The following is a 72,089-nucleotide window of genomic DNA, read 5'->3' on the forward strand; positions in this document are numbered from 1 at the left end:
TAAAAAATATCAGTAAAAAAAAACCGCGATTCTCAGGGACACTATATTTGAAAGTATATTTTCTTGACTGTATTACGATTTTAAAATTGTTACGATTGAATTGCAGATTAAGAATTCCAAGAGAACAGTAATCCGCAGAAAGCAATCGAAACGACTATTGAAATTCCCATATTTGAGGTGCTTCAAAACATGGTTAAAGTTGCCTGACAAAGCAAGTCCAACAATTGAGTGGGTAGAGTCGCTGATGAGCGAACTCTGATTAATATATAAAAATACAGTGGCACTTGAAGATTTAAGTTAGACTTTTAGCTAGTGAAAAGTTGTGAAACAAAATCGCCACCTATCGTACGAAATCAGCATTGTCAAAAATTCATAATTTTCCATCAAATCTAAGAAAAAAATTCTATTATTGAATTGGGTTGTAAGCTTCCTAAAAAAAAAAAAAATTCAGCACTTTATTATAAAAAGTCTCAATGTGAAGTTGGATACCCTAAATCTAAGTTTAAAATTCTCAATATTAAAGATATTTTGAACAGACAAAAAAAAATACTCAAAAGAAAAATATTTTTTTCTTTGAAGGTTGATTTTCTTACGTTAAGAAAAAAAAAACTTTATATTCATTCATTCAACATCATAAAAAAAATTTTGTTGTACAATATTTATGGTCGTAAAGCAAAAATTGAAATTCTTTAGTACATATGCATGTTCTCAGAAAAAAGTATTAACCAATTGGGTCTTGTATTGTCAGATAGGAAAAAAAAGGAAAAACTCCTAAATCCAAGGAAAAATTTTTTAAGAAGAAACAATTTTTTTTCTAATTATAGAAAAACAAAAAAATATTGTTTGTATATTCTAGTTCATTAAAATTAAAAAATGGCACACTTTTTCTTTTTTGATTCCAGATGAAGAAAAAATCAATTATAAAAAAATTAATTTCTATCATGTAAATTATTTGGAAGATCCAGTAGAATAATTTTATTCTGGAGCATAAAGAATGAAAGATTATAGATAGTACACTACTACTAGATTGATGCAAGGAAAATTACAAAAAACACTTTATATAATTTTATAAATTTTTTATATGTTTTTTAATTTATACTGTAAGTTTTATTTTATCAAAAAAATGAAAATCAATTCTATAGTTAAATATCAGTGTATTGGAAATTTAGTTGTCTTAAAAATGTAAAATTTAATTCAAATATTTGCCGCTATATTTTGAGAATTTTGTCATTTCAGGGTTTACAGATCAAAGCAGTCATTTGATTGATTCGTTAAATTTAAAATAAAAAAAAATAATAATAAAACATTTTTATTTTTCGGAAGCAGTATAGAAACATTTTCGAGTAAATAATTTTCTCGTTGTTATTTTATGAGGTACAAATTTCGAGTTTGGTGGTCGAAATATGTCGATTAATAAAGCAGATAGACAATTGTTAATTAACATTTTGGAGTAAATATTTTTTTTTTTTGTTATTTTTCAGTTATAAATTTCGGGCTTGGCGGTACAAATTAGTACGAATTATTTTGTGTTTGTATTGCCTTGTATTTCCTTGCTCTACTATTTAATTTTGAGATAAGAATCAACACAATTACGGTACTAAATAGTGCTAATTAAGACGCTGCTAATGAGTATCCTTGAAAATTTTTCTAGGACTTATGCAGGCTAGGTTCACGCACTCCCGTCTTTTCTCTTTTTTTTTTTCCAAACTTCAAGAGGCAGAGAGACGCGCTGCAAGCGTATCATGTAGACTCGTAGTATAAAACCGTGAATACTTCAAATTCCTACCGTTAGTGATGTATATTTTCCAACTGATCGAGTTATTCCTTGAATTTAGAAAATTTCAACCAGTGCAGAGTTTTATTTTTTTTTGTTCTAGTATTTTCTAAGTGTGACCCAATCCCTGTTTTTTTGTTTTGAAAAAACTATGTCCTACACGAATAGCCCGATATCCGTTTTTCAAAAAGTCAATATTTATATCAATAACTTTCTTTTCTACGTTTATTAAGCGGGAACCTAGTGTGTTATTTATGAACTTCAATAAAATCAAACATCGCACTATACATATTTCGGAGTTTTACAATCGACCGTAAAAATTTTCATACCAATAAATTTTTTCCTGGAATCTAGGAAAATTCTTTTAATAACCAATTTTTTCGCCAACTTTTTTTGGATCGTTTCATTACAAATTATATTTTCATTTTCTTCGTTTTAAAAAAATTGTATTCCATTCATTTATTATCATCATTCTCTCAAAAATAATAAACATTCATAATTTTTTTTTTTTTTTCAATTCTAATTGAGTAGCGATTATTGTGTAATCTCTGAATTTCAATAAGATTTGATATAAAAACATACATTTTTTTCATTCTTTTACTTCAAAATGGAAATTTTTCTTCTCAAAAATTTTTCCCTTGAATTTAGGAAAATTGTAATATTACTAAATTTTATCTTTTAAAGTTCTAGTATTTTTTCGCTACAAATCATTGGTTATCATTGAAGCTTTGAGAAAAATCTGTCTGTTTTCTATACTTCAATCATTTAGTAATAAAAAAATTTAATATTCATACCAATAATTTTTCGTTCATATGCATTTCGTAATCAGTCAGGATCTAATCTCTGAAATTAAGTATTACGTCGTAAATTCTTTTTATTCCCGCTACAACTTTTCTTAATATCATTTTTAAATTTGAGCCATATCTTTTGAGGGAAATCCATCAACAGACAAAATTAAGCGGAAAAAAAAAGTGATTTTATCGAAAAACTTTTCAAGTAAAAAGTGTTAGTTTAGATGTAAGAAACATTTTAGTACAAAGAAAAAATGTAGTATCCATTTGAAAAAACTTCGTTCATACCTGAAACTCCGCCATTTTGAACTTTTTGGTTTTTTTTTTTTTTCCAAGTCCCCCGCCAAACCCTACAACTTTTACTTGAATCATTTTTCAATTCGAGCCATATTTTTCAAGAAAAATCCATTATCCAATTAAAATAGGACAGTCTGTATATTCATGGAATACTGAGTTTTTTTCAGTTGCTCTTTTATCTTCAGGATTTTTGTCGGGATGATATTTTTTAATATTTTCCTGATATATCAACTTGAAATGACTTAAGGTTTTAATATTATTGAATATTGAGTCAATTTCAGCCTCGTAATCTGACATGTTACAGCCTGAAAAATATAAATAAAATTAATACAAATTATAATGGAAATAAATTTGATTTTGATTAAGTAGCTATCTCCTCAATATTTGAATAAAAAAAAAAAAAAAAAACAAAACGAACTATTTGATGTTTAAAAAATTTAATGTCAAATATTGATCGATTTTTTCAACATCTTTTTTATGAGCGAATTAACCACAAACACATGATGGTGCATCATCGCCGCCACTACCACCACCGTGTATTTGTTCTATTATGATTGCTGTTGTTTATATATGATCAATATTGTTCTTGTTATTTTGATTTCCACTTGGTACATCATTTATTGAATTATTATTTACTCCTGTTGTTGTTGTTTCATTGAATGATTCAATATTTAATCATCTGTTCCATTTTTTTGTTCTTAACAAATTCATTCAAGATCTTGAATTTATTTCGATCATGACAAGCACGATCATAACAAGCACAAGCACTTGAATAACCACTATCTTGTGTATATTATTTAATTTTCAGACAGATTCATTTCAAATACTCATTATTTGATTTAAAATATTATCACAACTACCAGTACAAGTCTCATGAAAATTACCAGACATTGGTATAGCACCTGGTCCTATTTTAAATTTTACTGATTTAGGATTACCAGTACATTTATCAGATGTTTTTGATAATATTTCAGTGTCATTAATTGTCTATTCAAATCCTATACAATCCAAAATACGATCTTTACTATCTTCACGTTCACGTAGTACCAAATTTTATCCACATATTATTTATTGTTGTTCGGTATTGTGATTATGATGTTGCTGTCGTATTATATCAAGCACTTGAATAACTACTATCTTGGGTTTTATTTGTTTATTTCACAAATTCATTTTCGATACTCATTATTTGATTAAAAATATTATTACAACCACCAGTACAAGTCTCATGAAAATTACCAGACATTGGTATAGGATCTAGTCGTATTGAAATTTTACTGATTTAGGATTACCAGTACATTCATCACATGTTTCTCATAATATTTCAATGTCATTAATTGTCTCTTGAAATCCTATACAATCTAAATTACTATCTTTGCTATCTTTACGTTCACGTGGTACCACATTTTATCCACATATGATTTATTGTTGTTTGGTATTCTGATTATGATGTTGCTGTCGTATTATGTCAAGCACTTAAATAACCACTATCTTGTGTATTAATTGTTTTTTTAACAGATTTATTTTAGATACTCATTATTTGTTTAAAAATATTATTATAACCACCAGTACAAGTCTCATCAAAATTATCAGACATTGGTATAGCAACTGGTCGTATTTTAATTATTACTGATTTAGGATTACCAGTACATTTGTCACATTTTTCTGATAATATTTTAATGCCATTAATTGTTTCTTGAAATCCTATACAATCTAAAATACCATCTTTACTATCTTTAAGTTCACGTGGTACCACATTTCATCCACATATTATTTATTGTTGTTTGGTATCGTGATTATGATGTTGCTGTCGTATTATGTCAAGCACTTGAATAACTATTATCTTGTGTATTATTTGTTTATTTAACAGATTAATTTTAAATACTCATTATTTGATCAAAAATAACATAATAAATTATATATTGTATATAATTAAAGTTTTAACCTTAATATTCACCTTTGTCTCTTGAATCTTTTATGAAACTATTTAAAATTTTGAAACAAATTTTAAACAAATTTTTTCGTATCGTTGTCAAGGGAATAAATAAATAAAACAAAATAAAAAATAATTTAAAATTACTTACCTTCATACCGTTACTTTCGTTGCATCCATCTTTTGTTTTTTTTTTTTACTGCCCATTCTAAAGAAGTTTCACTTCAAAAAAAAATTAGAAGTATAATTATTCTTGAGTTATTATTAGATACATAATTATGATTCAATTGTTATCAGTTGGTTGTTTTTTTTTTTTTTTTAATATTGATTTTTATTTTACCAAGAAATTGATTAGGCTTTTTTTAATGGTATTTTTCATTACTTGTTATTGATTATTAATTTTGATTTAATTTAATTTTATAATTTTTGAACTCAGAATAATTTTTATTTTAATCATATTAAATTTATGTTTTTTTAATTTCGGCGTGCGCACACCATTTCATAAAACAGAATTTACCACTTTTGTTGCATAATTTACTATGTCGTATATACAATCGTGTCGTGCTTAAGTCGGTTAGGCATCGGATTTAGAATAGCTAGAGTTAGATAGCGTTTGTGTCAAGGGTTCGAGTCTCTTCTGAGGCAAAATTTTCTGATACAAAAAAAAAAAATCAAAATAACAATTTTCGAATAGTAATAAAAAAACTGTTCGGACATAAAGCCTAAATTATATGGTGACTTAAGCCTTAACGTTTAGTCAATACATTGTCCACCAGATAGCACTTTAGTGACTGAAGTCAGCCATATTGACAATCGATATTATGATCGATTGTTGTTGTTGCTAAGTGCTCCTACGTCTACTACTTCAGATCTGACGCTGATTCGTATCGACTATTTTTGTCATGTCTAGACTGGACGTCTAAAATTTGTCTATTGTCAAACAACTGATTATCAAATCAATCAATAATTATTGTCAATTCAGTTACAATTAAGATTAGTTAATAAACATTACTGTATATCACACATTCATTTATTATTATTATTAAACACAATATTACATGATTAAAAGTGACTACTTTATTCATAACCTCAACCTGTCATATGGCCACAATTATATTTAAGTATTAAAATCAACGCTCCAGCAATTAGTCAGGGTGCAAACCCCACATTTTGGTCCTTCGAGCCGGATAGTTGATAAATATAATTTGAATAGTGCCTGTGTTGTGTGTGTGAAAAGGCAATAAAGATTACCCAATGGGTAAGACAGTGAGACAGCTCATAATTGAGCAAGCTGAATTGATCAACAATGTCGAAGTTTCATTAAATCGACTTGACAAGACAGAAGGTGCCAAGACAAACAAGCACATTATCAGAGGATACTTAGAAAACATGAGAAATTATTTTGCATTGGCTCAAAATAACCATCAAGCATTGTTGTTGGCAAAAGAAGATGGTACTGCCGAAGACCAGGCGTACATCGAGACTAAAAAGTACTTCACTAGTGAGTGTTTTTATCGTAATCTTGAGCCTGCATTTTTACGTAATCAAGCCGAAATGACAGCTCGAATTGAAGCGATTGAGAAGCTCACTGACAAGCCAATTATCATGCCAACATCAGAAAGTAGAAGTTACCTGCAATTTCCAAAAGTACAAATCACACCATTCAATGGCAACATTGAAGAGTGGTCACATTTTAAAGACTTGTTCGAGACACTTGTACTGAGTAAACCTGGCATACCAGATGTCGAGAAATTTACCATCCTCAACAACAGTCTTGTTGGGACAGCAGCGACACACATCAGTTACCTCAAGGTAACAGAAGCCAATTTTGCTGAGGCTTGGAAGGCGCTCGTATCCTTTTATGAAAATAAACGACTATTTATTGATGCACATATCTCAACCTTACTATCCATAAAAAGAGTACCATCTGGTACATCTGATGAATTACAAAAATTACTGTCGACCTGCTCTCAAGTATTGGCTGCTTTAAAGGCTTTAAAGAGACCTACTGATACTTGGGATGACTTGTTAATTGGAATTGTCAAGTCTAAATTGGACAGTGGATCCATTGGTAAATGGGAAGAGTCTGTCGCTGGGACTTGTGATCCACCAACTTGGGATGACCTCAAGACATTCTTGACAACAAGAATACGATATGCCAAAAGTATCGAATTGTCAAAGTCATCATATGATAGTGAACTAGATTTACCATCAACGTCAAGACATCAACAAGGCAAAGATCGCCTATCAAAAGGCACCATTGCCAAAAGTGCTGCACATTCTCATCATGCTGCTGGTACGTCAAATTGTCATTATTGTAATGAGCCTGGCCACTTCATTGCATTTTGTCCATCATTTGAGAAAAAGACTTTCTCACAACGTCAAGAATATGTCAGAAAGAAATTTCTATGTCAAAATTGCCTTGGCAAACATAAATCAGCTGATTGTAAATCCGACAAAAGATGTAAAATGTGCGATAGAGCTCATCACACACTTTTACATACACCAAAGTCAAGTCAATTAAATGCATCGAGTAGTACTAAAGGCGGTTCAGACAATCCATCAGGTACCACAAGTCAAGGCAGTACTCAAGGTGCAGGTGCATTGTCAGCACATATGACACGTCAAATAGAAAGTGTACATGATACAGTGTTATTGGCTACACTAGACATTTTCATCATAAGTCAATTTGGTGAAAGACAAGGCATAAGAGCATTGCTAGACCAAGGCTCTGAAATATCAATATGCACTGAAAGAATCATCCAATGCATGCATATTTCAAGATCACGATCTGAATTGCCCATTCTTGGAGTTGGATCGACTATCCAAGTTTCCAAAGGGTCAGCTAGACTAAGCATTCAATCAAGTGACAAGACTGTCACGATGGAGGTTGATGTATCAATTTTACCTAAAATCACAAGTTACACACCTGTGATTGGTGAACATCAAGATTGGCCTGAGATTAAAAAGTTGAAACTGGCAGACCCAGGATTCAATGAAGCTGGTACAATTGAATTATTGCTTGGTGCAAATATTTATGGTAAAATATTAAAGTCAGGTGTTATTCAAGGTCCAGTAGGTGTTCCAACAGCTCAAAACACTGTCTTTGGTTGGATCTTATCTGGTGTTGTTACGACAAGACTACAACAATCACCAAAAAATACATTGTCAATACGTCAGTCAAATAGTCTTCATTGTCGTCATGACACTGAATTAAATAAAATTCTACAAAAATTTTGGCAACAAGAAAATGAATTTTTTAGTCTAAACCAATGCCATGAGTCTGAAGATTCATCATGTCAAGATCATTTTGACAAGACACACACTCGTGATGCCACTGGCAGATACATAGTTCGTTTACCATTCTTGGATAAGTTCAAACCAATTGGTAATACATATACTCCTGCATTAAAAATGTTGGAGAGACAAGAAAATAAAATGAGTCAAGACAAAAGTTATCAGACATCTTATCAAGAGTTCTTATTGACATATGAACAAATGGGACACATGCAACTACGACCATTCACTGAAGACGTGAGGTATAGTTGTTTTCTACCACATCATGGAGTAGTCAAAGAATCAAGCACGTCAACAAAACTTCGTGTTGTATTCAATGCCTCATTCAAGCCGTCTGGGGGTACATCATTAAATGATCTCTTACACGAGGGACCCAAATTGTTAAACAACTTGGTCGATGTGATAATGAGATGGAGACAATATCAGTTTGTATTTGCTGCAGATGTACAAATGATGTTTCGTCAGATAAAATTACACGAAGATGACTGGAAATATCAACAAATATTGTGGAGAAAGTCAAAGACTGACGAGGTCAAAACATATTTGTTGACAACAGTAACTTATGGTACAAGACCTGCGCCATTCTTGGCTCTTGCAACCATGAAACAATTGGAGAAAGACGAGGGTAGTAATTTCCCTGAGGCAGCCAATGTTATTAGTGAAGGTTCATACATGGATGATGTGTTCTCAGGAGCACATTCACGAGTACAATGTATGACAAAAATTGAGCAAACTATGTCATTGTTCAAGGCGGGAGGGTTTACGTTGAAGAAATGGTTGACAAATGACATATATACAGCTGAAGTCATACCAAAAGAAGATCGACAAGACGTCGCATCATCATTGTCATTTGAAGGTGATGAAATTTATCGTGCATTGGGATTGTCATGGAACAAAGATAAAGATTCATTTACCTATGGTTGGACTCAGAAAAATACATTAGACAAAATGACAAAACGAACAGCAGCATCATTAGTCGCACAGCTGTTTGATCCACTTGGATGGGTAACACCAATCACTGTCAGTGGAAAAATTTTAATGCAAAATTTATGGGCATCTAAAATTGGCTGGGATGACGAACTTGATCCTGCACAATTAAAGCTATGGCAAGACTATCAAGACCAATTAGGTCACCTGTCAAAAATTGAAATACCACGTTGGCTTGGTACATCAATAAACAACAAAAGTAGTTTTGAAATTCACGGTTTTGCTGACGCGTCAAACGTAGCACTGGGTGCAGTGGTTTACATCAAGGTCATTGATGAACAAAACAATGTAAGAACTAACATTGTCACAGCAAAATCAAAAGCAGTACCACTTAGCCATAATGACAAAAAGAAGACTAAATTAACCACACCGAGGTTAGAATTATCTGCAGCTGTTTGCCTAGTTCGTCTAGTCGAACATGTCCAAGCAGCACTCAAAGTTGGTGAAGTGCCAATTAACTTATGGACAGATTCAGCCATCTCCTTTTACTGGATAAAAGGACAACCAACTAGATGGAAAGAATTTGTCAAGAATCGAGTCAAGGTTATTCAAGACGTGGTGAAAGAAAATTTCCCACAAGCTCACCTGGTCATTTTTTAATTGGTAGACCATTAAATACTTTACCAGAACCAAGTTTACTTGACTTAAAAACTGGTCGACTTGATAAATGGCAGCTTGTACAACAATTGACACAGAGTTTATGGAAACGATGGTCAACAGAATATTTACATCAATTTTATGTACGAGCTAAATGGTCTGAAGCTACTACACCTGTCAAGATTGGAGATATTGTTTTGTTGACTGATGAACGTCAACCATGTACCAAGTGGCCATTGGCCAAGATCATTGACACTCATCCTGGAGATAATGGGTTACCAAGGGTGGTTACACTTAAAACTGCTACATCTACATTCAAACGCCCAGTTGTCAAACTGTGTGTTCTTCCAGTCGAGGCTCGAGGTGAATAAATGTTGACGTTTTCTCTACGTCAACAGGGGGAGAATGTTCGGACATAAAGCCTAAATTATATGGTGACTTAAGCCTTAACGTTTAGTCAATACATTGTCCACCAGATAGCACTTTAGTGACTGAAGTCAGCCATATTGACAATCGATATTATGATCGATTGTTGTTGTTGCTAAGTGCTCCTACGTCTACTACTTCAGATCTGACGCTGATTCGTATCGACTATTTTTGTCATGTCTAGACTGGACGTCTAAAATTTGTCTATTGTCAAACAACTGATTATCAAATCAATCAATAATTATTGTCAATTCAGTTACAATTAAGATTAGTTAATAAACATTACTGTATATCACACATTCATTTATTATTATTATTAAACACAATATTACATGATTAAAAGTGACTACTTTATTCATAACCTCAACCTGTCATATGGCCACAATTATATTTAAGTATTAAAATCAACGCTCCAGCAATTAGTCAGGGTGCAAACCCCACAAAAACAATCAAACAAATGATTATTAATATAATTTTTTTTTTTTTTTAAATTTATATATATACTTAAATTTTTGTTTTTCTTTCGTTCAATTATTTTCGTGGATTATAACGAATACGTCTCAAACCGAGACCCTTACTTCTAAAATCTAGAACGTTTGTTATAATCCAAGACCTATTTGGTCATAAACCAAGAAGTTTACTTCTAAAAATTCGAACATTTTGCTATGAATCAAGAAATTTTTGTAGTTATTTGAGAAATTTTTTTTATTAGTTTAAGACGTATTTGTTATAATCTAAGACATATTTGGTTATAAACCAAGAACCTTACTTCTGAAAATTCGAACATTTTGTTTCGAATGAAAAATTTTTGTTATAATTTAAGAAGTTTTTTTTTTAGTTTAAGAATTATTTGTTATAATTCACGGCAATATTATTATAATTCAAGAAATTTTTCGTTGTCTAATTAAAAATTTTTTGAGTCAATATAAGACAATTTGTCCATAATCCAAGAACTTATTTTGCAAGAACAGAAGATCTGCATTTTAAAAGTTTTTTTTTCAGTTCAGTGGTTGTGCAGTTTAAGCGGTATCTCCACGTTATAGAAATGGTTGCAAGATCTATCATCACTAGATAATTACTAGAATTTTGGTGAAAATCAGCCTTAAAATGCCTTGCAAGACTATCACAGCCAATGGAACATGTTCCATTTTTTCGTGCAAGAACTTGCATGAGATTTCTATAGCGTGGAGACACTGCTTCAATCAAGTGCCATATGCGGCGCTCGAAGTGAAAAACGATAGAGAAGCCTCGCAGATGGCACGAGAAAACTACACGAATGCGCCATGAGCCATCATGTACTCTACATGTGAGTGTGTTACGAATGAATCGAAAAACGTAAGGCTCAACAGTGTCAATATTCATTAAATACGCAACTAGTACAAAATATGATTTGTAAGAGCCAATCACATAATATATTAGACTGACAGTTGAAATGACTGGAAAAAATATTCTCTTTCAAATTTAAAAAATTCATTTTGCATACCACGACAGAAATTTCAAGCCTAATATCACTTTTATCATGCAAAAATTTTATTCAATACACTTTCAAATTTAACATTGTTTATTTGTCTTATTAGCATACTGCTTCGACTAAAATGAAAATTGTTATAAACGATGAATTTTTTTTCAGAAAAAATGACGACGAATTGTACGTCAAGTAATAAGTGCATAAAACAAAAATTTAACAATTGCGAGTTCCTAAAAATATTGGAATAACTGGTTTAAAACATGTGACAACTCCATATTGTTTAAATAGGAAAATTCAAATGCTTACCGGTACTTTTTAATATTGAATTAAAAAAAAATGATATTAGGCTTGAAATTTTGTCCCTACGTGCAAAATTAATTTCTGAATTTGAGGCACATTTTTTTCAAAGTCATAATTGTCAGTCTCATATATATATTCTCTAGAGAAGCCATAACTTGAGACTTGAGACTAGAGACATGAAATATGATACATGAGGAATCTCACGTCAAAATAATATAATCAAATTCCTCCGATCAACTCTTTATTACTGACCCGGTCTCATTCCCCCGTCCTCTCAGACCTTTCCCATTGCCACCTGTGAATCTTCTACTCTACTCATCGCACTACTGCCGTTGACAGTTGTGTATATTGTTTCGATAGCCGTCCTAAAATCCGTGATTAGGCTTTTTTGTCTAGGAAACAACATGGCCAAGCAATGGCCGATGCTTGGTGAACTTCCGCCAATAATCGGTGAACATTAATGAGCCATTAATGCGCCAAGCCTGAAGCTTTACTGTAATATCGGCTTCCATGAATGGCTCAATGATTTTCCCAAAAATTAGGCTGATCATTGATCAAGTATAAGCCAATGAATGGCCATTGATGGCTCGTTAGTCCCTGTTCCGTCGGAAAGAGAGGTAAGTGAGAAGAGAGAGAGAGAGAAAAAAAGTAAAATTCATTTTAGAGAAAATAAAATGAAATGTAAATTAAAATAAAAAATAAAATATACAACAACATTGAGCTAGCGTGTCTAATCCTCTGACAGCACGAGTCAATGCTGACTAATACCTCAGACTGACTACGTTTGCCATTAGAAAAATTTTGCAGTTCGAGGACAATAAGGATTAGGCCGCTGACCTCGAAAACCACCCAGTCTTTCGAGGAATAAAATAAAATAAATGTAAAAACATTTTGGAAATTTTGTCGGGTCCAAGCCACGATTGGTTATACAAGCGTCGTTTGGCCTTCTAGAATTTTCCAGAATTTTCATATACTAAGGCCCAGAAGCTGGTTAGCGTCCTGGATCTTTTTTCAGTTTGGTTGCATTCGCAATCTCGTAGCCTACGGAACTCTCTCTTGTCACTTGCTCTTACAAAAAAATCAACTTAAATAAATTCACAAGTTAATAAAATAAATGAAATAATAATGAAAAATTTAAATAATAATTTAAATGACAATTATCAAAATTAAACGATAACAAACAAAAATTATTATTGTGTTGATTATTTAAATTAATTACTAGATATAAATCCCTCAACGGGCAATATATCCAATAGTCCCCTAACGGTGAATCAAGAATGGCCCAATGTTATCTACCATTCATTAATTCCATTAATAAATGAAAAAAAAATATTTTATATTTAACCAATCAACTTTTATTAAAGAAACTATTAATAATTGTTCCGAAAAATTATGATTAAACAATACTTAACCTGGATTCTATCAGGTCTTCTGTGTGACATCCTGAAACATTACCAGTCGGCCACGGCCACGGCAGCCAACCGTACGCATATCAAGATGGTCACCATCTACCATAATTTTGAGCTCCTCAAATTCTTTATCTTTCTCCAAAAATATTGATATCTTTTTGGGTAAAAACATATCAAACTCATGTTGAATTGTCACAATGCTTTTCACTCCATATTTTGTATTTGCTCTTTGAATTTGAGTGATCTTGTATTTAGCTCCAGGAGTTAAATCAGACATTTTTATCAATGGTAAATTGCTGGAGCTACAAGCAACTTTGTTGATTGCTGATAGAAAATCCATTTTGTTTTCTGTAAGAAAAAAAATTTTTTTTTATATAAAATAAATTGTTCTATAAAATAAAAATAAAAAAAATTAAATTAAAAAAAATATATACCTTGATTCCTTTTATGATGAGTACTGTTCAAATACTTGAATTAATCTGATGCTGTTGATGTCGATCGCACTCTTTTTATAGTAAAAAAAAATGTTCTAGAAGAGTCTTCGAAATTTCATTGAATGTTCTAGAATGTTCCATAGAGTAATGTCATCGAATGTATAATGTTTTCGAATGTTCAGCATTCCAGGGTCGAATACGATCAGAGACTATCGTTAATCTTTAACATACTGATATACATTCATTTTTAGAGGATTCTAAAAAGATGACAATTAACCGATTAAAAAATATTCTCAAAAATCATGAAAATTTAAAAGTGAATTGTGTTTTAGCTTGTAAATTTAGAATTGTAAAAAAGGGTGAACCTATCGATGAGACAAAATATTTTAATACAAAAAATCAAGTGATATTACCAACTACTGACTTGAAAAATTGGTTCAATGACAACTTAACAAAAAAATTTCTCACAAAAATTGAAGATTTTCAAGAAAAAGATTCTGGGTGGACATTAAAAGCAATTATTAATTTGATGATTAATATTAATCGTTATGAGCAATTGAGAAGTAGTTTATCAACATTTATCGAATTGCCAAAGAGTATCCAAATAAAAAAAAGCAGTTTTAAATATTAAAAATAATGATGAGTACTGTTTTTTGTATGCAATCACAGCGGCTGTGTATCCAGCTCAATCGCACAGCTATCGTATCACATCATACCCTGATTTTAAGACAGTTCTTAAATATGATGGGATAAATTTTCCAATAATGTTATGTGACATTCCAAAATTTGAGGTTATGAATGATTTATCAATCAATGTCTACGGTATTCATGATAAATACGAAATAGCACCAGTGTATTTGAGTAAACACAAGTCATTAAAACCCACAATTCATTTACTCATTATGAATAGTGGATTGTCAACTGATGAACCAATATTTCATTTTGCTTGGATACGAAATTTATCACGACTTGTCAGTTCACAAATTTCAAAAAATTATCATAAAAAGTGGTTGTGTGATCGTTGTTTTTGTCATTTCAAAATTCAAAATTCATGTGAAAAACATTTAACTGACTGTGAAAATAATAATAAAGTGAGAATGATTTTACCAGAAGAAGGTGAAAATATATTGAAATTTAAAAATCACCGATTCAAAGAACCAGCACCATTTGTCATCTATGCAAATCTTGAATGTATTTTAGAACCTGGAGAGAATGATTCAGACAATCATGTGCCGCACAGTGCTGCATATTATTTTCATTGTACATATGACAAGTCTCTGTCAGAATTCAAGTCACGTCGTGGTCCTGATTGTATAGAGTGGTTTGTCAGAGAACTTCGAGAAAGAACGAAACAAGTAAATGACATTTTGAATAATCCAATACCAATGGAGCCTCTTACTCAAGAACATCATGGATTTTCAAACAGCTCAAATATGTCATATTTGTGAAAATGAATTTTCTCCTGCACAGATCAGGCATCATGATCACTGCCATTACACAGGCCATTATCGTGGAGCAGCTCATCCTGAATGTAATGTCAACTATACAGATTCACACACGATACCAGTAATATTTCATAATCTTTCAGGTTATGACTCACACTTTTTTTTGGAAACTCTAGCAAACAAGTTTGAGAGCCCAATTAGAATTTTACCGATCAACAAAGAAAAATATATATCTTTTACAAAAGAAATCAAGTATCCATGTTCAAATAAAAGAGGTAGCCGACTAGTCAATTTAAGATTTATCGACTCCTACAGATTTATGGCAACTAGTCTTGACAAACTGGCTTCAAACTTAGCTGATTGCGATAAAAAAATTACTAAAAAATATTGTGAAGATCTAGAAAAATTTCAATTATTAAAAAGAAAAGGAGTATTCCCATATGAATACATCAATAGCTGGAATAGATTAGAAGATATGAAACTTCCATTTATTAATCAATTTTATTCAAGATTAAATAACAGCAATATTTCAAATGATGATTATGAACTTGCCCAAACAGTTTGGAAAAAATTTGAAATTAAAACACTTGGTGACTATTCAGATTTATATTTACGTACAGATGTTTTGTTGTTAGCTGATATTTTTGAAAATTTTCGTAAAAACTGTTTATCATCATACAACTTAGATCCTCTACATTACTATACAACACCAGGATTCTCATGGGATTGTATGCTGAAATGTACTGGTGTAAAATTGGAATTACTAACAGATGCTGAACAACTCTAATTCATCGAGAAAAGAATACGAGGTGAAGTAGCTGTATGTCCGAATCGTTATACAAAAGCCAACAATCCATACATGGGTATGGAGTATGATACAAGCAAAGATGAGTCATACCTCATGTACTTTGATGTTAATAATTTATATGGAATGGCAATGTCACAACATCTTCCATACGGTGGCTTTGAGTGGGATAATAATCAGTGGTCTTTAGAAGACATTTTATCAACACCTGACGACTCTTCTACAGGCTATATTTATGAAGTCGATCTTGAATATCCTGAAGAATTACATGAACTCCATCAAGATCTTCCATTGTGTCCAGAGCACAAAATACCACCTAATTCTAAACAATGCAAACTAATGACAACTTTTTATCCAAAAGAAAAATATATCATTTATTATAAAAATCTCAAACAATATTTAAAACTCGGTATGAAATTATTAAAAATTCATCGAGATCTCAAATTTAGACAGTCATCTTGGTTAAAAAAATACATAGATTTAAATACGAAAAAAAGACAAGGGGCAACAACTCAATTTGAAAAAGATTATTATAAACTTTTAAATAATGCTGTATATGGAAAATGTATTGAAAATGTAAGAAACCAAAAAGATGTTAAAATGGTCACCAGATGGGAAAACAGATATGGTGCTAAATACTACATTCAACAACCGAATTTCCATAGCCTCACAGTATTTGGAGAAGACATTGTTATTATTGAAATGAATCGGACAAAAATTCATTTCAATAAACCAGTTTATGTAGGATTTTCAATACTTGATATATCAAAAACATGTCTATATGATTTTTATTATAATTATATAAAATCTAGATTTGGTAACAATGCAAAATTAATGTACCATGACACAGATAGTTTGTTATATGAATTTAATTTTAATATTTATGAAGAAATGAAATAAAATTTAGATAAATTCGATACTTCTGATTATTCTCAAGATAATATTTTTAAAATGCCTCGTATAATAAAAAAGTACTAGGATTAATGAAAAATGAAAGTTGTGGAAAAATTATAACTGAATTTATTGGTTTAAGAGCTAAACTCTATACATTCCGTGTACTCGGAGAAAAAAAAGATGCTAAAAAAGCCAAAGGTGTTAAAAGTTCAACTTTAAAAGAAATTACCTTTGATGATTATAGAAATTGTCTTTTTGAACATAATTTATTAACAAAAACTCAATATCTAATTAGAAGTCAAAAACATAAAGTAAATACAATTGCACAAAAGAAAATAGCTTTAAGTTGGTTAGATGATAAGAGACAATTGTTACCAAATACTACGGATACTGTACCATGGGGTTATAAAATAAAAAGATAATTAAAATATTTTTGACAGAGTTTATTTTATTAAAAAAAAAAAACATTTATTTTTTTTTTTACAGATCTGATTTATTTATCCAACTATTATGTGTATCGTCAAAACCTAACCATTTTACATATAACTTATCGCCACGTTTTTTCACAATTTTTTCAACTAAATAAATATCAGGATATTTAACTTTAGTTAATTCTTCTTCGTAGAATCCTCCTTCAATCGGATTATTTTTTTAATCTATGAGTTTATATGTCACTGGATCTGTATATTTCACTTCCTCGATTGTAAATATTTCTGTTGTGAAGTTTGGTGTATAACCTTTTTCAAAAACAGTTTTATATTTACTAATTCGAACTTTATCACCAATCTTGAATTTATTTTTGATATCACGATTTTGTTGAAATTTTTTATAAATATTTCTCAATAGTTGTTTTTGATTTTCTTTCGTAACATCTATTGGTTTCATCTTTATTGTTCTGTGTTTTGAATTATTATAATTTTCAAGCGGATGTGGTAAAATTTCTAACCACTTGTAGGATCCATGATAAGTAAATTTTTCCCACATTTTATTCTTCAGTGTTCTATTGAAGCGTTCAACAATTGATGCTTTGAGATTGCTGTATGTTGAGTACATATGTATCTTATGTTTTTGCAAAAGAGCTTGAAATTCCTTGTTGTAAAATTCTTTTCCTTGATCAACATGTAAATTTTGTGGTATACGTCCTTCATCAAGCACAGATTTCATCGCTGCTGTAACATCTTTCCCAGTTTTTGATTTTATTGGTATAGCCCATGCAAATTTCGAAAATATATCAATAATTGTAAGCAAATATTTATAGTTTCGGTTAACAGACGTATAAGCTTGCATATCAACAAGATCTGCTTGCCAAGTTTCATTCAATCCTTTAATGTCAACATGACGACGAGTATAATTTTTTCGAGCAGGTCTGTGTAGTTCATGAGCAACTACTGCTTTTTTATGATCTATTAGAACGATTTTCAAGTATCCTGAGATGATTATCCAAGATTGTCAGTTTTTTTATTATTTCAATTTCCAAATTTCCAATTTCAGTGCTCAATGTGTTGAGTGATTTTCCAAAATTTAGTTTGAAATTTTCAAAAGCTCCATTCGATGAAGTTAATCTGGACTCCAATATCTGAATGAATTCTATATTTTGAAGTGAAAGACTTTGCGCTGTATCAAATTCAAGACGATAATTCTTAATGAACTCTTGAAATTGAGACTGAAGTGAATTGGTTATTATATTATTATTATCAACATCATCACGTAGAGATTTATTTAATTGATATAAAATTCGTGTTTCTTCTTTTATAATTGTCTTGGTAATTTTAACAGATGTTGCATCATTTGATTCCAGTGGATCAGCAACATTACACAATCGTTTATTATTTATATCATAATGTCCATCTGATTTTCGTTTGAAACCATCACCTGGAGGACCTCGAACACTTTGTAATGAACTTTTATTTTTTGATTGTCGTCCAAAAATATCTTGACAGCTTATGAGAAACTGAGCTCAAGCCTCATATGCATATAAATTAATAGATAATTTCAGCTTCTCTTAATTCTTCAATTATAGAAATGATTTCATTTGTATGACTGAGATTACCAGCGGCTTGAGAAGCTAATATTAATCGGAGACGATCAACAAGTTCGTTGGGATCATCCCAATAAACGTAGTCCAATTTGTTACTTTTGTTTGTAATCTTATAACGAGGTAACGATGTACCAGTTTTTTTTGAGGATTTTATGAATGGTAAAATATATTTTTCATACTTGGCATTTGTTTCTTTCCTCAGTCCACCATTAGGTTTGAAATATCTATACTGAGCATTTGTTAATTTAATAATTTTGATAAAATTTTTTTTATCATCATTATTTATTGATGAGTTATCAACTTTATAATTGAAAAGGAGTTCCAATAAACCTGGCGTCTCTTGATAAGTTTCATCTTCAATAAAGATTTTGTTATTTTCAAATTTAATATTTGAGTTTCCAAACATAAGATTATTTTCAAGTTTCCGTACTAAAAATCCTGTTGATCGAGTTTTACTGACATCTACTTTTTTCATATATTTTTCATTTTTTTTCGAAAAAAAAGTATCTAGTGTAGAAGATGTATGATCAAGTGACTTTCTTACAGGATCCTCATCAAACTTATCGAAAGATTCATAGAAAACATCAATATCATCATCATCATCTTCCTCTTTTGCACGTTCTTTTTTCACAACATCATTTTCAAGCTCATTCTTCACTTCGTTTTTTATATCACTTGTGGTTTGATTCACCAATTTTTCTAAAGGTGTTACAATAGGCTTAAATATATCACTTGCATATTTTTCTGAAGCGTCTTGATTCATTTTTAACATTTTATGTTTACGTCTTATTGCATCGCTAGCTTTTGTAATCTGATACAGATTATTTTTTTCTTTATCGAACATTTTACTCGTCATGTTGATGCTCTCATACTTACTGCATAACTCATTCTTTTTCAAAAGTTCTTTTCAATTTATAGTAACAAAACAATCATATCCTTTTCGATATCGGCCATTGTTAATTTTACTGTCCTTATCGATAACAACGAATCCATGCTTATCGCTATCCCAACAATTCAAACATAAATTTCGGAATTGAGTATACGTCATGTCAGTAATCACATGATCATTATAAATATGTTTTAAATTCATTTCATCTTGTCGAAAAATGTTTGCATTATCTCGTACTAAATGTTTTGGTACACGTGCATAAGTTTGAGAAAGATAAAAACAATCAACATTTTGATGACGTCCCATACAAAAAAAAGCTCTGATATTGTTTTGTTTTTCACACATAACATCATCAAAAATCATTATTGAATTTGGATAAGCAGCTTGAGGTTCAATCACACTTTCATTTTCATTGAATGGATAATAACCGATACATTTCGTGGATCCAAGTAATTTCTCTAAGAACTGATATTTTGGTTGATTTAAAGATTTCGAATAAACATATACATTTTCGGATCGTAGCCCATTTGGATGGGTAATTATAGCTAGGAGAGCATTTCGTTTACCACAATTTGACGGGCCACAAAAGATTCCTCGCACATTATTAGGTAAAAGTTTACCATGTCGTTTTCGATTTTTTTGACTTGAACTTTGTTGAACAACACCGTCGAAATTAACTACTGGTAATTTTACATTCTGCTCAGCAAACTCCATATTCACGACTGACTATTTTCCTATAAATACCGAGTTTTTATAGATTTGGCGTTAGTCTTGAAAACATTATGATTGTGCACAGACGTTCTAAAAAAAGTGGAAAAGGTCTCATCAATACTTTAATCAACAAACTACCTATTGAACTTCATATTCCGGGCTATCAATACTGTAGACCAGGTACTAAATTATCAAAAAGGTTAGCTCGAGGTGATCCTGGTATAAATCCATTAGACGCTGCTTGTAAACAGCACGAGCTTGGAAACGTGTACTTGCAAAAGATTCTTCCGTTGGTGAAAAAACAGCTGCTTGGGGTATAGCTAATACAATGAAAGCTAAATCAAAATTGGGTATGGGTCTGAAAAAAAAGACGAGAAAAATAGAAAAAAAACATCATTTAAAAAAATTATAAACCTACCAAAAGAATTTATTAAACCAAGAAAAAATCCTATCAAGTGTGCACTTGAGGGTGCACGTGATGCTATAAAAAAAGCAGGAGGGCGAGAAAGAATTCAAATGCCAAGTATTCTACCATTACCATCAAAAATAGGTGGTTTTTTACCATTTATAATGCCACTTTTTGCTGGTTTAAGTGCGGTTGGAGCATTGAGTGGGGGTGCTGCTCGTATAACGAAAGCAATAAATGATGCAAGTGCTGCCAAACGACAATTTGAAGAAAATAAACGTCACAACACAAAAATGGAAACAATTGCATTGGGTAAAGGCTTATATCTCCAGCCACATAAGATAGGAATGGGTTTATTCTTAAAACCAGCAAAAAACATATAAAGCTACCACATCGAGCACTAACAAATATTGATCTTATAAAATACGCTAAAGCTATGAATATTCCATATTTCAGAGTAGTTTTCATGAGAAATGATTTACCAACTACTAAACCATGGAAATATGAATCAGCCATTATAAATCTCGATGACGAAGTTGGCTCTGGTACGCATCGGGTAGCATATAAAAAAAGAAATAATAAAGTCATTTATTTCGATAGCTTTGGCGATTTACAACCACCTGCAGATCTTGTAAAATATCTTGATGTTGGTAGCATTGAATATAATTATCAGCAATTTCAAAATTATGATACAGTAATTTGCGGACATTTATGTCTGAAATTTTTGACTGAGCAGTTATAAATACGATAACAACTATTAATCATCCATCAGTCATGGATGACTCGTTTACGTTGACGTTGTCTGGAACATCATCAGTGCTAGAAGCACAGTATTAATAATACTCTACCGATTGAATTATCACCTGAGAAAAATTATGTTGTCGGACTTGTTGAGTTACTTACTTCTAATTCGATACCTAATATTGATTTACATAACAATAAATTTTATATTGGTTATGAAAGTGAAATTATTCTATATATACCGACAGGAAGTTATGAAATCGAAGACATTGAAAAATACCTTCTGCAAATGGTCTCCATAAGTCTTAAACTAAACAATAGTGAACTGTGTTGTGAACCTCAATGTGATCGTCCGATAAATTTTATTCCTGAAGATTCTATTGAAAGATTATTAGGATTTTCACCTCAAATCTTAGAACCTAATGTAACTCATAAATCTGAATTACCAGTGACAATATTAAAAGTGAATGCTTTATGTGTTGAATGTAATATAACAACATGTGCATATTTGAATAATCAACAAGTTCATACTATACATGAATTTTTCCCTGGTGTTCCACCAGGATATAAGATCATAGAAGTACCTTCACGTGTCATTTATCTACCAGTCGCCGTCCGAGCAATACATCATCTTCAGCTAAAAATTGTTGATCAAGACGGAGTAAATTTCCGAGGAGAAGTCATAACAATAAGACTTCATGTGAAGAGTATAAAATAATGGGTATTGTCTTTCAAAAGAGCAATTATATAAAGCAGTTGGAAACAGTTATATAAATAAACCAACATGCCAAAAATCCATCAGTCATCATCGGACACTTCGAGTATTAACACGTCCAAACGTTCAATTTCTCACGAGTCTCAATCTCAAACCACGTCAAATAAAGTAAAAGTAAAATTGTGTTGTTTTTTTTGTTCTATACCATGGAAGAAATCCTAAATATTCAAAATTCGATTGTTTTTGATGAGTCAATAGCTCATTATGAACTCCATGCTCATCAACCCTATGGAGCGCCATCTTTCAATAATAATGATGAAATAAGAATCGGAATTCAACATCAAGATCTTTGCATATTACCATCTAAAAGTACTCTACATATTCAAGGAAAATTGACAAAAAATGATGTTGCAAATACTACAAGTCTAGTAAAAATGGCTATTGCTCATTTATTTGAAGAAATCCGCTATGAAATAAATGCTGTTGAAGTAGATCGTAGTAAAAATGTAGGACTCACAACTCTCATGAAAGGTTATGTATCACTCACACCTAATCAGAAAGCACTATTGGAAATTTCAGGCTGGACAGATTCTGCTATAAATAATGTAAATGGATACTTTGATATATCAATACCATTGAGCTTACTACTCGGATTTGCTGAAGATTATCGTAAAGTGATTACTAATGCAAAACATGAACTCATTCTTACAAGATCAAATACTGATACCAATGCATACCTAAAAACAATAGCAGCAGAAACGGCAAAAATTGCTATTCAAAAAATAGAATGGGTTGTACCATATATTCGAGTCTCAGATAAAGAAAAAATTCAACTATTAAACTACATATCAAAAGATCCAGCTATTTCACTGAGTTATCGAGCCTGGGAGCTGTATGATTACCCTCTACTTCCTGCAACTTCAAAACATATATGGAATGTAAAAACATCAACACAACTCGAGAAACCAAGATATGTGATTGTAGGTTTTCAAACTGCACGTAAAAATCGAGCTGATAAAAATGCAAGTCATTTTGATCATTGCAATTTGCGAGATGTGAAATTATTTTTGAATTCACAATCCTACCCATATGGAAATTTGAATCTTGATGTAAGCAAGAATCAATTTACTCTGCTCTATGATATGTTTACAAATTTTCAATTATCATACTTTGGGAAAGAGCCAGAACCATTATTAACAAAAACGGAATTTTTAAATCAAGCACCACTTGCTGTTATAGACTGTTCTAAACGAAATGAATTTCTTAAAAGTGGACCTGTGGATATACGTTTGGAAATCGAATCAGTCGAACAGTTTCCTGATGATACATCAGCTCACTGTTTAATTTTACATGATCGAATTGTAGAGTACAAACCTATCAGTGGTTCAGTACGAAAATTGGTATAAATAGGAGAGAAAAACGTAAAAATCTCTCATTAATCAATCGTCTTTTGATGAAACAACACAAAAAATGTTTAAAAGCAAAGATGAATCTGCTAAGGAGAATTCAGATAAAACTTGTTTGTTGAATGAAGAAAAAGAAAAAAAATTCAATGAACCAAAGTCATATAATTAGGGAGAGAAGAAGCCAAATCAATATGAAAATATCAAATATGAAAAGGATACTCAAGGATAATTAAGAATCAAGTTTCAATCAAAAAAGATATATTTATTTTTTCTTGTTACAAAAAAAAATTATTCTTTCATTTCATCTTCTATATTCATCTCTTCTTTTCCTTGAATACGATGTTCCAATTTTTCAGTTTTGTTCCATAGCTTGAATAAATCGCTTATAAGTTGTTCAAAGTCAGTATATGGTGATTTATCGAAATATTTTTTAACGAGTTGATGAAGATCTGTGACCCATGGTCGTTGTGTAGACAAAAAAATCAGAGGTGCTTGATTATTGTGACATGAAAGTACTTCTTCATGTGTTTCAACATTGAAATCTTTTTTCAGAAGTTCTATACTTTCCCAAAAGCAGCGTAAATCTTCATGAAAACTTTTTAATTTACTGAATTTATCAATGTATGATGCATTTGATGATAAAAATTGTGAAAAAATTGTAGATTCACCCCAGCAGTGTACTTCCAATAACCTAAAAAAAAAAAATAATTTTTAGAACCGGATGAAAAATATTAATTCGAGGATATTATGGATTCATAAAATATACTTACATCGATATGTACCAGTGTTTCAAATTTAAAACGTTTTTTACAGCACAGTTCATATGTTCGATCTTTTCATATCCACATTTATGATTTTCATAAAAAGGTATTCGTATTTTCTTCAAAGCTGGACAACCGTAATCATGAAGATCAATTACTGGTTTTGAATAATCAATAATATTTTCTAACCACTTTTTCTTTTCTAATCCTTTGACACAAATAAACTCAGCTGGTTTCAAAATTTCAGTCATTTTCTTGTATGTTTTTTCAAAAGGCATATCACCATCATGCCATGTTAGGCCATGCCAATTTCGTGTCAACCAATTGTTTATCAATTGATATTTCTGTGGTACATCCTTCCATGATCCAGGTGGTTTGAATAGTATATGATCGATTCGTTCATCATGCAGACTTATACTTGCAAATTTCTTTCAGAACAAACTGATCAGGTAATTGAAATCCTTGAAGGTCAACGATCATTGCCATTTTTATGCAATAGATCACTGTGTTTTTTTTAATGTTGCATGCACAACAAATGTCGTAAGACTAATTTTTTAGACGAAAAAATTTGCATTCTTATAGGACTTATCCTTTCATATAAGGAATCGAGACTATCACATTTTAATAAATGACGTCACATTTTAAATAAACCAATACTTTGAACAAACAAATATTCGATGATGTCACAATAATCTGATACTTTAAATAAACAAATATTTCTTATCATTTCCGGCTATTCTAAGAAATATGACGTTCTAAATAAATAACCATGACGTCATTCGAAGAACTTTCTCGAATGTTCGATGATGTCATTTGGAAGCTTCTAGAAACTTCGAGATTTTTACTCCTGCCCCCGATCTGACCCCCGATCCCGACCCCTGTCCCCTGGTCCCCTCACCATGGCCTAGAACCGGCTCTATATAACTACTAACCATGCTTACCGACGAGTTACTGATGAAAAACGTAAGATTTACTTTTTTGTAAGTAAATTTGGAACTTGTGATTTTAAATTTTGAAAAAGGCAAAAATTACGGTTTTCCAAGGCCTACATGATCGTCTGTCCACGGTTACCAATGAGTTACGAGTAGAACCTGTAAAATTTACCTTTTTCAAAGGTAACTTTGGAATTCCAGAGAGAATAACGTGTCAGTTGGTATTTTGATTTATCTAAATGAATTACGTGTATCTTTGGTCAATGGATGAATAAATAAGGAAAAGCGGGAGCTAGAAAAAGATGAATCTAAGGAATTAATGTTGCCAGAAAAATTATGTTTTAACAACATTAACTCCTTAGCTTCAGTTTTTCCTCAGCTACTGCATTTCCTCAGTATTTGACTATATATATATATATATAATATAAATTACTAAGGAAAAAATGAAGCCAAGGAATCAATGTTGCTTAAAACATAATTTTTGGCAACAAGTTATAAATTTTTCACAAATCTCCATGAATTTCTTAGCTATAATTGCCTAAGTAAATTAAAATAATTGTATCAGATGGCTCGGGAATCATTATAAAAATTATTAATTTATTTGATTTTATCCTCTACTAATTCTAGCTAAATAAGCTGAAATAAATTACAAAATTCTGAATAACCGGTTAGATTTTAATTTTTTAACATTTCGAATTTTTAGGGAATTTTAATTTCCTATTGTTTTCGCTTTTTATCTGGCCCCCCCCCCCCCCCCGAAAATTTTCTAAGTCCCTTAATCTAAATACAATAAAAATGGGGAACATCATTAAATATGAAGGAAAATATAGAAAAATCACTGAAAATAAAGAAAAAAAACGATAAATATGGGAAAATATCAGTAAATATGAAGGAAAAATTACTGAATATAAAGAAAAAACCAATAAATATGGAAAAATATCAGTAAATATAAAGAAAAAAGCGCTAAATATAAAAAAAATTCTTATAATTATGGGAAAATATCAGGGAAATACCAGTAAATATGAAGGAAAAATCACTGAATATGAAGAAAAACACGATACATATAAGAAAATATCAGTAAATGTAAAGAACAATGTAGAAAAAAATAGAAAAATATCAAAGAAAAATCAGTAAATATAAAGAAAAAAAAGGGAATAAATATGGGGAAATATCAGCAAATATAGAGGAAAAATTACTGAATATAAAGAAAAAATTGCTGAATATGAAGAAAAAACCGATAAATATGGAAAAATGTTAGTAAATATAAAGAAAAAATCGCTGAATATAAAGAAAACTCTCATAATTATGGGAAAATATCAGGGAAATATCAGTATATATCGAGCAAAACTTACTGAATATAAAGAAAAATACGATAAATATGGAAAATATCAGTAAATATGAAGGAAAAATCACTGAATATGAAGAAAAATACGATACATATGGGAAAATATCAGTAAATGTAAAGAAAAATGTAGAAAAAAATAGAAAAATATCGAAGAAAAATCAGTGAATATAAAGAAAAAAACGATAAATATGGGAAAATATCAGTGAATACAAAGGAAAATATAGAAAAGTGACTGAATATAAAGAACAAAACGATAAATAAGGGAGCATATCAATTATGCCCCCCCCCCCCGAAAATTTTCTAAGTCTCTTAATTAATTTAAACAAGATGAATATGGAAAATGAAGAAAAATATAGAAAAATAAAGAATATATAAACGAATAAACGAAAATATAGAAAAATCACTGAATATAAAGAAAAATACGATAATTATAGGAAAATATTAGGAAAATATCAGTAAACAAAAAAGAAAAGTATAGCAAAATATCATGGAAAAATCATATTTTTCAACAAGATTTTTCAACAAAAAGATTTTTAAAAAAATTATTAACATGATAAATTATTAAATATTCAATTTAAACAAAATATATACGATCACTGGAGGATTAGTGAGAAAAATTAATGAACAATACCCATCAATAAATAATAAAGAAATAATGATACCAGTAGAAGCTAATATAAAATTCGATGACGTTGAGGAAAATAAAAATATACCAAACATTAATTTCGAGTTTAAAAAAATACAAGAAATTGTACATCTACCAATTAATTCATTTGCAGGCAAAATAATTTTAGCGAAAAAAAAAAAAAAAAAAGAAAATTATTCAATAGTAATAATGACATTATTTAGATATCATCGCAATCATAATAGCAATAAATAAAGTGGAATTTATATATGCAATGTTAGGACGGTTATTAAAATAAAGAACAATAACATTAGCAGACGACAGTGATTATGAAGTAAAATAAAATTTAAATGAAAAAAAGTTTGATTAAACTAAATAAAGATAATAAATTTACCAAAGAAAATATATTTTAGATTGAACTAACTATTTGGAATGAAAAGGCAGAAAATTTCTAGGGAAAAAAGGGTGATGTGATAGCATTAAAGGAATTAAAAATAAATGAATATAAAAAAATTAAAAATATAATGACGACTTCAGCAACAACTAAAACGTTAAATCCTGATTCAACGGAGAGAAAAAAGTAAATAGAATAAATACAATCGAACTCGACAATTTTGTAATAAATATTCAACATTGACAGGCTAAAATCATAGTTTAACAAAATGAATAAAAACAGAGAGTTTAAAAGGTTAGAAGAAAGCGATTCTGGACATGGAGATGATCCATTAGAAGGAACAAGCAAAATCAATGAAATTTAAATAAATTTTAGCTGTAACAATAATCATTGTAACAATAGAGAATGAAATAACTTTGTAGTCACGAATTTTATAATATATTAAAGAAGAAATTAAAATTCCCCCCGCAGGGAAGGCACAGTCGCTTCAGCAACTGTATGATCATTTTTTTAATTTTTTTTATATATACATTCATGTCTCGATTTATAAACCTTAATACTCAACAAATCTATTTTCTTGTATTTATCAAAGGTCATTATTAATAGAGACGAAACTTTTCAACCTTTTATAGTAACGCGTGATGGCTTAAGGGGATAACGCACGAGGTTTCAAACCAGTAGTGAACCATAGAGAGCCAGTCAAAAGAAGGTAGTGATCGATCGAGAGCCAGACAAGTTGTGTCGTTTCACGACGACGTTGAGTGCTCAGCTACTGCGTGCTTTAACCCCACTAAGTAAGCATTCTCCTACCTATCGCTCCCGGACATGCGCAGCACGCTTTCCTAGCCCGCAGTTCGAATAGGTTTACGATCGGGCTTCGTACGCAGCCTTCGGTGAGTTCGTCTCTTCGACGGAGGAGTGGAAGTCATCGCCAAGAGGTTTACGTATCAAGACACGTTATAAACATCGTACAGGTGCCCTATCCGACGTCATGTATAACTGACTTGACCCTCCACAGAGCTTCTAACACAGTGATCCTTTTAATTATTAATAACCAACTTATATTAGTTATTAACAACACAAGCGGTAATGAATAAATAATCAGAACTCATTACTCCATAACAAGCTCTTTCTAATGATTATTTATTTCGAGAACCCACGAAATAATAAATTTCGTTACAAGATTTACATAAAATACATTTCGGTCGACTTCGTGGAACGTATGCATATGTAATATCATACACTGTGAAAATTTTTGGTTAAAAATAAATGGAATTGTTCTTAATTTTAGAAGAAAACTTCTTGGCAAAAAATGGTTTGAAATAAAAAAAAAATTATTTAATTTAAATAAAAAATGGTTTGTTTAAAGATACAAAAAATTCTTGTTTTAAATAATAAATTGTTTATAATATTCAGATAGAGTCTTGTTAAAAACGATAAATGGTTCGCGTCAAGAAGAAAAACTTCTAAACGTAATCCCCACTACTCCTTGATAGAAGCACTTTTATAATCATTATATTCCTTAAGTTTCTCGTTACAAACGGCAGGGGGATTTTTTTAAGAAGAAAACTTCTCAAGTTATGCCACATGATGTTTGACGTAAACAGTGGCTGTTTGTAAAAAGACAATTGTCATTTGTTTAAAACGATATACTATTTGTTTCAAATGACAGATAACTCAATATAAACAATAAAAGTAATGAATTGAGGAAAATTAAATTTTGTTATAAACAAAAAGGGTTTTGAAGGAATCAATATTTGGCTTGATACAAACGGTTTTTTTTTTTAACCAAACTAATATTATGTTGAAAATGTGAAAAAAAAAAAAAAAATTTAAATTCAATAAAGTTAATAACAATATCAACAATTCAGTATAATAAAAGTTAAATTTAAATTCAACCAACAGAATAATCTGGTGGTATTGGCAGCTGTTCCAAAAATCGGTCTAAATCTGTAAGAATCTGACAGAATCTGCCAGAGTCTGTAGGAACTGTAAGACAAAAGAAAAAATCTACGCGCATGCGCCGTAGGACTTTAATTAGGAAATTAATTTTAAATTTTTATTTAATTAATTGAAAAAAAAAGTTGACCTCGGACAAACATTACAAATATATATTTCGAATGTACAAATGATTTCCTATAAAATACAATCATAAATTAATTTTTACAGTTGTTCCTTATAATTTGTCGGCTAAGTGCAACATAGAATTTTAATTGATTAATTACAATTAATGAGGGGGGTTACAAATAATTATAAGTACATTACATTGAAGTACAAATCGATTACAATCGATTACAATCATTAATTTTATGTCGGCCCGTCAATTGTCGGCTAACTGATTACAATCATTTATATTGGCATTTTTTCTTGAAGGGTCTGTCTATGTTGTTTATTTAAAAAATGCTGTCTTATTTTTATTTTTGGGTAATATACCAACTGTCCCATTTTAATCTATCAATGGATTTTTCTTGAAAAATATGGCTTGAACTGAAAAATGTTTCAAGTAAAAAATGTAGGGTTTGGAGAGGGACATAAAAAAATATAAAATATAAATTCACAAAATTCAAAATGGCGGAGTTATAAATATGAACATAGTCTTTTTAAATAGATACTATAAATTTTTTTTTGTACCAAAACGTTTATTACATTAAAACTAACACTTTTTAGTTAAAAAATTTTTCGATAAAATCACTTTTTTTCGGGCCGATTTTATCTGTTGATAGATTTTTTTAGAAAAATATGGCTTTAATTTAAAAGTGATATACAGAAAAGTTGTAGCGTTTAGAAAGACTAACATGAACAAAAAAAAAATTTTTGAAAAAAATTCAAAATGGCAGAGTTAGAAGCATAAACAAAGTTTTAAAAAAAAAATCGATTTTTTCGGAAAATTTTATTTAGAAAAATTGTTAGTCTTGATGAGAACAATTTTTTAATAAAAGAAAATTACACCTAACCTCGAAGAAAAAAATGTTCATATCGGAAACTCCGCCTTTTTGAAGTTATAATTTTTTTTTTTTGTTTTTCGTTTATGTCTTTTTGAGCGCAACAACTTTTCTGAATATCATATTTCAATTGAAGCCATATTTTTCCAGGAAAATTCATAAACAGATTAAATTAGGCCGAAAAAGAAAGTGATTTAATCTAAAAACTTTTCAAATAAAAAGTGTTAGTTTTTATGTTAAAAACGTTTTGATGCAAAATAAATATAAAATCAAAATTAACAAAATAATTCTATTTATTTTTTTAAATAATTTAATTTTTCAACATTATTAATCTTAGTAAACAAAATAAACCATAATTAAGATAGAAAATTAACAAATGCAAATGTCCAAAGAGAAAATTTTTGAAAACCATCTAATGAATGGAGGAAAATTATTTTAACGTGATATTTTTATTGGAAAATGTAATGATTTCATCTTCCATTTTTGACTGAGAATATTTTATTACTTAAATTAATTTTTCTTCAAATTTTACAAAAATAAAATTTTTTCAATGTTTTTTTCGTTATTGTTATATCAATTTTGTATATTTTTTTTCAATTATTATTTTTCAATTAAGTGTTTTTATTAAAAATTTATGTAGTATTTTTTTTGTCGTTATTCCATAATTGGGTATAAACAAAGAAAAATGATTCCTATTAATTTTTTTTTCTTTTCAAACAAGACGTGAATTGTTTTCAATTTTATATTTCAAAAATTGGTGCATGGATTTTTCATTCTATAAATTACATTTATATTTTCGTTAAAAATAACAATGAATTTTTTAAAAATAATTTATATTGTAATTATATTTAAATTAAAATTTGAACGTAATTTCAAATTAAAAAATTCAAATCAATAAATCATTTTCTTAAATAAAATATTAAAATGATTCAAATGAATATAAATAATTGGATTTAAATACAAACAAAATTTTTGAATTTCTATTATATTTAAAAGTTATTATCCACAACCTATTGGTAGATAAATAATGGCAATGAATCATTGGACGATCTTGATAATTAATTCTAATTTCATTTCTATAGCTAATATTTAGTGTTTTTTCTATTTTCTTTTTTCTCTTCTTCAGAATATGAGAGGTATGGTCATGTTATGATTATGAAAGAGTATAGGATAAATTTCGATACTAGATTAACTAAAAAAACTTATTTGATAGAGAAAGTAGTTGTTGTTTCAACAAGAAAAAATAAAAAGACTTGAAATAAAAAATTTGTATGACAATCTTAAACAGTCGGTGAAGCGGGGTGACATTAAAACTTCATCCCCATTACTAGAACAATGGCTTAGAGCTGATCAGCGATATGATGGAATAGATCCTCATGGACATCGATGGGGCACTGAAGAAAAACTCAATGCACTTAATTTGTACTGTCGTGGGCCTAGGTTGTATCGTAAATTGTTGAAATTAATTCCAAATTGTATGCCTAGTGTTCGTCCCATTCGTAGGCTCTCTTCAGCAATGAGTTTTAAACATGGTCTTGACAACACTTTATTGAAAGCTGTAAAAAATATAGCTGTAAGAAACATTCAAGAGATCCACAGTTTCATGAACAATTGAAAAAAATGCAAAATTTTGAACAAGAAGATATTCAAGGAGCGATAGATACAGCTACAGTCGTTAAATTTTTTGATCGTTTGTTTGACTATACAAATGGTCCATCAACAAAAGAATTAAAAAATCCAAAAAAACAATCTAAAATACTAGTCAGCAAAACCTCACCACATATTAAAATATGGAAAGAATTCTTGACCAAACTGGACTCATTGAAATTTGTACACCAAGATATGTCTCCATGTAATGTTCATTCATTGGAAGGGTTCAAATCAACTTCAAAAGAGTTGATTGGGCTTTGGTCTGATTTAAGAGACAATGAAAATTTTGCACATCTCAATTTGCGTTATGTGGATCAAGACGATTTTGAGAATTTGTTTGGTAGGATTCAGAGTATTTTTGGTGACAATGACCATCCTTGTGTTTTAGATTTTTCATATGGGTTTAGCTCATTATTTATAACAGATTTTTCTTCAGAGCCAATTGAGGAAACGAATTGTGAAAAAGATGACATTCCACTACTAGTAAACCAAATGACTTGTTATCAGCGTGGAATAATAAAAACAACAATAAAAAAAAAAACAAACGTACCTATGATAATGGTATTGAAAATAATTTTTCCGATGAAGAAAATTATAATACTGATGATTTTTTAGGAGAAAAATTCCAGTTACTAGGATACGAAAGTGATGAAGATGATATTGTTGATAATATAACAAAATCACCACATTTGTCTGTGCAAATTATTGCAACAGCAATATTAAAACAATTGGACTTTTTGAAATGTGAAGATTGCAAATCTTGTTTTACAACAACAATAAGTCTCGATAGTTTATTTTTCAAGGCTTATGTTGATCTTAAACATATGATTGATCGAGCAATCAACATATTTAATAAAAATATTGATCAAATATTTAACACTCCTTTAATATCTTCTAAAATGTTCCATCAATTACAATTATATCTCAACAAAAAAAAAAAAAAACAAGTTTTTTTTACAAAAAAAAGTGTCAAGTATTCGAAATTGTCACTAATTGTGTGTATATTAATTAAGATGTGATACCAGAAAGACAAGAAAGAAATATATTTTTGACGTTGTAGTTAAGTCTGAACTATTAAAAAAAAAATTTTAAACTTGACCCCACCTGATGTAAAATATATGTCTATGAAATACTGAAATTTTATTTGGGAAAAACCAGGTGGGGTCAAGTTTAAAATTTTTTTTTTTTCAATAGTTCAGACTTAATTACAACGTCAAAAATATATTTCTTTCTTGTCTTTCTGGTATCACATCTTAATTAATATACACACAATTAGTGACAATTTCGAATACTTGACACTTTTTTTGTAAAAAAAACTTGTTTTTTTTTTTTGTTGAGATATCACATCTTTTTGTAGAGTAAACAATTTATATTATATTTATGCTGTCAAATTAGTTTAGAAGTTATGTCATGCTTACAAACAAATAATAACATACTGCAGTGCAGCCAAAATATAAACACTAAAAAAAGAGAAGAGAAGTAATTGTAAAGTTTTACCAACTGAACGGAAGAAATCTGGTCGATTTGATAAAAACGCAAAGACCGTAAATATCAATTATGCTTTAAATATATATTACCGCAATGAAAAAATCTAATTTTTTTTTAAAAAAAAAGCTTGACATTGATTTATGGGATCATTACCAAACCTCAACATCCTCATTGAACTCTATCATATTTTAATTAAATTTCTAAAAGATTTGAGACGGAAGGGGACAAAATATTTGATGTATAATAAGGCACGGTAGTAGTAGTTAATCTCATCTCACACATATTCTCATCAACACATATATATTTCTTTCTCATACTTGACTCGATGCACTACCGTGCCTCTTGATTTGAATATGAAGTGGCTCACGTGTTCATCGTATGAACATGTTGATAATTATCGTAAGCAACTATTTCAACAACTAGCAGTCATACTAATAAAAAGATTTTGTGCATTAAAAAATAACAAGCAAGTTGAAGAATATAACAAAATGAAGAATGCAAAAAAAATAGGCCAGCAAAAAACAGTAACTAAAGACAATATTATTCATGATAGACCAACCACCAAACCAAAAGTAATTGAATCATCAACAGCAAAGTTTCAGAGTTATCAAAAACCAAAAATAAATTCACCAATCAATCCAGTTACAACTCAACCGATAAACTATCCAACATCGTGATATCAACTATGACGAATTCATAGCATCTTATGATAACATGAATGTAGATAATCCAGCAATTAGCATTGGAAAAGGTTAAAAAGTTGATGTACCAAGTGTAACACCACGTCAAATTGTATTGAAGCACTTAAATCATAAAGTAAGTCAAATACCACGTAAAATCGTGATTAATCGATTACAGAACCAAAATATTGCTTCATCATGTCGTCAAGCACCTTGCCAAATTGTCATTAAACCACTCAACAGCCAAAACGTTATCAAGCCTGGTAAAATACCACGTCAAGTTGTTATAAAATCATTGAGTCGCTCAAAAATAGTTGTACCAAGTCTAACTGAAATCATACCTCTGAATCACCACATAGTCTCACCAAGTTGAACGACAAGTCCAATGGTAGTAAGGCAACAAAATCATTCAAAAATTGTTTTTTCTCAACAACTAAAAGTTTTAAAAGTCATTACGAATCAGGTATTCTTTATATATATAACTGTTAATATGTATTGAAACTAATTTTCTTAGATATTTATTGTAAAAATTTTGTATAAACTTATTTTTTATATAGATTTCATCATTATCATCATCATCATCATCATCATCATCATCATCCTCACATGTTACTGGGCGTCAAAGCATTTATACTACTAATTGCATACTACTGAAAAAAAAGTCAATGATTTAAAAATAATATTTTATGTGTAAAATTAAATAATTGATTATGTAAGCTTATGAATTACGTTAATGTTGTGAGAATATGTAAACATATCTGTGTTTTTTTGACCAGTATCATTTCTAAATTTTCTACTTATTTCTAGGTAAGAAATTTTTATATACAGACAAGATAAATATATTTTTGTTACATACAAAAATAACTGTTAATAAACAAAAAAAATAGTAAATAAAATCGAATTCAATGTTGTATTTTTTTCTCTTTTATTATAGTTTTTGGGTAGAAAATTATATTGAAAGTTGAATACAGCAATAATAATTGAAACAAATGGGACTTTGAAAAAAAATCAAGTTTTAATATAAACAACTTGATTAAACTTAATAAAAATATTATTTCATAATTATTGAACTAATTTTATATTTTTCATTATTTTTTTCTAACCAATATTATTTTTTCAAATACTAAAAAAACTAACAAACAAAATTTTAAATCCAAAACCATGTACAGACTGTCCCATTTTAATTAGATAATGGATTTTTCTTGAAAAATATAGCTCAAATTAAACAATGATTCAAGTAAAAATTGTAGGGTTTGGCGGGGGACCCACAGAAAAAAACAAAAAAAATTCAAAAAATTCAAAATGGCGGAGTTTTAGGTATGAACTGTATTTTTTTTTTGCACCAAAAGGTTTCTTACTCCAAAACTGACAATTTTTATTTGAAAAATTTTTCGATAAAATCACTTTTTTTTCGGCCCGATTTTATCCGATTTTAGCCGGGGGGGGGGGGGGAGAATTTTTCAAATATTTTCATCGAAATTGTGAGGTCGGAATACCCACAAAATAATTTTTCTGTTAAAATCGGTTGAGTTTTTTTAAAATGCCCATTTAAAACAAAACTAGCCTGGATCAATATTTGTATTGTTATTTGTTTCTCTCTCTCTTTCTCTATATCACACTTTCCTTCCTTCGTTACCACTCCAAATAACCCCCACCCCCCACGAATCACCAATTAACTCGCTGAAAAAGTAAGCACATGTAATATGAATCGAGATTAGCATCAGTACTACTGAATGGCTCTATTTCGTGGCCCTTATGTAGTAAAATGACACAGATTACCCTCCCTGACTACTACTACGACTACTACTGAGATACAAGACGGTATGATTTGCCTCAAATACGATACCAATGCCGATATTTTCAACATTTCTGTATTGGTCTAATTGAATTTAGATTCAGTTTCACTCTACTTTTTTCGTTTTGCAATACCGCCAATTTATTGAAAATGCTGGAAACATTGGAAATGACAAAATTCGTTATACAATTTATCAGACTTTATGGCCTTTTGTCTATCCGTTTCCACCCTGGCGGAACTGGCAAGATTGCTTTTGTCGCCTGTGCGAAAGCAAAACCAGAGCAAAGCCAGAGATAATAAATACAGAATATTTAGGATTTCAAACGTAAATTAGGGCTTTATATGGATATATTGTTTGAAATAAATTATTATTTAACTCATTTTGAGCAATAATATTGATGTAAAGAGATAAAATAAGTAGCACAAGTAATGCAAAAGTTGACAAATTTTGACGTTTTGAGGTTGTTTTAAGGCGACATGATACCCGATTCTGCCTTATCTCGGAGCGCCGCGCGCTCCATTTATAGGTCCCCAGTGGCGTTACTGGAGCCCTATACTTCGATCGGAAAGACCATTATTGTCTATCGGTTAAGACATAACTTAAAATCTAATGATAGAGATTTCTATTTATTTTAATTGTAAATAAACATTATTGTTTACACTGAATTGACAGAATTATTCTCTGTTATTATTAACAATAACAATATAATAATAAAGCATATAAAATTTGTTTATTTGCGATAAGTGTGTAATAATTAATTTACTTATTATTTGAATTTTTTATATAAAAATTTACTAAATATTAAAGTTTTAGGTATTTACGTCACTACTAACGTTTTACTAATCAAATTCTCAAAATTTCTGCCATCTTGAATTTTTTGGATTTTTAAATTTTTGAATTCAAGATAAAATATGTCGGTAAAATAGTTATTGTTCTTTTTGACTTTTTAAATTTTTGAATTCAAGATGAAATATGTTGGTAAAATAGTTATGGTTCTTATTTTCTCCGCAAAGAGAGCTACCGTCATGCTTGCAAATTTCCACTTTTTTCTCGATTAAATTTTCTTAAAGCTTGATTCTTCAAGACGTGCGGTCGTGTGTTGAGTGTTTTTCAAAAAAAATAATAAGTTCAAGAATGAATAGAAGGGTAAGTCAATTATTTTTTATTATATTAATTAATTAATTTTCTATCATTTATTGTTTTTTTTTCTCTATTTACTGGTGTAGTTTTATTGTATTTTTTTTTTTGCCAAACATGTGCGTGAGAAAATTGCATCATGCACAAGTGTCTATAACCAATTTTTATTAATCTTTTTTGTTTTTTCTTATTAGTTTCAATTCATGGTTTCTTTATTATGTGAGGAAAAAATATAATGAAAAATCTTGAATAAATATATTAAAAAAAGAATAAATAAAATAGAATTAAATAGAAAAAAATATAAAATTGATAAAAATAAAAAAGATCATGAGAAAAAATTGCATCACTCGCACGTGTTCCGACAAGTCTTCGTTTTTTTTTTTTTTTCGTTCCAATTTTGAAGGTTATCATTTTATTTTTTTTCATTTTTATTATTTATATTATTTTATAATTTTTTATCTATTTAATTTCAGAGAGATCCGCTTCTGAAGAGAACAATGAATAGAAATATATATAGATGTTAAGAGCGCTGCCACCTTCAATAAAAAATAAGATGATTGATAGAGCTGCAGCCTTGGTACTCCTTTCTCCTGCTGCAGCAACTCCTGAAGGCTCGGAGGAGAGCAAGCAGTCGTGGAGCCAGCATATCCTGGTAATTTTTTTTTTTTTCAGAAATTTTTGTTAGCTTTTTTCTTTTTTATTAATTCATTTATGAATTTTTTGTTTTTGTTTTCCAGAGGGAACCGCAACTGCAGCCATGTCGACTCCTGAAGATTCCGGATGAGAGCAAGCAGTCGTGGAGCCAACATATCCAGGTAATCTTTTTTTTTTGTGTCAGAATTTCTCTTTTTTATTTTAGAATTTTTTCATTTTTATAATTTTTTTCTAGATCAAGATGTAATGGATGATACGAACATAAAAAAGAACAGGAGTCATTGCATTGTAATTATTTTTTTAATTTAAGGAAAATCGGCCCTCAAATGACACGAATTCACTTTTTTAGGGTTCTATTATCAAGAAAAATATATTATTATAATAACGGTGTTCTAAATCTCCCTGTAATATTAAAAAAAGCGTAGGTACCTTTGGGGGTGAGAAAAAAAATAAAACTACCCTAAAATCCGCGATATTTTCTTAATTATTAGCTGAATTTGAAAAAGTTTCAAGTAAAAGTTGTAGAAAAAAAAAATAAGGGGGGTAAGTCAAATGTTTTTTTTTTTAGGGAATTTTAATTTCCTATTGTTTTCGCTTTTCATCTGGAACCCCCCCAACCATGGTAGACCCCCCCCCCTCCCTCGCCCCGAAAATTTTCTAAGTCCCTTCATCTAAATACGATAAATATGGGGAACATCATTAAATATGAAGAAAAATATAGAAAAATCACTGAATATAAAGAAGAAAAACGATAAATATGGGAAAATATCAGTAAATATGAAGGAAAAATTACTGAATATAAAGAAAAAACCGATAAATATGGAAAAATATCAGTAAATATAAAGAAAAAAGCGCTAAATATAAAGAAAACTTGTAAAGAACAATGTAGAAAAAAATAGAAAAATATCAAAGAAAAATCAGTGAATATAAAGAAAAAAAAGGAAATAAGTATGGGAAAATATCAGCAAATATAGAAGAAAAATTACTAAATATAAAGAAAAAATTGCTGAATATGAAGAAAAAACCGATAAATATGGAAAAATATCAGTATAATATAAATATAAAAAAAAGGGGTAAATATAAAGAAAACTCTCATAATTATGGGAAAATATCAGGGAAATATCAGTAAATATCAAAGAAAACTTACTGAATATAAAGAAAAATACGATAAATATGGAAAATATCAGTAAATATGAAAGAAAAATCACTGAATATGAAGAAAAATACGATACATATGGGAAAATATCGAAGAAAAATCAGTGAATATAAAGAAAAAACGATAAATATGGGAAAATATCAGTGAATATAAAGGAAAATATAGATAAGTGACTGAATATAAAGAAAAAAACGATAAATAAGGCAACATATCAATTATGCCCCCCCCCCCCCTGAAAATTTTCTAAGTCCCTTAATCAATCTAAACACGATGAATATGGAAAATGAAGAAAAATATAGGAAAATAAAGAGTATATAAACGAACAAACAAAAATATAGAAAAATCCCTGAATATAAAGAAAAATACGATAATTATAGGAAAATATTAGGAAAATATCAGTTAAAAAAAAAGAAAAGTATAGCAAAATATCATGGAAAAATCATATTTTTCAACAAGATTTTTCAACAAAAAAATTTATTAACACGATAAATTATTAAATATTCAATTTAAACAAAATATATACGATCACTGGAGGATTATTGAGAAAAATTGATGAACAATACTCGGTCAATAAATAATAAAGAAATAATGATACCAGTAGAAGCTAATATAAAATTCGATGACGATGAGGAAAATGAAAATATACCAAACATTAATTTCGAGTTTAAAAAAATACAAGAAATTGTACATATACCAATTAATTCATTTGCAGGCAAAATAATTTTAGCAAAAAAAAAAAAAAGAAAAAAACTATTCAATAGTAATAATGACATTATTTAGATATCATCGCAATCATAATAGCAATAAATAAAGTGGAATTTATATATGCAATGTCAGGACGGTTATTAAAATAAAGAACAATAACATTAGCAGACGACAGTGATAATGAAGTAAAATGAAATTTAAATGAAAAAAAGTTTGATTAAACTAAATAAAGATAATAAATTTACCAAAGAAAATATATTTTAGATTGAACTAACTATATGGAATGAAAAGGCAGAAAATTTCTAGTGAAAAAAGGGTGATGTGCTAGTATTAAAGGAATTGAAAATAAATGAATATAAAAAAATTAAAAATATAATGACGACTTCAGCAACAACTAAAACGTTGAATCCTGATCAACCGAGAGAAAAAAGTAAATAGAATAAATACAATCGAACTCGACAATTTTGTAATAAATATTTAACATTGACAGGCTAAAATCATAGTACAACAAAATGAATAAAAACAGAGAGTTTAAAAGGTTAGGAGAAAGCGATTCTGGACATGGAGATGACCCATTAGAAGGAACAAGCAAAATGAATGAAAATTAAATAAATTTTAGCTGTAACAATAATCATTGTAACAATAGAGAATGAAATAAATTTGTAGTGCAGGGAAGGCACAGTTGCTTCAGCAACTGTAATATTTAAATAGACAACGCACACTGAATACACTTTTTTTTTTTTTTATTGTAAGGGGTAAAAAGTTTTGGGGTTGCCGCGAGACAGAATTTACCATGCCTTAAGAGAACCACTGCGACCGTAAAACAGACAGCACCGATGCGCGCGCGCGTATATTCTCGCTGTTTCTTCTTTTATTGGCTATCTCATTCCCGCTGACATAAAATCTCGATTTCCTGTCTTTTTTTTTTCACTCTAATAAAAACAATATTTGAGGACGAAATATTTGAAAGAAATATCCGCGTTTAAATTTAAAAATAATTCTATAATAATCTATATATTGTCTTCTACATATAACTATTTTTTTTGTTGTGAATATCTCTAGATTTAATTGTTTAAACAATTTGACAACTCAAAATTATCAAATTTATACACTTTTTTATAGTTGTTAAATTGTTTAAACAAATAAAATTCTTGAAATAAACGAGTTTTTTTTCTTTTATTTGTTAATGTAAATATCTATTGTTAATGAGGCAAAACATAAAAATTTATTTATTTTATGATAATCTACATATTGTCTACTAGATCTTACTATTTCTTTTATTGCAAATATCTCGAGATTAAATTGTTCAAACAATTTAACAACTATAAAAAAGTGTATAAATTTGATAATTTTGAGTTTTATTTTTTATTAAATTTCAATAGGCCCATAGCAAACGCCTGGGGAGCCTCAAGTAGCTTATTAGTTATTACAATTTTAAATTTTAAATTTACTAGCCATCTGCTAGCAATGTTGATTAAAAAAAAATAAGAAAGATATAATACACAATTAAAATCTGTTCATATTCTTAAAACTACACAAAAGTTAACAATAGAATATTAACGAAGCTTTGTTTACAATCAATAAATGCTGAAATTTACTTCAAAATTAACAAAAGCAAAATTTACAATAATACATATTAAATGAATGTTAATGAATTTAATCCAAGTTTCTTTGTATGACCATTTTTATGTTCAAGTAAGATCCACTCTCAAGCAAGTCACACTGGTTTTCAGTGTTCGTGGCTATTTTAATGAGTGATTTGATTAATCTAGCTACTGGTGCACCATTCATATAGTTTTGTGTTAACGTGTGTTCGTGGAGCAGTGGTTTGGATCTAGTGATGGATGGTACTACTATTGGGAGTTGGTTGAGGATGTAAGGACAGTGTATGGTACCTTTGAGGATACGTGCACACAACAGAGCTTGAATTCCTTCCCTTCTCGAATGTAATTTAGCTATATTATATTTAATATATAAATGATCAATGTCAGCACCTCTGGCTGGGTAATAACCAGTGGATTTCCACTCTAACCATTTAACTAAAATTCTATTCACCTTTTCCATATTATAAATTAAATATTTATGAATGGGGCACCAGATGACAACACCATAATCGAGAGTAGACCTTACCAATGCATTATATAGTGTAATTATTGTATTCGTATTATTAAAGTTTTTTCCACTTCTCAATATGAAGAACAACATTGTTGATGCTTTTTTGATGTTAATGTTTATATGGTTTTTAAAAGACAAAGATTGATCATAGTGTATGCCTAAATCTTTTATACTGGTTGTTCTTGGTAATGGTGTACCATTGATTGTGTAAGTGTATGTGACTGGGTTTTTTATTTTGTGGTACGTCATCACCTGGCATTTTTCCAGATTGAGAAATAGACCGTTTGTAGAACACCAATTATGAAATTTATTGATGTTAAGTTGGAGGAATTCAGCATCTTTAGGCTTGGTCACACGCCAATACAATTTAGTGTCGTCAGCAAATAATGCTATGTGACAATCTATGTCAGTGGTAATTTCGTTAACATAAAATAAAAACAACAGTGGGCCTATATTGGATCCCTGTGGAATACCAGAAATTGGAGTGTATGGTGAAGACCATTTGTTGTCTATATTTATGATGTTACGTCTATTAGTCAAGTATGAGTGTAATAGTTTTATTAGTGAAAGTGGTATACATAGGTTTATTATTTTGAATATTAGTGTGTGGATGTCCAGCTTATCAAATGCTTTAGCAAAATCCATATAAATTACATCAACTTGTGAGGTGATATTAAATGAGTCGTGAATGAATTGCGTGAGAGTGAGTAGGTTGGTGATAGTTGATTTACCAGTTGTAAAGCCATGTTGCTCAGCAATAATGTTATTTTTCATGTAAACCAATAGGTATGTGCAGATGTTAATTTCAAGTACCTTTGAAAAGTTATTTAAAAGAGCTATTTGTCTGTAGTTATCTAAAGATGCCTTACTTCCCCCCTTGTGAACAGGTATGATTTGAGGTGTCTTCCATTGGTCTGGGAAAACACCAGATGACATAGCTTTATGAGCAATTAGCAACAGTGGTTGGTTTAGTGATACTTGACAGTTTTTTACAAACATACTTGGTAGTCCATCAGGTCCAGCTGTCATATTGGACTTTAGTTTGTCAAAAGCCTTTGATATTTTTAATTCAGAAAAAATTACTTTACCTAAGTTAGTTAAATTACCAGTGTTATGTGAGTGTGACAGCTCTTTAAGCTTCGTTGTGTTCATAGGCTCATAACATTGACTAAATCCCTTAACAAACCCATCCAAGATGACATCTGGATCATCAGTCATAACATTATTGACCACAAATTGTCTAGGTAACCTTGAAGAAGTTTTTTACTATTAATATATCGCCATAACTTTTTTGGCTGTGTTAGTAGCTCATTTTCAATTTTACTAAGCTTCCTCACATGATATTCCTTTAACATGTGTTTTAATTTTAAGTTGGTGGATTTTAATTTTAACTGTATAAGTGAGTTTGAGTTTTTAACTCTAGATATTTTTGTTTTTTGACGAAGATTGTTCTTTAGTTTAATTAGTTTAATTATGTCAGTGGAAAAATCAGCCGGATAAATTGATCTTTTATTTATATTTGTAGATTGATACTTGTGTTTGTCGATTAAGCTTTTGATAATGGTTCGTTAACCATTTCATTGACATCTAGGTTGATAAAGGCTACAGTCCAATTTATCGAGCACAATGTTCTGTTTAATTCTTGAAAGTCTATTTTGTTGAAATTGTAATAAAAAAAAATAGGGTCTATGAATAGTATCGGGCACGACAGCCAACACTAGTGACACCCTAGGTAAAATTCCATTTAAGTCAACCAGCACCTCCAGAGCTGGATGGTGTAAATCCTCAGCAGTTAATAAGTCATTTGTATGTGTTACTGACACATGCAATGACGCCCAGATGAGGTCAAGCAGTCTACTGTTAATGTTTTTAATGTTGTTGAATTGATGTAGCTGATGATTATGAGCAAAGGTAATTAATGAAGATGTCTTGTGATTCATTGGATTTGAATCAGATTAGTTGATCCAGTTAGGGTCATTGAGGTCACCCAGTAGGATTAATTCAGTATCCAAGGAGTCAAGATAAGTTGAAAGGTCAACAAAGAAGTTGTTGTAGCTGAGATGATGACAGTTAGGAGGTATATAAACTACAATTGAGGGTCCGGATGCAATAACGACCTGCACGCTCGAAAAACGGTAGGTTGTTCAATGGAGCAATTGGCTTTTCAAAGTCGTCAAAAAAAATTAAAGGCATGGTGCTGAGGAAAAAATAAATATGGTTTTTAATTTTAATTGAAAATTAATTGAAGAAAATTATTCCATCTTTGATTTTTCATTTTCAATAATAATGAGTATATCTCTTTTGTTTATCAACAAAAACTCTTGAAATTTTACATATATATATATTTATAAACAAAGAATTTGTCAAACGTGACCGCACTCCATTGTTATTAACTCAATAACTTTTTTAATTATTAATTTAAATTTTTGAAATTTTAGAAATATATTCTACATATATAAATAAACATTTTTTACGCTGGAAGTTATTAAAATTTTTAAATTTCTTCGCTAAACGGTTGAGTCAAAGATAAGAAGATTCAATTTTCTATTGACACAAATTAAATAAATAATATAAATAAATAATATCATTATTTTCTAAAAATTTTTTTTTTTCATTATTCTTTGTTTATAAATATATATATATGTAAAATTTCAAGAGTTTTTATTGATAAACAAAAGAGATATACTCGTATTATTATTGAAAAATGAAAAAAATCAAAGATGGAATAATTTTCTTAATTAATTTTTTTCAATTAAAAAAATTAAAAAAAAAAAAAAACCATAAAAGCAATATATTTTTCTTTTATTTTTTCCTACATGCCTATATTTTTCCAATTTTTTTTTTTGACGACTTTGAAAATTAAGAATTGTCCGAGCCATTGGACAATACTTCTACCGTTTTTTGAGCGTGCAGGTCGTTATTGCATCCGGACCCTCAATTATAGATAGTTTAATGTTATCTGCATATATTAATGAGCCATCTATGAAACTTGTGTATGTTTGTCTTTAATGAAGCTTGGCACAACAAGTTCAGTAGATTTTAACTTATTTTTAACGGCCGGCAGACAGCCACCCCCTCTGGAAGAGTGGGTTTTGACTCTGGCAGCTCTGTAAATGCTGAATGATGTGGTACAGAAATATTCGCTTGAGTATCTTGAGTCATTGAGCCAAGTCTCAGTGAGACAAAATATATCACTATGATGTATCAGTGTATCCAAGCACAAGTTGTTTGGCTTATTTTTTATGCTTCTTACATTTTGATAATATATGGTAATGCTGTTGTTGGTTTTAGAGTGAGTGGACTTGGTGATGTTATGACTAGTACTTGTGCAGGTCGTACTGGTTAAGTTCATGCTGTTTATTAGTTCAGGCTCAGTTGTTTCTTTTTTATTAGGGAATTTGAATTTCCTATCGTTTTCGCTTTTCTTCTGGACCCCCCCCCCCCCTCAACCATGGTAGACACCCCCCCTAAAAAATTTTCTAAGTCCTTCAATCTCAACCATGGTAGACACCCCCCCAAAAAATTTTCTAAGTCCCTTAATCTTAACCAATACGATATATATGGAAAATATAAAGAAAAATATAGAAAACTCACTGAATATAAAGAAAAAAAAGATAAATATGGGAAAATATCAGTAAATATAAAAAAAAATAAAGGAAAGTGACTGAATATAAAGAAAAAAACGATAAATATGGGAAAATATCAGTAAATATAAAGGAGAATATAGGAAAATATCAAAGAAAAATCGGTAAATATAAAGGAAAATATAGAAAAATGACTGAATATGAAGAAAAAAATGATAAATATGGGAAAATATCAGTAAATATAAAGAAAAATATAGAAAAGTGACTGAATATAAAGAAAAAAACGATAAATATGGGAAAATGTCAGTAAATATGAAAGAGAATATAGGAAAGTGTCTGAATATAAAGAAAAAAACGATAAATATGGGAAAATATCAGTAAATATAAAGGAGAATATAGGAAAATATCAAAGAAAAATCGGTAAATATAAAGGAAAATATAGAAAAATGACTGAATATGAAGAAAAAAATGATAAATATGGGAAAATATCAGTAAATATAAAGAAAAATATAGAAAAGTGACTGAATATAAAGAAAAAAACGATAAATATGGGAAAATGTCAGTAAATATGAAAGAGAATATAGGAAAGTGTCTGAATATAAAGAAAAAAACGATAAATATGGGAAAATATCAGTAAATATAAAGGAGAATATAGGAAAATATCAAAGAAAAATCGGTAAATATAAAGGAAAATATAGAAAAGTAACTGAATATAAAGAACAAAACGATAAATAAGGGAGCATATCAATTATGCCCCCCCCCCCCCCCGAAAATTTTCTAAGTCTCTTAATTAATTTAAACAAGATAAATATGGAAAATGAAGAAAAATATAGAAAAATAAAGAATATATAAACGAATAAACGAAAATATAGAAAAATCACTGAATATAAAGAAAAATACGATAATTATAGGAAAATATTAGGAAAATATCAGTAAACAAAAAAGAAAAGTATAGCAAAATATCATGGAAAAATCATATTTTTCAACAAGATTTTTCAACAAAAAGATTTTTAAAAAAATTATTAACATGATAAATTATTAAATATTCAATTTAAACAAAATATATACGATCACTGGAGGATTAGTGAGAAAAATTAATGAACAATACCCATCAATAAATAATAAAGAAATAATGATACCAGTAGAAGCTAATATAAAATTCGATGACGTTGAGGAAAATGAAAATATACCAAACAATAATTTCGAGTTTAAAAAAATACAAGAAATTGTACATCTACCAATTAATTCATTTGCAGGCAAAATAATTTTAGCGAAAAAAAAAAAAAAAAAGAAAACTATTCAATAGTAATAATGACATTATTTAGATATCATCGCAATCATAATAGCAATAAATAAAGTGGAATTTATATATGCAATGTCAGGACGGTTATTAAAATAAAGAACAATAACGTTAGAAGACGACAGTGATTATGAAGTAAAATAAAATTTAAATGAAAAAAAGTTTGATTAAACTAAACAAAGATAATGAATTTACCAAAGGAAATATATTTTAGATTGGACTAACTTTATGGAATGAAGAGGCAGAATATTTCTAGGGAAAAAAGGGTGATGTGATAGCATCAAAGGAATTGAAAATAAATGAATATAAAAAAAATAAAGATATAACGACGACTTCAGCAACAACTAAAATGTTAAATCTTGATTCAACCGAGAGAAAAAAGTAAATAAAATAAATACAATCGAATTCGACAATTTTGTAATAAATATTTAACATTGACAGGCTAAAATCATAGTACAACAAAAGGAATAAAAACGGAGAGTTTAAAAGGTTAGAAGAAAGCGATTCTGGACATGGAGATGACCCATTAGAAGGAACAAGCAAAATGAATGAAAATTAAGTAAATTTTAGTTGTAACAATAATCATTGTAACGATAGAGAATGAAATAAATTTGTAGTCACGAATTTCGATATATATTAAAGAAGAAATTAAAATTTCCCCTGCAGGGAAGGCACAGTTGCTTCAGCAACTGTATGATCATTTTTTGTGAAAGAACCCTGTATCTCTTTGATGATATACTGGCAAGAGCCACCCGTTAATGTCTCCTCCTCTCTGATTTTTATTAATTGAGCCTTTGTCTGTCGATACTCTTCTCGTTGCATCACCGTTCTGTCTGATGAGATTGACAGAGGAGACAGTAGCGGGTGACTTTTGTTTTTTAGAAAGCCCTACAGAAAATCATTACGAGAAGAATTATCTCTAAACATAATTTTCAGTGGCTTGGCTGAGCCATTATGAGAAGCATTTATTCTAGTCGATGTAAAGTATGATAGTGTTACTTTACATCGAAGATCAAAGAAATTTGGTGTTGGTCATTACCTGTGGTAGATGATTGTGATGAAGAGGAGGATGCAGACAAGACATTTGATGCACTGATACTTTCTTGAAGACCAAATATAATAAGATTGTTTATTCTGGTTTGTCTGTCCATCATTTCTTTAATACACTCTTTACGTTGAAACTCACTTGAACTATCACTTGTTTGAATATTGTTACTTAATGATTTGAGGCAGCTGTTGAGTTGATCTTTGACTTTGTTGATTTTGGTATTTATATTTGAGCTGATTTTGTCGATTTTATTATCAAGTACAGTAGTTTTATTGTCTATGGCGAGACATTTTCAATTATTTTATTAACACTAGCATCAAATTTGTCTGACATGACTTTCATCGCATCCAGATAATTATCATATGTTTTTTTATTGTTCGTGGTGTTTCAAGTTAATTGTGATTATAGTTTCAAGTACAGTTGAGTCAAACTTGGTCATCACATCAGCCAAAGACTGGTCATACTTATCAGAGATCACTGAGATGCTCTGATTGTACTCTTGTTTAATTCTGTTGAGCTCTTGCTCCAGTGAAGGTTTTTTTATTATTTATTAGATTATTAGGCTCATCAGAGATACTTCTTTTCCTTTTTCTCATAGGGTTTGCTTGAGATTTGTTAGTACCACAACAGTTGGTGTAACCACCCTTATCATTTTTACGAAAGTATTTGGTGCAAGGAAGATGATATCTTGCACCACATTGTGTACAAGTTGTGGCATTGTCAAAAATTTCATCGTTACATGTGTAACAGGTGTTGACATTTTGTTGTTCGTCATCGGAACATACGTCACCCTGATCCGACAGATCAGCTGTGTTTACAATGATGGCTGTTGCCATCCTTGATGTGACGTATGTTAAGCCAATGTTTTTGTATTATCAGTTCAGCTAATAGCTGGGTCAATGTTTTTACAATATTACGTGTCGTATGATATAGGCCAATGTTTTTGTATATTCTAATTTGAGGTTACTTGGGTCAATGTTTTTACAATAATATGGTGTCAAAAGCCCCACTTATTTGAGGTTATGTGAGAATTGACGGATGCACTAGGTTACTTTAAACAGCAAAAACTGTGTTTTTTACTTTGATTTAAACTCAACTTCATAAAACCCTTTAATAGCTACTTTTTTTCACTGTCACTAGTAATTAATGTATTAGGTAATGTAATAAAATAAGAGAAATAGTGAGAACAAACAGAAACTTGACTAGTGGCGCTTGACGCGAAGTATTGATAGTTAACAATTGTTGAACTGTTTAAACAATTTCATTACGAGATATTTGCAATAAAAAAAAATTGTAACATCTAGTAGAAAATATGTAGATTATTATAAAATAAAAAATTTTTGTGTCTTGCCTAATAAATAATCAATGTTTTTATAAACAAAGAAATTCTTCAAACGAACGAGTTTTCTTCTTTTATTTGTTAATGTAAATATTTACTGTTACTGAGGCAAAACATCAAAATTTATTTATTTTATGATAATCTACATATTGTCTACTAGATGTAACAATTTTTTTTTATTGCAAATATCTCGTAATGAAATTGTTTAAACAATTTAACAACTCTAAATTATGAAATTTATACACTTTCTTATAGTTGTTAAATTGTTCAAACAATTCAATCTCAAGATATTTGCAATAAAAAAAATAGTAGTATATAGTAGACAATGTTAATTATTATAAAATGAAAAAGATCTGGTAACGTTTGTTGGGGCGTGTGGCCCGCGTTACCGTTGAAAATTAAAAATTTTCAATACTCCGGCTAGGGCCGTGTTAAATTTTATCTGTTAAATGATTTTTGAAAGTAACAATACAATAATAGTACATTTTTTTTTAATTTTCTCAAAATCAATTTTTTTTTTTTTTTTTTCGCTCAAATTATGTAGAGTTAAGGCAAGCTATAACTTTTGTTAGAATCAACGGAATGACTTCAAATTAGGCTCAAAAAACGTGGTTTTCAAAACTCTATCACCCCTCAAGAGGTTCATCCTGATTCCAATGGTCAATTTTTTTTCTATTTTTGAAAAAAAAATTATGAAAATATTTTAAAAATTCTATTTTTTACAATTTTATAAAAACTATAATTTTTTTTGAAAAAAGTTTTGAGTAAAAGTTGTAGGATTTTACTATACATACTTTTTAAGTCTTATACAAAGTATCTAGGACGATTTTGTTGAAAGTTAGAGCGTTTTTCAGAAATTACTCGAAAACTAAAAAAGCAATAACTTTTGATAAAATTGTAGTAGAGACTTCGTATTAGGCTCAAACAACGCGTCTTCTGAAACTCCATCGCCCCTTATGAGAAAGAGCATTATGTGTTCAGTCACTTTTTTTTTTTTTTTTAAAACTAAAATAAAAAAAAAAAAAAAATGATTTTTTAAAATTTTTTATGAAAAATGTGATTCATAGATCAAGATTCTCTCGGAGAGGCGATAGATTTTTCGAGTACGCATGTTTTAAGCCTAATATGATGTCTCTAACACCATTTCATCACGAGTTATTGCTTGCCTAAAAAATGAAAACGGCACAAGCTATAACTCAAAATGGAGTAGTCGCAGAAGTTCCATATTAGACTTAAAATAATCGTTTTTCAAAATTCTATAACTTTTTCAAATAAATTTTCCCCGTACGAATAGTGTTTTTCGTGAAAAAAAAAAAAAAAAAAACACAATTTTTTTTTTTTCATTTTCTAGAAAAAAAAATGGCCGAATAGATAATGTTTTTTTTTTTATTAGGGGCGATAGAATTTCCAAATCCGCGTCTTTCAAGCCAAATCCGAAGTCTTTACGACAATTAGTTTAAAATTTATAAACGTTTTTTTTTTTTTTTGGGTATAAATCCAATACTGCGGCTGAGCCTTTCGGCTCCTAGCCTCCGTAATAAATTTTTGTGTCTCGACTAATAAATAATTAATATTTTTATAAACAAATAAAATTCTTTGAATTAACGAGTTTTCTTTTTTCATTTGTTAATGTAAATATTGTAACCGATTTTCTGACCTGCGCGGCGAGAACTATCGGCCAAGGTTGACAACGAGGATTTCTCACCATCCTCCTCAAAATCACCGGGAGGAGCCATGTTGGTTATCTCGGAAGCCAACAACCGTGGGAGTCACGAGAACTAATTCGGGAGCCTAACCCAGTCTTAGAAATGGTAGAGCGGCGCGGTCCACCTGATTGGATTATGAAATACGTAACCAGACCTGAGGAAACCATCGTGAACCAAGTATAGTGTGTTACATACGCCTATATTACATTGCGACTATACTATAGTAAAATACCTACGTCGCAAGTATCGTAAGTGTGGGAGCAAATAGTCTACACGTGAGATATGTATTTTGTATTGGAAAACGCACTGTGGGCGTGACCAATCGCTGTAAGCAGTTGGCAAAAAAAGAAACTTATTACATTCAGTCAAGTATATCCCATTAGCATAGAATTTTATTGTTTATTAAAAAAATGTTATTAACTATTGAGCATATACTTTCATGGGCACGGAAAACGAATTTCTCACAAAATTTCGAAATCGTATTATATATGCGGAACATATTACGAGTATTGGTGTAAAAATTGATTCAAGTGATGAGTATCATGTGTTTGCCACTTGTACACAGAGAGAATTTCCGATATATTATCAAAATGTGATTTTACTTTGACAGGTTGTTGTTTGTCTAACCTCGAAAATACATAGAAACTCAGATCTCTATTTCTCCTGGAATAACTGTTGCACCCAGAAACGTAAAGTCTTGTTTTTTTTTTTTTTTTAATCAATTTTGGTGAAAATTTTGTACCAGACATTTCAAACTATTTGTAAAAATATTATTTGTTTAATAATTTAGCATATATACTGTGTATACCACATACGAATGACTGGATGAAATAGGTTCTCGAAATTTACCACCAGACGTCGTGGTGAATTGTGCGTTTCCCAATAGGGAACCATACAGCGATCCATCCGTGACCAGGTCTTACACATACGTTGCCATTGCAATGATAATATATCTTAATACTATTATTATTGTTATTATTTACAGGGATCCATTCGCGAACTCACACATACATATTTATATGTGATGATGGTCTAACCATCACATATACATTATGTAGCGAGAATATAATAATAATTATTATTATAATGAGAGAACCATATAGCGTGATCATTAGTATTAGTCCGTCATTGGAAATTCGAGCAGAGTTTCACCAGGACTTAACGTCTGATACCTAGAGAACCTTTACGAGAGATCCAAGCGATATCGAGAGAACCAGTAGTGAACCAAGAGAGCCAGTCAAGAGAAGGTAGTGATCAGTTCGAGAGCCAGACAAGTTGTGTCGTCTCACGACGACGTTCAGTGCTTAGTTGCTGTGAGCTCTCACCCCACTCGGTAGCACTCTCCTACCTATCGCCCCCGGACATGCGCAGCACGCTTTCCTCGCCCGCAGTTCAATAGGTTTACGATCGGGCTTCGTACGCAGCCTTCGGTGAGTTCATCTCTTTGATGGAGGAGTGGGGCATTCGCCACGATAAGGTTTGGTGTATCAAGACATCTTATAAACATCGAACATCACTGAGAGAAGGTTTCTGTGATATTCACGGTAAAAGTTCTTTATTTTTACGTGGGAACCACGGAGTTGGGTACCGAGAGAACATCCGAGTGATTTTCACAGTTTGAATCATTGAAATTCACGTGATTCTACGTCAAAATGAAAAATTTATTAACAATGTTAAAATAAAGGCAAGCACTGTGAAAAACGATGTGCATCACGTACAAATAAATTCATTTATTTTTATTAAAAATTAAAAATAATAGGATTTTGACGTTGTGCCCCGTGAAAATAAATACAAAATCTCAGGAAAAATACTTTCTGTCACGTTAGAATAAATTTTATTTTTTTCGATAAAACTACAAACAATGACATCTTTACGTTGTGCCCCGTGAAAATAAATACAAAACCTCGGGAAAAATACTTTCTGTCACGTTGAAATAAATTTACATTTTTTCACAGAAGAAGAAAAAAAAAAAAAAAAAGTTCAATTTTTTTTTTCGATAGTAAACTGAGAAAGCTTATTGATGGATTTTGTTTTTTTTTTTTTTTCGTCCTAACTGGGATTCAAACCTACGACTCTGTCTAAACTAATAAACCTATCTTTGGAAATCCGGTGCCTCATCCCCTAAGCTATCGCATGCTACAGATATAAATTAGAAAATTTTTGTCCATATAAAGAATGGCCTTCAATTGACTGGGAAATATAATTCTTATTAATAAATTATATGATACATTAAATAATTAGCATATGAATTTAAATTTAAACATTCCAAACATTAGAAAATTGATAAATGTATTAGAATGTTTTTATTTGTTTCGGCAAATGATCACTGAGAGGAAGTTTCTGTCATTTTCACGTGAGAGTCCCGGGCTTTGTACCGAGAGTTTTATTTTTCAAAAATAAAATACATGTAAATTTATTTTTTTAATAAATGAAAATGTCCAAGAAAAAGCAGTAGCTAAGGAAAAAATGTAGCTAAGGAATTGAGGTTGCCAAAGAATTATGTTTAAAAAAAATAATGTGGTTTAAAATATAATTCTTTGGCAACCTCAATTAGTTAGCTACATCTTTTCCTTAGCTACTGCTTTTCCTTGGATCTTTTTAATTTTTTTTATAAATAAAATACATGTAAATTTATTTTTTAATAATACAAATGTCCAAGGAAAAGCAGTAGCTAAGGGAAAGATGTAGCTAAGGTATTAATGTAGCTGAGGAATTAATGTTGCCAAAAAATTATGTGTCAAGGAAATAATTCCTTAGTCTCATTAATTCCTTAGCTACATCTTTCCCTTAGCTACTGCTTTTCCTTGGACATTTTTTATTTTTTTTATAAATAAAATACATGTAAATTTATTTTCTCAAAATAGAAATGTCCAAGGAAAAGCAGTAGCTAAGGAAAAGTTGTAGCTAAGGAATTAATGTTGCCAAAAAATTATGTTTCAAGGAAATAATTCCTTAGTCACATTAATTCCTTAGCTACATCTTTTCCTTAGCAACTGCTTTTCCTTGGACATTTGTATTATTAAAAAATAAATTTACATGCATTTCATTTATCACATAAATAAAAAATGTCCAAGGAAAAGCAGTAGCTAAGGGAAAGATGTAGCTAAGGAATTAATGTGACTAAGGAATTATATGCAGCTGAATCTAGCCACTTAGTTCGCCACTAAAACTAGTAGAAACGGCAAAACGGTAAGGCGGCCGATCCCCCACCATTGAACAGCACGGCTATAGGCATACGAATAGAATAAGAAAAGGAAAAGAGGGGAAAAATGCTATACAAACCGCTCTCGTGGAGACCAAAATTCGGGTGTATATTTATATTTTTTTTTTCTAGTTATTTGATTAAAGTATCGACAGCGAATATTTAATAATTGAAAATATGTAAAATGACCGTCTTTTTTTAAACGAAATCATCATGTAACTCATTAATGAGGACCGCAATAATAAATAAACAATTTATTATTATAAATAAAACCGCGCGGCAAGAACAAAATTCGTGTAAAATTTTTTTTTTTTTTTTTTCTAATTAATTAATTAAACAATTAAAAGCACATAATTTATTTAACGTAAAATATTCAAAATAATCGTCTTTTTTCAAAGAAAATTATCGTGTAACTCATTAATGAGGACCACGATTATAAATAAACGAATTATTATTATAAATAAAACCACGCGGCAAGAACAAAATTCGTGTAAAATTTTTTTTTTTTTTTTTTCTAATTAATTAATTAAACAATTAAAAGCACATAATTTATTTAACGTAAAATATCTAAAATAATTGTCTTTTTTCAAACAAAATTATTATGTAACTCATTACTTAGGACCGCGATTATAAATAAACAATTTATTATTATAAATAAAACCGCGCGGCAAGAACAAATGTAAATTTTTTTCTAATTAATTAATTAAACAATTAAAAGCACATAATTTATTTAACGTAAAATATTCAAAATAATCGTCTTTTTTCAAAGAAAATTATCGTGTAACTCATTAATGAGGACCACGATTATAAATAAACGAATTATTATTATAAATAAAACCACGCGGCAAGAACAAAATTCGTGTAAAATTTTTTTTTTTTTTTTTTCTAATTAATTAATTAAACAATTAAAAGCACATAATTTATTTAACGTAAAATATTCAAAATAATCGTCTTTTTTCAAAGAAAATTATCGTGTAACTCATTAATGAGGACCACGATTATAAATAAACGAATTATTATTATAAATAAAACCACGCGGCAAGAACAAAATTCGTGTAAAATTTTTTTTTTTTTTTTTCTAATTAATTAATTAAACAATTAAAAGCACATAATTTATTTAACGTAAAATAATCAAAATAATCGTCTTTTTTCAAACAAAATTATTATGTAACTCATTACTTAGGACCGCGATTATAAATAAACAATTTATTATTATAAATAAAACCGCGCGGCAAGAACAAAATTCGTGTAAAATTTTTTTTTTTTCTAATTAATTAATTAAACAATTAAAAGCACATAATTTATTTAACGTAAAATATTCAAAATAATCGTCTTTTTTCAAAGAAAATTATCGTGTAACTCATTAATGAGGACCACGATTATAAATAAACAATTTATTATTATAAATAAAACCACGCGGCAAGAACAAAATTCGTGTAAAATTTTTTTTTTTTTTTTTCTAATTAATTAATTAAACAATTAAAAGCACATAATTTATTTAACGTAAAATATTCAAAATAATCGTCTCAAAGAAAATATCGTGTAACTCATTAATGAGGACCACGATTATAAATAAACAATTATTATTATAAATAAAACCACGCGGCAAAACAAAATTCGTGTAAAATTTTTTTCTAATTAATTAATTAAACAATTAAAAGCACATAATTTATTTTAACGTAAAAATATCTAAAATAATTGTCTTTCAAACAAAATATTATGTAACTTCATAACTTAGGACAAGGATTATAAATAAACAATTTATTTTATTATAATAAAATTGCGGCAAGAATAAAATTGTGTTTTTTTTTTTTTTTTTTTTCTAATTACTAATTAAACACATAATATACTTATTTAACGTAAAATATTCAAAAATAATCGCCTTTTCGTGAAAGGTCGTGTAACTTATTAATGAGACTACGATTACCTATTATAATACCGCGGTACGTTAGAGAATGTGGCTTTTTTTTTTCTAATTATTAATAACAATTGTTAATATATTTATTTAACGTAAAAATATCTAAAATAATTGTCTTTTCAACAAATTATTATGTAACTCATTACTTAGACCGCGATTATAAATAACAATTTATTATTATAATAAATTGCGCAGTAAAGAATAAAATGTGTATTTTCTAATTAATTAATTAAACAATTAAAGCACATAATTTATTTTAACGTAAATATTCAAATAATCGTCTTTTAAACAAAATTATCGTAACTCATTAATGATGACCACGATTATAAATAAACGAATTGTTATTAATAAATGAAATTACGCGGTAAAGAACAAAATTGTAAAATTTTTCATTAATTATTTAAACAATAAAGCAATATAAATATTTAACGTAAAATATGAAAATAATTGTCTTTCAAACAAAATTATTATGTAACTCATTACTTAGGACCGCGATTAAAATAAACAATTTATTATTATAAATAAACCGCGCGGCAAGAACAAAATTCGTGTAAAATTTTTTTTTATTAATTAATAAATGCACATAATTTATTTAACGTAAAATATCTAAAATAATTGTTCTTTCAAACAAAATTATTATAAATTACTTATTATTGATTATAAATAAACAATTTATTATTATAATAAAACCGCGGCAAGAACAAAATTCGTGTAAATTTTTTCTAATATTAACAACAATAAAGCACATAATTTATTTAATGAATCAAAATATCGTCTTTTTCAAAGATAATTATCGTGTAACTCATTAATGAGGACAGTGATTATAAAATAATTTTATACGAATTTTGTTCTTGCCGCGTGGTTTTATTTTTAATAATAATTTGTTTATTTATAATCGTGGTCCTCATTAATGAGTTACACGATAATTTTCTTTGAAAAAAGACGATTATTTTAAATATTTTACGTAAAATAAATTATGTGCTTTTAATTGTTTAATTAATAAATAAAAAAAAAAAAAAAATTTACGCTGATTTCCCTTTTGCCACGTGGTTTTGTTTAAAATAATAACTTGTTTATTTATAATCGCGGTCCTTATTAATGAGTTACATAATGATCTTCTTTGAAAAAAGACGATTATTTTAGATATTTTACGTCAAATAATTTATGTGCTTTTGATTGTTTAATTAATTAATTAGAAAAAAAAAGAAAAAAAAATTTTACACGAATTTTGTTCTTGCCGCGTGGTTTTATTTATAATAATAATTCGTTTATTTATAATCGTGGTCCTCATTAATGAGTTACACGATAATTTTCTTTGAAAAAAGACGATTATTTTGATTATTTTACGTTAAATAAATTATGTGCTTTTAATTGTTTAATTAATTAATTAGAAAAAAAAAAAAAAAAAAATTTTACACGAATTTTGTTCTTGCCGCGCGGTTTTATTTATAATAATAAATTGTTTATTTATAATCGCGGTCCTAAGTAATGAGTTACATAATAATTTTGTTTGAAAAAAGACAATTATTTTAGATATTTTACGTTAAATAAATTATGTGCTTTTAATTGTTTAATTAATTAATTAGAAAAAAAAAAAAAAAAAATTTTACACGAATTTTGTTCTTGCCGCGTGGTTTTATTTATAATAATAAATTGTTTATTTATAATCGTGGTCCTCATTAATGAGTTACACGATAATTTTCTTTGAAAAAAGACGATTATTTTGAATATTTTACGTTAAATAAATTATGTGCTTTTAATTGTTTAATTAATTAATTAGAAAAAAAAAAAAAAAAAATTTTACACGAATTTTGTTCTTGCCGCGCGGTTTTATTTATAATAATAAATTGTTTATTTATAATCGCGGTCCTAAGTAATGAGTTACATAATAATTTTGTTTGAAAAAAGACAATTATTTTAGATATTTTACGTTAAATAAATTATGTGCTTTTAATTGTTTAATTAATTAATTAGAAAAAAAAAAAAAAAATTTTACACGAATTTTGTTCTAAGCCGCGTGGTTTTATTTATAATAATAATTGTTTATTTATAATCGTGGTCCTATTAATGAGTTACCGATAATTTTGAAAAGACGATTATTTTGAATATTTTACGTTAAATAAATTGTGTGCTTTTAATTGTTTAATTAATTAATAAGAAAAAAAAAAAAAATAATTTTACACGAATTTTGTTCTTGCCGCGCGGTTTTATTTATAATAATAAATTGTTTATTTATTATTGCGGTCCTCATTAATGAGTTACATGATGATTTCGTTTAAAAAAAGACGGTTATTTTACATATTTTCAATTATTAAATTCGCTGCCGATACTTTAATCAAATAACTGAAACAAATATAAATATACAATAAGAATTTTGGTCTCCACGAGATGGTTTGTATAGCATTTTCCCCTTTTCCCTTTTCTTATTCTATTCGTATTTTATAGCCGTGTTGTTCAATGGTGGGGATCGGCTGCCTTAATATGCTTTTGCCGTTTCTACTAGTTTTAGTGGCGAACTAAGTGGCTAGATTCAGCTGCATGGAATTATTTCCTAAAACATAATTTTTGGCAACATTTTAATCCTTTTAGCAATCATCTTTTCCTTAGCTACTGCTTTTTCTTGGACATTTGTATTTTCAAAAAATAAATTTACATGTAATATTATTCTTAAAAAATAAGAATGTCGAGTGATCAACTTTTAATTTCTACGTTGTACCACGGGAATACTACGAGGTACAACGGAGGCATAAATCGCATCAATGTTTTGTTTGTTATCCTTGACTCTTTTATTCGTTTTACAATTTTATTTAAATATTTCTCAGAATAAAAACGTCAATATTTAATCTGTATACCCTTTTGATTTCCCGTGGTTCAACGTAAGTATAAAAAGTAACCGTATATATTAGTTCAATCACGGGAATTCCTGTTAAGAAGCACTGATTGTCCTGCATTTTCACGTGGTGCAACGTATAAATAAATATTTTTTTTACGTGAACTTCCCGTTCACGGACTTTACACGTTCCAGTCACGGGAAATATACTTTCTTCTAACGTGAATATAAACGAAAATTTACGTATATTTCCCATAAGTGTCCTCTCGGTACCAATGTCCGGGACTCCCACGTGAAAATCACAGAAACCTTCTCTCAGTGCAGGCGCCCCATTGATGTCATGTATAATAGTCTTGACCCTACACAGAGCCTTGCACAAGTGATCCTTTATTTATTAATAACCAACTCCCATTGGTAAATAAACGCAAACGTTAACAAATGAATAATCTATATCTATTCTGATGATTATTTATTTCGAGAACCCACGAAATAATAAATTTCGTTACAATATCTATTGTTAATGAGGCAAAACATAAAAATTTATTTATTTGATAATAATCTACATATTGTCTACTATATATATTTATTTTTTTTTTATTGCAAATATCTCGGAATGAAATTGTTTAAACACTTTAACAACTTAAAATTATCAAATTCATGCACTTTTTTATAGTTGTTAAATTGTTTAGACGATTCAATTACGAGATATTTGCAATAAAGAAAAATTGTTACATCTAGTAGACAATATGTAGATTATTATTAAATAAATAAATTTTTATTTCTTGCCTCATTAACAATAGATATCTACACATAAAAGAAAAAACAAATAAAAGAAAAAAACTCGTTTATTTATAGAATTTTAGTTGTTTATTAAAATATTAATTATTTATTAGTCAAGACACAAAAATTCATTCATTTTATAATAATTAACATTGTCTACTATATATTACTTAGATTAGATCGTTTAAACAATTTAACGACTTAAAGTTATATCAAATTCATACACTTTTTTCGAGTTGTTGAATTGTTTTAACAACTTCATTACGAGATATTTGCAATAGAAAAAAATTGTTACATCTAGTAGACAATATGTAGATTATCGAAAAATAAATAAATTTTTATGTTTTGCCTCATTAACAAAAAATTTTGAAATTGATTAATTATTTAATGTTTAATAATAATTTCACCAAAAACGATTGCTTCTATTGTTGTATTTTTTTTTTCATAATTTTTTTTTTTTTTTACAGTAATATTAAAGTTTAAATCTTCAATAATACTGTAAAAAAAAAATTTCACTCGAAAAATAACAATGAAATTAATTGTTTATTGTAAAATTATTATTATAAATTATATTTCTATTTTAATAATTGATTCATTTCTTTTTTTTTCAATTGTTAAAATAGAAATTTAATTTTGAATAATATTATTTAATATTATTTATTGTAAAAATATTATTTAAAGTTGAGATTCCTTTTTAATATGATTGATTGATTTCTTTTCTTTTTCTTTTTGAAAAATAGATAAGACAAACTTCAATATTAGAAATAAAAAACAATTTCTAAACTTGAAAAACAACAATGAAATTATTTGTTCATTGTAAAATCCAATAATAATAAAAAAAAAAAAATCGCAATCAATTATTAAAATAGAAATTCGATTTTCAAATAATAATTTTACAGTAAACAACTAATTTTATTGTTGTTTTTCGAATGAAAATTTTATTTTTACAGTATTATTAAAGTTGGTTTTGTTCCCTTTAAAACAAATAAAAAAAAAAAAAAAATTAATCAATTATTAAAATAGAAACTTAATTTTTAATAATAATTTTACAAAAAACAATTTCTTTTATTGTTGTTTTTTGAGTGATAATTCTTTTTATTTAATACGATAATAGCATGTTTCAAGCCCATAGTAAGAACCGAATCAACGAGCTTGGCCGAGCGTAACCGAGTGTGAGTAACTAAAAAAAGACAGCAAAGCAAGTACTATGTATAAGCGAGAATAAGATGAGAGAAAACAGTGAGAGAATACGCGCATCGTGTTCTCTCTATTTTTTAGTCGCAGTGGTTCTCCAAATTCATATTAAAATTCGTCTCGCATCAATCCCAAAACTTTGAACCCCCATAACTTTTAACCCCTTAGAAATAAAAATAAAAAACATAAGACTTACCCCCCTTATTTTTTTTTTTCTACAACTTTTACTAGAAACTTGTTAGGAGGAGGTAATTTTTTATTTACTTTTTAACCTCACAATTTTTTTATTTTATAAATTTTTAATTTCGTTTTTTATTTTTTTTTTTTTCAGTCAAAAATGAAGAAGAAGGAGAAGAACAACAACAACAACAGCATGAAATCAATTATCATGATGATTATGATGATGATGATGATGCTGACACTGTTATTTTAGATTCGGAGGAGTTGAACGGACGTCTAGAAAATGTGGACTATTACAATTGCTGTTATAGTCCATGTTAAGTTTCGAGACAAGGGCGGATTTGTAAAGACCCAATGTGGTCACAAGACTACATGTTTTTTTGAAAATTGAAAATAAATTGATTGAAAATCTTCAAAATATGGTGTTTTTATTGAAACTTAAGGAGGTTATACAGCTATGACTCTTTTCTAATATATCATGAGAATGTTTTGTACACAAATAGATCATTTTTAAATACAACGGTATAATTATTTTCTTATATTGAACGGTTAAAAATTTTTTTAATTAATTATTGAAAAATAATATTTAACATTGGCTCTTATTAAGATTTCAACCATTTTTTCTGATAGAAAAAGTCTTGAAAAAAATCACACATATACTAGAAACCCCGTTTTATTAATTGCGCCAAAAATTTTCATATTTTGAGCATTCAATTAATGAGTAATCAAGAGGCACGGTAGTGCCTCGAGTCAAGTATGAGAAAGAAAGTATGTGTGTGGATGAGAATATGTGTGAGATGAGATTAACTACTACTACGGTGCCTTATTATACATCAAATATTTTGCCCCCTTCCGTCGCGAATCTATTAGAAATTTAATTAAAATATGATAGAGTTGAATGAGGATGCTGAGGTTTGGTAATGATCCCATAAATCGATGTCGAGCTTTTTTTTAAAAAAAAAATCAGATTTTTTCGTTGCGGCAATATATATTTAAAGCATAATTTGATATTTACGGTCTTTGCCTTTTCATCAAATCGACCAGATTTCTTTCGTTCAGTTGGTAACAAAAACTTTACAATTATTTTTTAGTGTTATTATATATTGGCTGTACTGCATAATTTTATTATTTGTATTCATACATAACCTCCAGAATACATTGGCTTTCACGTCAAATGTCAGAAAAAAAATAAACAATATAAATATAATAAATAAATTCTTGAAATAATTACACCATCATAAAATGATTACAATAAATAAATACCAATATCATTTATTGTTTTAACATAAAAAAAATAAAAATGGAAACATTGTATCATCAAACAAATAAATTGGTCCAGGAAACACAATCTTTGTGTACCCAGCAGTACAAAAGAGGTGTAAATTATGATTATGATCATTATGATCAAGATGCAATTGAAAATGACATATTGTCAAAGATAAATCATCAAATAAACAGGCAAGTAAACAATAATTGATAAAAAAATAGAATTAAAATTCCTTATTATCATAATAATTGTTAATTTTTTAATTCTAGCAATTGTGAAAAATTGGACATTTATTGTATAAAAGGACCAATAACCCAAAGACAAAATGCAAAAATGCGTGTTGATCAATTACAATATGACAGTCGTCATTTAACATCAGCATTTAACACATGGAAAAATCAAAAATTACGTCAAAAACAAGCTGAAGATAAACGTGAAGCTTTATTATCACAAAAATTTACAACTAACGATCATATTGACATAAGTATAATGATTGATCATAATTATCAACACAATAATCAAGTTAGAAATATCAACCAAGGTATTGATATTGATTGATAATTTACTTCAACATGGTTCAGATATTATTGAAAGTTTACGATCACAACGTATAACATTAAAAGGTGCTAAAAAACGTATTATTGATATTGGTAACACATTGGGTTTATCAAATACAACCATGAGGTTAATTACAAATCGTGGACATCAAGATGGTTATATATATTAATTATTGGTTGCTATAATTATAACATTATTAATAATGATACTTGTATTTATCTATCTCACGTAACTAATATTTATTATGTCTACAATTTATTGACATTCCATTGTGAGCCTAGACCAACAAAAAAAGAATAAATTAAAATTACACTGTACATAAAATTATAAAATAAAAAACAATATTATGATGATATTTTTTTATCTAAATTTAATTGTGATAAACATAATTAATGCTTGAAATGAATCTAAGTTGTTGTCAAGTAGGCTAGAATTACTTTCATGTTAATCAGCTTTATTGAGAATATTTTGTACTTGTTGTTTAAGTTGCCCAGTAAATTTTTGTATTGCTGAATAATTTTTTTAATATCTTTAACATGAATTAAAATCATTTCATATTGATGAGCTTGTATGTGATAAATATAGCTGTTTCCATAAATTTAAAGATATTGGTGCAACACTTGGCCATATAACTTGTTGATTTGGTTCTTATAATGGATAGATAAAATTTTTCAAAAACATCAGGTCTATTGATGTATGACCAAAGACTTGATGTACGTTCAGCAAGACGTATATTTATTCTTTAAGCTTCTGTATCACCTAAAAATGTACCATACTCTGAACAATATGCATGTTTAAATAATTCAATAAGCATTTCAGTTGTATACTCAAAACTATATTGAAATTACTAATGCAATTGATAAAGACAATCAAAAAATAATAAAAATGTTGGTGATGAATTATTTTGATTGGATTGATAATATGCTGAATGACGTGTTCTTGTAAAAAATGGATGTCCAGCTTGTAACCATTCACGTTTTAATAATGATTTTAAACCATGTATTGTACGACAATTTGGATTTAATATTATTTGTGCAAGACTTGTTACAATTAATGTTGAATCACGTTCACTATTACCATGTACCAAAACAGCTGATAATTCTTGATGTATACATTGTGCAACAACACATGATGCATTCATTGCACTTTGTACAGCATTAAGTCATAACAGTCCAGTTGATGAACAACAATCATTACAAGCTTCAATTAATTTACATAATGAATCATTTAATTCAGCATTACGTGGTACATTTTTATATACTTTTCTCCATTGTGCATATGCTAAATCAATTTCAGTACCACCACCACCACTATTTTTAGTATTCGTGCTTGATTTAATGTTCTTGTATCAATAATATAACCACGTCTACCACCACCCAATACACTATTTAATAATCTTTCATCTTCCTGACAACGTTTACCATTTGGTCCACATGATGGTTGTCCACTTCTAAATAATATACTACCACCATCATGACGATAGCATAGAATTGGAAATCTTCCATTATCACGAAAGTTTGCTGATGATATTATAACATTGTCATCAATAATACGTGGTACAATTATTGTTGATGGATATGATGAGCATACTTTGTAATCACGATTTAAATAACTTATACGCCATTTATCACCTTGTGATGCTAATAAACTTGACCATTCTGATACTGGTGTATAGGCTGACCAACCATCTTTATTTTTGTTGTTTAATCCTTGTGATTGTGGACGATTAAAAAATGGATATTGATATATTCGATCTGCAATTTAATTAAGCAGTGTTAATTATACAATTTACTCAGATATTTTTTGAATCATTTTATCTTACCTAGATTTGATAATTTTTCTCATAAGGTGACAACTGATATCAGCTGATCTGTTGATGGAATTTCAAGTTGAAATATACGAAAATCGTTACATTTTAATATTATATTTCCACCTGGTATTTGATTGTTAATTTTTTTCTCAATGACATCAATATTTCGATAGAGTAACTATTAAAATACAAGATAATTAATTTTTTTTTTTTGATAATTGATGTAACAGATGGTGAAGACACTTACCCATAGTTCTTCTCTGTGATCTTGTCTAGATGACAAAAGCAAATGATGGCCACTTTAACACAGTTTTCCTTCTTGACTTGGAACATTGTCATTTTTTCTGTCAATATTACACTGTCAACTTTTGGTACTGTTATCAAGTCTACAAACTCCATTTTTTTTCTAATTTTTTTTTTTTTTAATTTAATTATATTAATTAGCTTGGAAACTTTTTTTTCTAATAATTTAATTAATTATTGTTATTTTCATGTTTATCGTTCAGTTTATGAAAATAATAGTAATAATTTTATTTTTTGTTATTTATTTATATTTTGTATGACATGTATCTTTTTAATCTATCATATGTCAAAAAATAAACTCCACTAGCAGGTATATCTCTTAATAATGTTAATCCAGTTCCTTTGTATATACTACGTATACCACCTTGTTTACACAATTTTTTTGCACAATCAACAGGTCCATTGTAAATTGAGGTTCCTTGATTGTAATAAACATTTGATTCTTTTACCAGGTGCCAATATACTTGTTGTAAATATACCACTGAATGCACCAGCATTAAATAATTGTATCAATGTCATTTCGTCATCTTGGTTTTTATTTTCTTGTAAATCTTTGCCAAGTCCATAACCCAAAAAACTTATTGCAAATACTGGAGCAACACCAGACAATGGAACACCCATGCCTTTGTAAAGACTACGAAATCCTTCTTTTGCAACAGTTTTTTTTGCACAATCCCATTTTCCTTTGTAAAGTGGTGATTCACCAGGTTTTGGTATTGGAGATGTTTGCAATCTAACTTTAATAGTATCAAGAGGATGTCCAACTACAACTGTACATACACCACCAACACCTCCACTTAAAAAACTTTCAATATAATGTAAAATTTCAGTCATTTTTAATTATTTATTTAATTATTTAAATAACTATTGATTTTTTGATAAAAATGTATATTTAATTTAATTTAATATTTTCTATCAATTGATTAGCTAACTACATAAATGTGTCAATGACAAATAGTATAAAAAATTATTAACATAGTAGACACTAGACTATATGTATGTATGTACATGTATGTACATAAAGTTGGCTAGGCTAAGCTAGTTTAATAGCTAGTTTAATATAAGTAGTCGATGATGCTGCCATGCTGCTTGCAAGTTGCAACCAATAATTACAACTTTGCAACTTGTTGATGATGCAATTAGCTGGACTTTGAACTTGCGCTTTTTTATTATACATATTATTATTTATATTATTTATTTAACAATGTAGATAGTATTTTTATTTATCATTATTTATTTGAGGTGCAAAAAAAGTTAAATAATTTCAAATTGTTTATCTATTTTTTATTTTTTTTTCCATACAAATCTTGAAGTAGATAAAATTAAATTTTAATAATTTTATGTTTATATTTAGGTTATGTTTTGTAACCGATTTTCTGACCTGCATGGCGAGAACTATCGGCCAAGGTTAACAACGAGGATTTCTCACCATCCTCCTCAAAATCGCCGGGGGAAGCCATGTTGGTTGGTCTACTAATAGAAAACATATTCAAATTTTACATACAGCAGCTGTAGATATTTCTCATGAGAACGCATATAAAATGATTGGTGGTCATTGGATATGTCAAACATAAAATCATTATTAGAAGTTGAAAACGAAATGAAAAAACGAAATGTAGAATTTAGCACTGAAGAAGTCATGAGATGGATTGCTTGAATGAAGATTTGATTATTGCAGAGAATAGTGCAGCATTCAAAATTTGCACAAAGAAAATGATGGATTTACCTACAAATCATTGTAGATCCTGCCAACGATTACTTTTTGAACGTTCCTTAAAGAATATCAATAATTTTTATTTACCAATTGTAAATCCATACTGGGATCAGATGGGAGAATTCTTCATCAATCATCCTGATGAAAAAGATAGCGACTATATTTGTGATAATTGTCTAAAATATTTCCGAAAATCAGATATTCCTCCAACATGTATACTGAATAATTTACAGGATGGTAATGTTCCCGAAGAAATTAGAGAGTTATCAAACTATGAAGTAATGTTGATTCAACAAGCAAAAGCTTTTCAAGTAGTTCAAAGAGCTGCGACCGTACAAAAAAAAGATATGCCACATTCTTCAAGATATCTAAAATCTAAGGGGCAGTGTTTTCATTTACCTTTACCACTTTCAGAAACTTTGGGAAAACTAGCTTCAAAATTTGACCCGATCAATACAAATCATGAGCTATATATATTAGTACGAAGTATTCCTACAAAAGCCAAAATTGTTTGGCAAAATTTAGTAAATTTAAAGAAAGTATTCAAGGCTTTACAATGGTTACGTTTAAACAATCTATTATATAAAGACAACACTATTGCCAGAATCTGCTGAAGAGTTAATTCAATATTTAGAAAAAAAGGATGTTGAATATTTTGTTGAAACGAATGTCTCAGAAAACCTCGAAAATAATGAAGAAGCATTAGAAAACGATACTAGTACTGAAAAAAATAATATCGAAAATCCTGCAGCTGAAGCTAATGCTCTCATTCAAAGTTCTAAAAGTAGAGAAACTACATTAACTGCCAGTCATGTTTTACAAAGCTCTAGCCAACCTGTAGCTGAGCAAAATTCTCAATCTCTTGACAGTATAGAAACTACATTAACTGTCAGTGATATTTTACATAGTTCTAGTCAACGTGTACCTAAACAAAATTCTCAATCTCTTGACAGTGTAGAAACTATACTAACAGTCAGTGATATTTTACATAGTTCTAGTCAACGTGTACATAACCAAAATTCCCAGTCTTCTACATGTTCTACATGTTCTACATATTCTAAAAGTTTTAAAAGTTCTAAAAGTGGAAAAACAGCATCAACTGCCAGTGATGTTTCACACGATTATAGTCTAGATAAACAAGGTGCTTTTCAGTGTTCTAAAAGTGCTTATATTGATGACAGCAAAACAAAATCTGAACGAGATGAAATAATACACTCTAATCATAGTTTATCAAAATACTTAGAAAATGATAATGATGAACTCCTTCTCTTAGCGAACGCCTATGATTGTGGTCAGAATGATAAAACTGCTATAAAAACTCAACATAGTTCCAATGATGACGAAACTGATAATGAAAGCCTAGGTGCACTCATTTCTGGTAAGAAAATTGAAAAAATTATCACCGAGTATGCAAATAAAGATTTTAAGCCAGATCTGAATGCAGAAGATAAAAATGAAACAGAGAATTTGAAGAAACGAGCTATGCTTACTCAAATAGATCATCCAGAATTAAACTACGAACAATATACAATATATCCTTCGTACGATAAACGAATAAATCAAACAGCTACAGACATTCATCAAATGTTGAAAATTCAAGACGATTCATTGGATTCACGAGTAAAAACTTTAGATTTGCAGTGCTTTCCAAACCTATATCCTCGAGGGATAAATAGACAGTGCCAAGACCGAGCTAAGCAGGTTCGCGATCATGATTTTATAAAGCAAAAACTCTGTTCCCTTAAGCCACGATTCAGACTAGACCAGCAATATATATTTTGTTTATTTCAAAATGATAGTATTCGAAAATTGAAGTCAGGAATTTTTCACATGTTAAATGTTACAAATCCACGTGACAGTTATACTGTAAAAAATTATTTAAACAAATTAAGTGAGGGTCTGTTAGAAAGTGAGTTAAGCTCTATATTTGAGCGTCTCCCAAACACCGAACAATTTTGGAAAAAGCCAAGAAATAATCTCAGGTGTATGATAAGAGAATATGGTCCAGCTACATGGTTTCTTACTCTAAGTCCAGCAGAGTAATTATGTGATGATTTAATTCAATATGTTCGTGAAATTAATGCTCCATTCTTAGACAAGATAATACCGGGTCAAGTAATTGCTGCAGATCCTGTGTCAGTTTCTCGCTACATTGATCAAAAATTTCATGCCATGTTAGATTTCCTTAACTTAGAAAATAATCCACTTGAAAAAATTAATCATTATTTTTGGCGACGGGAATATCAAGGCCGTGGTATTCAACATTTCCATATATTATTATGGGTTGATAATGCGCCTATGATAGGTGCAAACGAAATTGAAGAAATAGTTGAGTTTATCCAAAAATATGTGACTTGCAAAATGCCAAATAAAAATTTGGCACCATTATTGCATCGTAGGGTAACGACTCATCTAAATCATCATCATAATGGTTATTGTGTGAGGTCATCAAAAAATAAATACGGAAAAACGATTAAACGCTGTCGATTTGGATTTCCTAGACCTGTTACCGAGACATTTGTCTTACGTGATCCAGCAATCGCAATCACAGACATTCACGGTCTAAGAATAAACTATATGATCTCCTTAGAACCGAAGATGAAGGGAATATTAATGATTATAATCCTGTTATTCTTACAGTTTGGGAAGGGAATGTGGATATTCAATATGTAGGTGAAACTTCCTCAGCCCTAACAGTGTATGTTACTAAATATATAACGAAACATGAGCGATCAAAAACTCAAGCGATGGTCAATGATATTAACTCCACAGCACCATTGCCCACCAGATTATGGAAATTTGCTTTTCAAAGTTTAAATAATAGAGAAATTGGAGCTCTTGAAGCAGCAGATACATTATTAGGAACTTCTTTGAGTGGAACTGATAGTAATACAACAATAAAATGGTTGAATGTGAGACAAATCAGAGGGCGTAAAGTGAAACCGTTTGAGGAAATTAAAACATTGGATAAAGATTCAACCGATATTTTTGCCCCATCTTTAATTGATGACCATTATCATTCAGATCCTGTTGTTTTGGAAAATCTTTGTCTATATGAGTTTTGCAAAGAGTGGGACGTTGTTAGATCTAAGCCTGTGTCTGATAAAGTCGAGTATTATACACTCAAAATAAATGATCAAGGGAACCCTATTCTATGGGTCAAAAAACGATCTCGAGGCTATTTAATCCATCATTGGATATACAATATAAAAACCCACCCTGAAGACCTTTACTTTTCATTACTATTTTTATTTAATCCTTGGAGAAACACTGATGAATTGAAAGATGGTTTTGAGACATTCGCTGATTCATTTAATGCTAAAAAAGATGAACTTCAAGAAGCATGTAATTATTACAAGCGTCTAGATGATTTTCAAGAAGGATTAGATCATATGCAGAAACTAATTGAAGAAAAAGAAAATGAAATTATCGGAAATAAACCTGAGGATCAACTAGAAGATCCAATAAATGATGGTATTACGGAAAAAGCTGCTGGTGAAGCGATGAAAGATTTTAAAGATATTGGTAATGCAGACGCAGAAGAAGAAGTTGATTTAGATGAACTGATCAGCGAGTTGAATGCTGATCAGCTAAGAGTCTTCCAGAAAGTGACTGATGTTTTTACGGATGATAAAGATGAACCTTTAAAAATTTATATTAGTGGAGAAGGTGGAACAGGTAAAAGCTTTCTAATCTACGTTATTAAAACTTGGATTCGAAAAACATTAAATCGTCAAATTGTAATTGCCGCTACTACAGGCCTTGCTGCATTTGGTATTAACGGTATGACGCTGCATAGAATTTTTTCACTGCCGGTTCAGCATGGAGGTACACCAAAGTACATGGCTTTATCTGACGGTGCTCTTAAGGTATTACGTGAACAGTTAAGAGACATTGCACTAGTGATTGTTGACGAAATTTCAATGGTTTCTAATGTTACGTTAATGTATGTAAATCGCAGATTGAATGAAATTTTTAATACTTCTGATGAATTAAATGGATGGTTCGGTAAAAAACATATCCTATTTTCTGGAGATCTAATGCAACTTATGCCAGTTGCTCAAGACGCAGTTTACATGGATTTATCATCTGATGATATGAAAAAATGTCTTGAATCTATGGGACATTTTAATATTTGGAAACAATTGGTTGAATATGATGAACTTACTATAAATATGCGTCAGCGAAATGATGATGCCTATGGTAAACTTTTGTCTCGATTAAGAGTTGGATCTATGACGAAAGAAGATGTTCAGCTGTTAAGCACTCGGAATATAAATTTAGATATATTCCCTGTTGGTGACAGACTCGATGAACTGTGTAATTATATACAAAAATTGCCTTCATCTGCTGTATGCTTGTTACCAACTAATGAAATGTGTGATGCAATAAATTCTGCTATGTTAGACAAAATAAAAACACAAGAAATATATAATCTCTGTGCAAATGATACCATCGATTGTAAGCCTATTTATCGAAAAAATGCAGAAAAAGACTTAGCTAACAATGAATATGATGCTAGTCGATCAGCTGGTTTAGCAAAAAATATAACAATTAAAATCGGTGCAAAAATCATGATTAGGCGAAATATTGACTACACATTAGGCATGGTCAATGGTGCACTTGGTACAGTTGTATCTGTTTCAAAGAGTATGGATGGTAAAAACTTGCAATCAATTGTCGTTAAATTAACTAAAGGAGGCCATGATTGTATAGTTGAAAGAATAGATGTGAAATTCCAGTTGTCTGATGGATTGTTCGTAATACGTTCACAATTTCCTATTTGTGTTAGTTACGCAATGACAATACATAAATCTCAGGGAGTTAGTTTAGAGTGCGCTATTGTTGACGTCGGTGAAAAGTCTTTTGCCAAAGGTTGACTTACGTTGCACTTTCGCGAGTTACAACATTAAATGGTTTGCATTTAATAAATTTTGACCCATCAAAAGCAAGTCAGCAAGCAATCGAAGAATACAATCGTTTTCGGAAAATTTATAAACCTGATTTGAAAGAAATTCCAATTTCGAATAGAAGTTTTCCGAAAAATTTTGATACCAAGTGGTGTTTCAAATCATTTTTGGTTGATATAGAAAAAAAATTGTGAAAAAAAAAAAAAATGTGAAAAAAAATCCAAAGTTATCGACACGCTGTCTAATGTACATGGATTATCTAATGATAATGGTTCATCGAGCTATGTAAACTCTGTTATGCAATGT

General features: G+C 29.3%; 3 protein-coding genes and 3 pseudogenes across 3 annotated transcripts; 3 read left to right on the forward strand and 3 right to left on the reverse strand.

Annotated features, from left to right (window-relative positions):
- The first annotated feature begins 6,046 nt into the window (after window positions 1-6,046).
- LOC122853833 lies at window positions 6,047-10,044 on the forward strand. The gene is made up of 2 exons (XM_044154251.1): window positions 6,047-9,514; window positions 9,589-10,044. Exons 1-2 carry the CDS (start codon window positions 6,047-6,049, stop codon window positions 10,042-10,044), a joined length of 3,924 nt encoding a protein of 1,307 aa, XP_044010186.1.
- Window positions 10,045-17,334: 7,290 nt separating this feature from the next.
- Window positions 17,335-19,748, reverse strand: LOC122853834 (annotated as a pseudogene).
- Window positions 19,749-22,560: 2,812 nt separating this feature from the next.
- On the forward strand, window positions 22,561-23,760 carry LOC122853835. Its single transcript, XM_044154252.1, has one exon. It carries the CDS (start codon window positions 22,561-22,563, stop codon window positions 23,758-23,760), a length of 1,200 nt encoding a protein of 399 aa, XP_044010187.1.
- Window positions 23,761-62,521: 38,761 nt separating this feature from the next.
- Window positions 62,522-63,278, forward strand: LOC122855005 (annotated as a pseudogene).
- A 320-nt stretch (window positions 63,279-63,598) lies between these two features.
- On the reverse strand, window positions 63,599-65,255 carry LOC122853836 (annotated as a pseudogene).
- Window positions 65,256-65,404: 149 nt separating this feature from the next.
- LOC122853837 (congested-like trachea protein) lies at window positions 65,405-65,993 on the reverse strand. The gene is given in 2 exon segments (XM_044154253.1): window positions 65,405-65,582; window positions 65,584-65,993. Coding segments are annotated over 2 exon segments (588 nt in total).
- Window positions 65,994-72,089: the final 6,096 nt, after the last annotated feature.

The sequence above is a fragment of the Aphidius gifuensis genome, linkage group LG4 (genome assembly GCF_014905175.1).
Source record: "Aphidius gifuensis isolate YNYX2018 linkage group LG4, ASM1490517v1, whole genome shotgun sequence".
Lineage (NCBI taxonomy): Eukaryota > Metazoa > Arthropoda > Insecta > Hymenoptera > Braconidae > Aphidius > Aphidius gifuensis.

Excerpts from the sequence above, each read along its gene's own strand:
- LOC122853833 (XM_044154251.1), top strand. The coding sequence starts at position 6,047 with ATGGGTAAGACAGTGAGACAGCTCATAATTGAGCAAGCTGAATTGATC. Across the intron at positions 9,515-9,588 it reads ATGTCCAAGCAGCACTCAAA|ATGGAAAGAATTTGTCAAGA; the intron begins GTTGGTGAAGTG and ends ACAACCAACTAG.
- LOC122853835 (XM_044154252.1), top strand. The coding sequence starts at position 22,561 with ATGGAAGAAATCCTAAATATTCAAAATTCGATTGTTTTTGATGAGTCA.